Genomic DNA, 50,469 nt, shown 5'->3' with positions numbered 1-50,469 from the left:
AGGTGGGGGTTCCTTGGACTTCCCACAGGACAGGGAACCCTGATTGCTTTTCGGGATGGGGGGGACTTAATTGGGGGAGGGGGAGGGAAATGGGAGGCGGTGGCGGGGAAGAGACAGAAATCTTTAATAATTAAATAAATTAAAAAAAAATAATAAATAAATAAATAAATAAAAAGAAAAAAAAACGTGATAAAGCTGAGTTGCTGAAGCAGTCATCGGCCCAGTTAACAGTGTCAGCTCTCTAACGTACTTTTTGCCAAGAAAAGCCATTTCTGGTCCCAATATCAAGCCCTGAAGCATCCAGTGTTTCCTTACCTGCCTCTCTCCGTTCATACTCAAGAGTCCTCTGTCTCCATATACTTGAATGCCATCAGGTCTCTCTCAATAGAGGGCCCTGGTATTCCCAGGTCTCTGGCACCTACTGGACAGATCTGTCTGCCCTGGGACTGTCGTACTGAGCACTGCTGAGGCTCCCAGTGCCTGCTGGAAATCTAATGAGTCGTCTTTAGAACATAGCATTTGAAATCCCAGGCCTCTGGTTAGCTGGCACAGTGTGGTTATTGTGGCGCAGGATAAAAGGTGGAACATGAAGTGTGCATCTGTGTCTGTGTGGGTGCACATACTACACACATATACACAACTGTAGGATAAAGTCATACAGGACAACATGTTACAGGAACACAGTTCATATTATATAAACTGGAAAATTTTATAAAGGAAGCTGGAGATACGGATTTATATTAATACTATCTCTAATACATGAGGTGAAATAATTATGAACTGCTTGGGCTTCGTAGTGTTTTCCATTAAACCAATTAAGTTTTTAAACTTCATTTATTGTGTTAGGCATGCATATGTGTGCATTCACTGAGTGTGTGGTCAAGTGTGTGTTCGCACACATGGGTTCATCTGGGGAAAAGGATGATCTTGAGTTGGTTCTTTCAACTTTGTGAGGGCTCTAGGGAGTGGACTCAGATCAAGCCTGCATCGTAAGCACTTTTACCCATTCGCTGGTCCCTAACTTACTGTTTTACAATATTGTATTTATTCTGCATATGTGTATGTTCACGTTACCACAGTGTATCTGTGGAGGTCAGAGGAAAACCCCTGGATGCCTTTCCTGCCTTCTTGTGGGATCACAGATGGCTGGAAAGTATTTCTACCTAGTGAGCTATCTCACACCTCTAACTTACGTTTAAAAAAAAAAAAAAAAGAAAGAAAGACAGACAGGCTGCCCCTAACCCAGACCGTCCTTGACCTCACAGTCCTCCCTCAGCCTCCGACAGGCTGGGATTACAGGTGTACACCGTGAGTCACTTGTTCTCAACATTATATGCTGGCCATTGTTTGGGTATTTATACCAGCTGCGTGTGGAGAGTTATTAGGTACCCTTTACTTTTTAGATAGAATCACTGTTTTGTTTTTAATTGAGAAAAACTTTTTTTTTGCTAGAATATAATTGCATTTCTCATTCTGTTAAAAAGTCTAAGTAAATAAGTGAGTTTGCCACTTTTGTGTGAATTCTTTTCACGTTTGCCCCCGTCATTTCTTCTGACTGGGATGTGGACGGATTTGCGCTGGGAAGATGGCTCAGTGGGCTGATTGCCTGCTGCCCAAGTGTGAGGTCTGGGAGCCTCAGAAACTGGTGTGTAAAACCTGGGACATGATGAGTATGCCTGCAATCCTTTCACTCCTACAGGGAGATGGGAGGCAGAGTTATCAGCTAGTCTGGCGTAGACAATTGTAAACAACACAGACCTTGTCTTAACCAAGGTGGGCAACATCCTGTTTGTTCTCTGACCAAACAAACATGCCTGCATTCAGACACACACACGTGAATTGTGTGCGTGCATGCATGTACACACACACACTTTTAAAGACTAAGGAGAGACAGTGAAACAGTAAAATAAGGTGGCCACTCTGGGCTTTATCATGTCATTGGCAAATAGTATGGGATCCAATTTTTTGGCTCCCTCTGTTTCTACTGTATTTTGAATGTTTGTATTCATGTTGAAACAATGCTCAATAACATTAAGAGATACAAGATTATTGGTTGTCAGGTTGAGAGTTTCATGGATGGGATCAGGGCCTTATAAATTGCCTGGGAGACCAGCCTGGTCTACAGAGCGAGTTCCAGGACAGGCTCCAAAGCCACAGAGAAACCCTGTCTCGAAAAACCAATAAATAAATAAATAAATAAATAAATAAATTGCCTGGGGGCAATATGGCAGCTCTCTTTTTGCCCTTCTCCATATGACATTTGTTTTTCTGGAGCACGTAGTGTTCAAGGTGCCTTCTTGAAAGAAGGTACTGTGTCCTCACCGAGCACTGACCCTGCCTTCTCATTGATCTTGAACTTCTTAGCAGTAGAATTTTTATTTGTTTGTTTGTTGTTTTGTTTTGGTTTTTTGAGACTGGGTTTCTCTGTGGCTTTGGAGCCTGCCCTGGAACCAGACTGGCCTCAAACTCACAGAGATCCACCCACCTCTGCTTCCGAGTGCTAGGATTAAAGGCGTGCACCACCACCACTCACCCAGCAGTAGAATTTTAAGAAAACAAACCAGGCAGTGTTGGCACACACCTTTAATCCCAGCACTCGGAAGCAGAGGTAGGTGGATCTCTGTGAGTTTAAGGCCAGTCTGGGCTACAGAGAGACTACCAAAGCTACACAGAGAAACCCTGTTTCGAAAAACCAAAAGCAAACAAACAAAAGCGTTTAAGGGCAATATTTAGATACCCAGCAAAAGAACAGCTGGGGAAAGGCAGAGTTTGTATGGTGCAGGAGCCAAGAGAGCACGGGGAAGAAACGTTTGAATTCTAGCATATTGTTTAATCCACATAATCTCTTCTATGTGATTCTCTACTTTGCAACTCCAGAACTGAATTTATAATTGGTTTTGAGATTATCTCCAGACATGTTTTCTCTTAATTTCTACCCACTAAATTCTCCCCCTTAAGGAAGTTAATATGCAACCCAATCCTATATGTCTCATTATCCTTATTTTTGTCAAGAATTCTTTTATTTATATAAAGTATACATATTCATGTATTTATTGGAGACAGGATATCACATATTCTAGACTGGCCTTGAACTCACGATTACCTTGAACTGATCCCCCTGCCTCCACCACAGGGTTTGGGATTACAAGGCATGTGCCACCCTGCCCTCTTTTATGTACTGCTAACCACCAAACCCAGAGCTTGGTGTGTGCTAGGAGACGGATCCGCCATCTAGATGCCCAGATCCACTGACCGTAGTTTCACACGAGGGCTTAGTTTCTCTACCGGGTCTAATCTGAATTAGCTTTCTTAACCAGAGGCCCTGAGAACCGGTATCCTGTGTGTTGAACAGCGAGGCAGGCTGATGCTGAAATTACTGAGTAGCTGCGGGTGCTAGACTTCTTAAGGTAGGGAGGGGACACCCTTTTCACAAAATACTTGAAAGGGTCTAGTTACTTTGAATCTGAAAAATGAGGCTGATGCCAGCTGATGTGCCAACGGCCTAGGAAGCCAAATTCCACCTTGTCCAACTGTCCATTCTCTCTCCTACCATTGGAAGAGTGTCAGGACTGACTAATGTGAGCCAGCTTGTTTCTGCATAGCTCCGCTCTCAGCAGTGACCCAGAGGTAGCAACAGTGTAAGCGGTCTCCAGGCACTTAAACTAGTTTGGTACCCTGAGGCAAGATTCCTTCCCTGCTTTCAGTGTAAGCAGTTTTCCTAACCATCCCAGTATCACTCCGGCCCGGTAACCCGCCCTGCTCTCCTAACCATCCCAGCATCCACTCTGGTGCGGTACCCGGTCTCCGGGTCTTTTCGGCTGCTGTACTCTCAGAGCTCAGTGGGACGGCCCCAGGCTACCGGCGCCTAGCAACCAACGGCGCACTAGGCAGGCGGGGCCATAGCTGCAAGCGCTCGCTGGCCCGGCAGGACCGGGCCGTGCTGAGCGGCGGCTGCGCTCCGAGCGTCGCCGGGCTGCCGGCCGCCGAGCATGCTCGCCCTGAGAGTGGTGCCAGTGCGAGCAGGCTGCCGGCCGCCCCGCCCCGCCGCAGCGGACAGTCCCGCGACACCACCGCCGGCCTGGGCCGAGGGCTCGGGTCCGCGCCAGGCCGTCGCTGGCCCCCGCGCTGCCCGCTGCCCCCTCTGGCCGAGTCGACCTCCTTGGTGCCGTGGGTCCGGCACCTGAACAAGCCCATCTCTTCGGTGCAGCTGCGGGGACGGTGAGTTCAGGGAACCAGGGCTCCAGGCTGGAGGCAGGAAGGGCTTCCTCTAAGGAGAAACTGAATGTTTAGAGAGCCACGTGGGCCACTCCAAAGCTGCTCTCGTGACACTTCGGCCGGATGGCTTGGGCATGGGGACCTGACCAAGCCTATTCCACTTGTGGGTCAAATGGCAGGAAATGGGGATGAAGTCATGAAAATTCTTTCCACACCAGTTAGGTACTGTTCAAGCAAAGCACCCCAGTGTTTACTGGACACACCCTTACAGGTTTGCCCTCCACCTCTCCCAGAGCAGAAGCCTAAGGTTGGAACCAGAGATGCATTTACTTAGCTTGACTTCCATTTGTCTCCCTTTCTCCCACGTAGACTCAGCTACATGAACCAGAAGTCACTGCGCTGCCAATTCAGTCTTGTTTAATTTTTGATGTGCCCATATTTGTGGGTGCATTTTTTTATTTTCACTAGATTCTAATGATACTAGGAACTAATAATGCTGGGCAGGTAGATTGTTTGATGCACTGGTCATCCACACTGGTTGTTCCGCCTTTTTGGAGTCATAACTGTCAGGGAAACCATAGGGACAAATGCAAACAACTCTGCAAACAAATGGATTTAGGTCATTGTCCTCCAAGAAGCAAAAGAACCGCAGGTCTTGGGTCATATGCTTGGGCGCATATGTGACCCTGTTAAATGTTAGAATGGTGATTCATAAAACCCTCGTTGTTAAAAAGGTTCTCTGTGCGCTTGTTAAATTATATTATGGCATTTGGGGGCTCCTCGTTGATTTGTGAGCAGGACACTTTCCTTACTTCCTACTACTTCCTTTACTTTTTAATACATTTAGTGTTCGTGTTTTTCCACTATTTCCTCCTTTGATTTTGGCCACGGATAGTGTAACCTATACAATCCACAGAGAATGGTTCCAGTTTTTCCCGTTTACAAACAACACAACGATGAACGCCATTCTCACACAATGAAACAGTTCTGTGGAACAAACCCCTTGAAATAGAACTGCCGAGGTGAGGGTAGGGTCTGTGAGATGGCGTGAGTGAAGGCATTTGCAGCACAACCTGATGTCTTGGATTCCAGAACTCCTTAGAGGAGGAAAGAGAGAAGAACCAACTCCACAGGGTTGTCCTCTGCCCTCCACAAGCAAGATGTAGCATATGTGACCTCTGCCCTCTCCCCATACACACCATGCACAGGAAGGAAAAAGTAAAGAAACAGTACTGAGTTGGATTACGTACATTAAAATTTTTGGTAGAATTTTGCTTTTAAAAAATGTATTGACTTGCCGGGTGGTGATGGCACATGCCTTTAATCCCAGCACTAGAGAGGCAGGTGGATCTCTGTATCTCTGTGAGTTTGAGGCCGGCCTGGTCTACAGAGGGAGTGCCAGGACAGGCTCCAAAGCTACAGAGAAACCCTGTCTTGAAAAAACAAAAACAAAACCAAAAAAACCGTGTTGACTTGCATTTTCTTTTGGTGTATGTGTGTGTGTGTGTGTGTGTGAGAGAGAGAGAGAGAGAGAGAGAGATAGAGAGAGAGAGAGAGAGAGAGAGAGAGGGAGAGAGATAGATCATGGCCTCCAGGCTAACCTTGAACTCCCTACGCTGCTTGAACTGATCCTCTTCCCATTTGCTCCCAATTATAAGAGCGCCATCAAGCAGGGCATGATTTCCCTTGTCATCAGCAGGTGTGGCGAGGGGAAAATGTTTATTATTATTTAAAAATAAATTGTAGTTTCTGTTTGCAGAGTGCTGAACACTTAAAAGTCTTTTAAAAATTCAGTTTTTGTCCTCTTATGAGAGTCAGAGGCACAGGCCTATGAGTGTTTGACTATCAGAAGACAAAGTGAAGACTAAATGCAGGCTCCCTTGACTCTGATGCTGTGCTTCGTGGGCTTTAAAGTCCTGTGCAGTTGTCGGCCTGCAGTCATCTCAGTGGGTACTTGAGCAGTGTTAATCCTAACTCTTGTACACGTGAATATGGCCTCTTGCCTCCGTGATGCTCGGGTTATCTGTCCGGTCACTCCTCACTGGCCTTTCCTTCATTCTCGTGCCCCACATATATCTTAAAGGCTCTTCTGGCTTTCTTTCTCCAGTCTCTTTTGCCAACTTTAACAAAGTTTCTGGCCTTCTCGTCTGTGAATAGTTTTTAGCATTTTTTAGAAATAGTTTATTTTTATTTTATTAGCATTGGTATTTTCCCTGCATGTCTTCTGTGTGGAGTCAGAGACGGCTGTTAGCTGCCCTATGGGTGCTGGGAACAGAACCCGGGTCCTCTGGAAGAGCAGCAGTTAGTGCTCTTAACCACTAAGCCATCTCTCCAGCCCCTAGTTTTTAGCTCCTTGTCTTCAAGTCAGTTACCGTACCCAGTTTCTACTGCTTGGTTCCAGGTTTTGTATGTCTACTGGATGTCCTGCTGGGCTTGTTTTATGGAAAACAGTGTTTCTCTGCCTGCCAATCTCCAACCTAGCTCAGTCCCTTTGAACTCTGTGTATTGGTCAGGTTCTCATGCCCAGATAACAGCTGCAGTCACCTTCAACTCCCTCTTCCTTGTCAGAGCTTCAGTCTTCAATCTATTGTCAAGCTCATTCTCACTGGACTGTTTTAATAGTCTCTTAGCAGGGCATGGCGGTGCACGCCTGTAATCCCAGCACTTGAGAGACTGAGTTGGAAGTTTGTGAGTTTTCGGCCATCCTGGGCTACATAGTAAGACAGATGTTGTATAAGAAAAGAAAAAGTACTTGTTTTAGCAATTTGCCAGCTATAGTGACACGCAGATCCCAATATGCTAGTTGCTTTTATATATAGAAGATGCTCACATTGTAACAATCCCAGGGCAGGTGCATTTATCACCTGGTGGCTTGCTTCCAGTTTCTTCCAGTTTTTAGAAGAACCCAGACTCTGCCTAAATTATCCTTTCACTCCTATCCAAATTCAGCTAGCAGACAAATGGTGGCTAAGCGCAGCGATCCAGCTGGAAATTGTGTTATATTTTTTGACTTAATCTTGGAAGTCACACTGACTTCCTTTGCTTTATTTATTTATTTATTTATTTATTTATCTATTTGTATCTGTTTAATGGCTGAAGATGTTAAATTCAGGGAAAGCGGCACCGATCTCATCACTGAGCACTGACGTCACACAGGAAGTGTGACTGAATTTGTACTAGCACATCCATCTTTGACAAAGCCGGTTTCCTAAGTGCCGTGAGAAGACAAATCTCAAACTGCCTTTGGCCTGTGAAGGCTGCTAGGCTTGCCATCTATCAAGGAGTGAGCTGCGAAAGGGCGAAAGGGCGGAGCTGCTAAGCTAGACCAGCTCGACTCTGGGGCCAGAATTCCCAATGACACCGAGTTAGAGACTGCAGCCCAAGAAGATGACTTGATTGTGCCTGTAACTGTGAAACCCCAGGCCAGGCAGAGACCAGTGGGAAACTTCTCTGTATAGCAAAGTACCCATAGCTTAAGTAACCGTTGACTCCTGGAGGCAGCGCTCTCCCCAAATCTTGCTTGAATGTTGGAAGTAAATTAACCACAGTTGGGAGCCGCGGCAAAAGCAGCTTGTGGAATATTTGTGGATAGCAGCTCCGAGCCCCTCTGGGCCCAGCAACACCCCCGAGAGTAGCAACAGAGAGCCAGAGGAGAGATGGGCAGAGGAGTTGGCCCAGGAGTCACCATAGAGAAAAGGTGTCTTGCAACTGCTCTGAGAGCTGGCCAGCGTGGTGGCCCTGGAGACACGCAAGGCTTCTCAAAGCGCGCGCGGGCGGGGGACGACACGTTGCAGTGGGAGCCATCTTGAGAAGTTCCCAGCAAGCCTTGCGGAAAAAGGAACCGGTGTCCATCCCCCGTCCTGCAGCGTGCACGCGTCTTTCCAAGCAGCTCAAAGTCCAAGAGGAGGGAGGAGGAAGTCAGAATGGTGGAGAGGGGAATCTCTCCTTCCCTGCATGAGCACTCCTGCAGGGAGGGTCTTTTTTTTGGGGGGGGGGGGGAAGTATTTGTTTTTTGCGTGTGCTGACTGGTTAACTGGAGTGTGTGTAATTCCATATAAGTGCAAGTACTTTTCATTCTCCTGTTACCTTTTTCTTCCTCCCCCATTCTTCTCCATCCCTCAATCCCTTCTCTTTCCATCTCCCTCCTTCCCCCTCAAGATCAAGCCTTTCACTTTCCACTTTTGACCCATTTTTACTTTTTGGGTATTAGATTTTTTTTTTTGGTTTTTCTCCCTTTTTAACAATCTTTTATCATAATAAAATAGATTGTTATAGTAATCATTTGGCTTATACTATTTCTCCAGCAGTCCAACTGCTGTTGCTCTTAGGTTGTGGGTGATGTAGCTGGTTCTTGGTCTTTACTGTACTTTCACTGTTACATGCTGTTATGGTTTTCTCCTTCCCACAGTGTTTGGAGAGTGCTGTGTAGATGTTGAGTGTAAGCCACTGATGGGACACACCCAGCTCAGAATCAGCACATGTTGCCCTACACATAACCTCCCTGGCTCGGCCATCAGCAAATACATAAAATACATAAACTCCAAGAATAGGAGAGGTAAAAATTCCAAGCCAGGGACCAGACTCTAAGTAAGCATGGTGTGTGTGTGTGTGTGTGTGTGTGTGTGTGTGTGTGTTATGGAATTTCTGACCCCTGGGGGGAAAACATAGATTCAATCCAATTATAATTAAAGGATTTATTGATTATTGCTAGCAGAGCAACAGTTTTTGAATTGAGTATGAGACTCAACTAATGACTGCTTGTTAATTTCCTGACTGCTCAGACTCAAATAATCATACACAAACCAAATTAATTACAACACTGGCTTCTTATTAACCAACTCTTACATTTTAAATTAACCTATTTGTATTAATCTGTGTATCAGCACGAGGCTGTGGCTTACTGGGAAGGATCCAGTATGTCTGTCTCCTTTGGCAGCTACATGACATCTACTGATTCTACCTATTCTTTATATGTCTGTTCAGATTTCCCATCTGGCTTTGCTCTGCTAAGCCATTGGCCAAAACAGCTTTATTGCTCAACCAATGAAAACAACACATATACAGAAGGACATCTAACATCAATTTGGCTCTGCCAAGTTTAGGCAACCTGAATGCCTGCACAAGCAGGTTACAAAAAACCAAAAAGCAGTTAGTCACCACATAACCAGTAGATGGTCATAGATGTGCATTTTTGGGTGGGTGGTCACTAAGTAAGAGTTACTGGGAAATTATCTTCCAGGGACTGGAGTCAGAGACAAACATCTGGTTGGCACCAAGATGGATGCCTGTCATAAAACAGAATATATTTTAGCCATCCTCATGGTCAACAATAACAGAGGAAAATGGAAAAGCCTGACAAGTCTATGTGCTCCTATAAGGACCACAGCACAGACTGAGCCCACAGCCTTCAGAACACACGTTCTTACCAGGATAGAGGAGTAATTGAAGGAGGAGGGCCCTGTATGTTCCAGTGTTTACATCTTCTGGATCCATTCCTCTGAGGCCTCAGAAAACAGGATCCTCAGCTTTCTAAACAGTGTGCACTGTTTGAAAACACTAACCCCTAACCAAGACATAAGCAGGGAAATTATATTATTAAATCCATTAGGGTATATATCCACCACGTAAACATTGTCATGTCATAGGCTGTCTCACCAAGGGAAATCTCTTCCCTGAAAAGGCTGCCACATAAAAATGGAAATATATCCATCCAACATGGAAAGACAAGAAACGTGGGGAAAAAACCAGGCAAGATGACTCCTTTGAGAATTCATAATTCTCTTGAAACTAGATCCAAAGTTATTGAAATGAGTAAAATGCTGGATTAAAAACCTCAAAATTATGACTCTTTAACAGACCAATGAAGGCTGGAGAGATGACTCAGCAGGTAAAGGCACTTGCTGCCAAGTCTGATGACATGAGTTTGATTCCTAGAAGCCTTGTGGTGGAAGGAGAGACCTGATCCCTGACTTCTTCACACATGTTCCATATGTACACACACACACACACACACACACACACACACACACACACACGAGTAAATAAAAGTAAAACAAAAAAATCATTGAATTCGGGGGGGGGGGGCTGAACTAATTAAGGAAGATAATACAGGATACGAATAAGAAGTTCAATAAAGATAGATTTTTGAAAAGAAAACAAACATGCTTTTAGAAATAAAAAACTAAGTAAGTCAAAATTAAAACAACTCAGTGGAAAATTTCACCGACAGGGGAAGTTAAGAAGAGAGTATTTCAGGGCTGGAACATGGGGTTCATGAGCTAAACTATGCAAACAGGAATAAAGAAAAAGAAACTTCAAGCCTTTGAAGTGACTGAGAAGCTACAGTAGGAAAGTCATAGGCTTGACGCCTCCCTGCCTGCAGAACGAGTTCAAGACCAGCTGGCGCAACTTCCCAAGATAAAAGGCAGAGGCTGGCTCAGCACTTAAGAGTTTACTGCTCTTCCTGGGGATTCAAATCAGGCTTCCTGAACCTCTTTTGGGTGGCTCACAACTTCCTGTCCAGTTCAGAAGAAGAAAACAACAGCCATGAATGCACAGGAGAGAATAAATCCCACTAGGAGAAAAGATAAGCAATCAAAAAATTAGAAGAGCACCAATTAGAAAGATAAAAAATGATAGGAACTAGGACACACGTTTATATTATCACCTTAAGTGAAAATGGTTTTATTTCTCTAATTAAAAGATACAGACTTCTGGGCTTCAGAGGTGCTGTGTTCAATTCCCAGCACCCACAAGTTGGCTCATGACTCTATAGTGGGATCTGATGCCCTCTTCTGGCATAAAGTCGTACACACATGCGAGATAGATAGATAGATAGATAGATAGATAGATAGATAGATGATACATAGATGATAGACAGGTAGATGATAGATAGATAGATCTTTACAAAAAGATATAGACTGGCTAATTAGATTGAAAAACAACAATCAACTGTTTGCTCCTGTAAGAAACACACCTCACTAACAATGACATGTACATAGGCTGAAAGAAATGAAAAATTATATTTCAAGCAATTGTAGTCTGGAAGAAAGCAAAATTAATTGTGTTCATATTTAATAGTGCAGACTTCAAGACAAAATTAGGAGAAACAAGATCACTTCATATTAGTTCAAGGAATATAAATACATATGCACCTAATGTTGATGTACCCAATTTTATAAAACAAAACAAAGCAGGAATTACTGGACATAAAGGGACATGGAGGCTCCAGTATAATGATAGTTGGTTACTTCAATATCTTATCCTCACCAGTAGTTTGGTGGCCCATAAATATCTCACACACACACAGAAAAAAAAAATCACTGAAGGAACTTCAGAGATGAACTATCTGAAAAATTAATGGAGCCAACAGACTCTAAGCTTCATCTAACAACTGCAACATACACATTTTGGATATTTTATGGAAATTTCCTCAAAAATATATCTCTGAAATAGTTATTTTTAAGGCAGAAAACAAGTCTTAAGAAATTTAAAACAGCCGGATGGTGGTGGCACATGCCTTTAATCCCAGCACTTGGGAGGCAGAGACAGGCGGATCTCTGTGAGTTCGAGGCCAACCTGGTCTACAGAGCTAGTTCCAGGACAGGCTCCAAAGCTACAGAGAAACCCTGTCTCAAACAAACAAACAAAAAAAGAAATTTAAAACACTTGAAATAATTCCTGTCACCTTCTCAGATCATAAAGAAATAAAATTAGAAATCAACAGCAATATATACTACAGAAACCACATAAACATGTAGAACACAACTGTCCTTTTTGGACAGTGAGCAGATCATTGAAAATATAAGGAGAAAAATTTAAAAGCTACTAGAATCAAATTTAAAATGTAGACACAATCTATTAGAGTATGTGGAATATACCAAAGGCTGTTCCGAGAAACGAATAGCTATGAGAGTCTACATTAAAACAAAACAGAGCTCTCAGCCTGATGATGCATCAAAAACCTGTAGAATAAAAGGAGGAATACAGATCAGAGTTGAACTCAGTGCAATGGCGGCCAGAAGGACAATACAAAGACCCAGGCAGACAAGGAGCTGGTTCTGTGAGTAGGTTAGCAAGACTGATAAACCCTTAGCCAGTCTAACCAAAAGAAAGAGAGAAGATATAAATTGTTAGAGAGGCAAAGCAAGATACTATAATATAATGGACAGAAATCCAAGAGAGGTAGCAGGAATTCTTCAATAAACTTAAAACAGAACTGCTATAGTGTCTGCCTTCCAGGGCTTTGGAACTGACCTTACTGGGGTGACAGTGGATGACAGACACAGTCTTACAGGAGAATGGATGGGGAGGGCTGTGTGAGGCAAACCAGTAGCCTAGTAGCCTAGTAGCATGTACAGCTGGATTAATAGCTTCGCTAGTCTCAGAAGGAGGTCTCTGTACGGAAGTAGTCTTGGGCTTCAGTCATCCCAGAGGAAGTGCTTTCTGCCCACAAGATCAGCATCCACTCAGGGATGCTTGTCATTACCCAAAGTCTGGCCTGGGGAAGGTCTGAGGTATGAGGGTCCGCGACATGGCTGTGCTCATGTCATGAATGTTCATTCATACAAGGGTACCTTTGCTCCCCAAATCCACCCATACCTGGTGTATGGGGGAATCAAAGCCATCATACATGAGAGGAGCCTGCGATGCCATGTTGATGATGACGGTATTCATTCAGCCAGGTTACTGAATCAGCCCGGGAGCCTAGCAGTGTCTGCATGCGTAAAGAAAATGTGGCAAATGAGAGTACTATCCAGACACACAGAGGGATGAAATGATGTCATTTGCAGGCAATGGAGGAATAAAGACCATCATATTAAACCTGGGTCAGGTGATTCCAGGTCCTTGGCCTCTTATCCAAGAACTGAACATACTTGCAAAAGCGAGATGACTTTACTCAGAGTCAAGTCATGGTGTAGGTTATAGAAATAAACACTGTCAGGACTGACATGAGACAACTTGAGCGACAAGGGTCCTGATTATTATTATCTTATTTGTTTATTATATATACAGTGTTCTGCCTGCATATATGCCTGTATGCCAGAAGAGGGCGCCAGATCTGGTTACAGATGGTTGTGAGCCACCGTGGGTGGTTTCTGGGAATTGAACTCAGCTCCTCTGAAAATCCGTCTCTCCAGCCCAAGGGTCCTCATTATTGTTCTGAGCTTCCTTTTAAGGTTCTCAAGAGAAAGAGTTGGTTACTAAAGGTTTTTTTTTTTTTTTTGAGGGTTATGTAATGATTTCTCCTTTGGGCATGCATCTCACAGTGCATCTGATGCACACCCCAGCTGTGCATAAGCAGAAGGTGGTACATAGTGGATCCTTCCTATAAAGTTTCTAGAAGACAGTGTTTGCCTTGCGCATGTACCCCAAACCAGTTCAGGCCTGACTGGCCCTTGTATTTCCATGCCAGATCCATTGGGAATACACTTGACTGAACTGCTCACATTTGAGAACTTCAGAGCTGGGAGTGTGTGTCGTCTAATGCAGGTGAAGGAGGGCAAGGGGCGTCTGGAGCAGCTAGCTGCACTGTTTGGAGAGGGGCGTGTGTGCACACAGTTATATGCAGGTGAAGTAGTCGGTTATTAACTGTATTATTACAGGAGGGTGTGTGTGCATAACCCCAAAGCAAATGGCAACCACAGGGCACTGGCCTGCCGTGGTAGAGATTGTGTTTATGAGAAACACCAGAAAAAGCATTGGGTCTGAGTCCGGTGAGACAGCTTAGCAGAGAAAGATGCCCAATGACCTAAATTTGGTACCAAAGATCCACAAAGTAGGAGAGAACCAATTCCCACGGATTTTCCTCTGACCTCGGCATGCGTGGTGTGGAACATTTTGTTTTTGAGATAGGATCTCTCTAAATGGGTCTATCTGACCTTGAATTTACAGAGACCCACCTCTCTCTGCTTCCCAAGTGCAGGGATTAAAGATGTAAGCCATCATGCCTGATTAGTTTTGTTTTTGTTTTTAATTATATCAATTGATTCTTGAAGTTGTAAGTACTTCCAAATGTGGACTCATTATTTTTTAATTTGTATTTTAAATTTCTTTTTTTTTATTCCACCACCACCCCCATAAGTTTTTTTTTAAGACTATCTTATACCACCCAAACAGGCCACAGACTAGTCAAGGATGTTCTTAAAGTCCCCATCCTCCTACCTCCCCACTGCTGGGATTACAGCATCCACTGTGGGGACAGAGTCTCTCTCTTTGTAACCTTGTAACCTGGACCTCTCCATGCAAACTGGTCTGGCTCTGAATCTACCAGCTTGCCTCTGCCTCCCAAGTGCTGAGATTAAAGCAATTCACCAGAATGCCGGGCTCTCAAATGTGGACTATCAAACAAAATTTTATCATAAAAATGTAAAATGTAGATTTAAATTTAGAGATTTGTCTTCATGGATTTATCGTGTGGATGGTCTAGAAAAATCCAGCTGTAAGAACATCTTCTGATCCAGCAGGATAAAATACCCCTAGGAGGCCATTGTGGTCTGAGACACTCAGAAGTCCAGCTGAGTGTTCCTTCTTCCGTCTCCCACTGGCAAGCAGGGTCTGTTGAAAGGGAGCAGGAGACTTGCTTAAAGCTGAAAGTTCTCCAGTTATCTCTGTTTCTATAGATAAAAAGGAAGTTCTTAGAATGGAGTCTGGATTATGATTCTAAGAGTCTTTTTTTTTTTTTTTTTGAGCCAGGGTCTCACTCCTATGTAGACCAGGCTGGCCTCAAACTCACAGAGATTGTCTTGTCTCTCCCTCCTGAGTGCTGGGATTAAAGGTGCGTGCCAGCATGGCTGGCTAACTAAATGTCTTTTAAGAAACTATCAATTACTTCGTATTTCATTTGCAGTAATTTTTATGACTGCTGTCGCGCAGAGAGAGGTCTTGGTGGGTCTTCACCTCTTTAGCCACAAATCCTATGGCATCAAAAGCACTTAGGGTATCAAAATACAGGGAGTGGGTGGCATCTTCCTGTTATCTCAGCTCTGGGGAGGTGGAGGAGGAAAGATGGGAAGTTTAAGGCCACCCTTGGAGAGATCTGTATTAGCCTAGGATAATTGAACCCTGTCTCAAAACACCAACCAACTGAAAACATTCATTAAAATGCTTAAAACATAGCAAATTTTATTCTTAAAACTGTCTAGCTTTAGAATTCCAAGGCTATGCTGAGCATTGTGGTGCAAACATTTCTTCCCAGCGCTTCAAGGCAGGGGCAGTCATGTCTCTGTGAGTTCAAGTCCAGCTTGGTCTACATAGTGAGTTCCAGGCTACTCAGGTGCTATATAGTGAGACTTTCAATAAGCAAAACAAAACCCCAAGAATGCCTATTTCCACATTATAGTACATGTGTGTTAATATTTAATCTTCATGGTAACATGAGAAGAGATAGTTACCAGAAATGCCCATGTTCTTGCCTTCCCTGCCCCGAAGCAGCGTCTCCTTCTCATCCGGGGTATTGAAAGAAGAGAAGATGACAATGTTCTCTCCTGAGTTCAAATTCGAGGCTTCCAAAGTCAGCAGAAGTTCCTTGGACAACTGCTTTCTGTTTGAGAGCAGTTGGAGGAAAGCAGTTTTGGAAACACAGAAGATAAGGAAGGGTAAGTTCATCTTGTTTGTCATCTCTTGGAAAAGCAGAAGGGATGCCTGGAATTTACATATATTTCCCCCCTAAGCAGTCAAGAGACATCATGTAACTCCTATGACATTTATATTGGGCTAGTATATTAAGTTTATGGAAAGGGGAAATGGAAGCAAGTTAAGATTAATATTCATTGAGTGATGCAAACACAGTTTACTTATTTATTATGTTTTAAATTATTTTATTATGACTTATTTTTAGATTGTTTTGCGACAGTCTCACTATGTTGTCCTGGCTGGCCCGGAAGTTGCCATTCAGCCCAGGCTCACCTTGACTCTTTGAAATCCTCTTGTTTCTGCCTTTCAAGTCTGGTGCTAACAGCATGCACTGCAATGTTCAGCTATCAACTTTTTAAAAATTACCCTTTTCCCTCCTATTTTTCTTTCTAACAGGGTTTTACATACCTCAGGCTAATCTTGAACTTGTAGTCCAGGCTGGCCTTTTAATTCCTCATTTTCCTGCCTCCACCTCCCAAGTGCTAGGATTTCAGGCTTGTGCCACTGTGACCTGGAAGCTTTTAACCTCTCAACCTGCCTCTTCTATTTAATGTCTTTGTTTTTATTTGTTTTTAAGAGGTGTTTATTATTTTTGTTTTATGAGTGTTTGCCTGCATGTATGTGTGGGTACTAGGTCTCATGGAGACCAGATAAAGATGGAACTGCAGTACTACTAGACTTACCCTGGGGATGAGGAAAGGACTCTGCCCTTTTGCTGAGCAGGCGAGTTTAGGTCCCCGGAACACATGAGCAGGACAGCCGGCATGGCAGCCCTCCTGTAACCCAGCACGCCAGCCAAGAGGCGGTAATTACCAAGCTGGCCGGCCATCCAGCTTAACTCCACAGCTCTGCGTTCTGGGTTCTGCCTTAATATATGAGGTGAGAAGGATTGATGAAGGTATCTAAGCAAATCTTGGGCCTCCACACAGGCAAACACCTCCACATTCCTACACACATGAGAAAAAAAATGAAAGAAAACCTGAAGTGGAGCGTACTTCTTGTGATTCCAGGATTTGGGAGGCAGAAAAATTGTTGCAAGTTCAAAATCAGCCTGAGCTACATAGAGAGACCTTGTCTCAATTAGAACCCCAACCAACCAACCAACCAACCAAGCCCAAAACCCAAACAAAAAGACTTGGCAAAATGTGAAGCCAAATGAAGGCAGTCTGGAAACTTCATGTTGGCTTTTACAGATTTGGTTTGAGATTTGTGGAGAGAAAATTCAAATCACTGCCAAGGGAAGGGTTTCAGATGATGTAATTTCTATTTTGTGGTTATTCACACAAACGCGGGACAGATTCAGTAGCAGACAATGCAGGTCTTGAAGGTGATGCTTGTCTAAATGTGGTGCTAACATTCTGTGAACGCTGATAAAGAGAACAGCCGAAGACTGGCAAAGCTGCCACTGCTCGAGCTTTGGTTCTTGGGGGAAGGGCCTGCGGGATTCTAGGGACGGAACCTAGAGCCTCTCACACTTAGTGAGCCCTGCTACCGAGCTGCTTCCCAGTCTGTGCCTTTTATTTTCAGACCCAGAGTCACTAAATTGCCCAGGCTGGCCTTGAACTCACTTAAGGCCCCAGGCTGGCCTTGAACTTAGGACCCTCCTGCCTCAGCTTCCCAAACACTGGGATTTCAGGTGTGAGTCAACACACCCTACTCTTGTTCCCATTCTTACCCACCCTCCAAATCTACTCCTCCCTGTGGTGAGTCTGGCTGCATTTGAAAGTCATTCTCCTGGGAGAGACAGACGACAGCAACGCCATGTTCTTCCCTCTGTGGCTGATTTGCTTTGCCACACTGTGTGCTTTAGTATGTGATAGAAGAAGTGTGCATTTAACCAAGACAATTATGATTTTTTTTATCACTACACACTATAGCATTTGGTCTAGAAGAGCCCAAAGAATGTCTCAAAATGCCATATTTACCAGAACTGCCAAGTTGCCCAAAGAGCTTAAATTCAACTCCGCTAGAGATCCATAAGCACTTGCTGCATGCTGAGACTGAGATCCCTCCAATCAGGTAGGTGGCCTGCTTCTGACTGCCTTTGTTGACTGTTTATGTCTAAGTAAAGATGCTGAGGTAAAGGGCTTTCTGGGCTGCTTACTGATTTTTTTTCATAAAGGAATGAATTTTTATTTGTATTCTTTGCATCTAAGTTAGCCATTTCATTCAAGTTGACAAATAGGCATGTTTCTCTCTTTTCAAGTGACATTGTCAGACAGGTTTGAAGGACCTGATTTTAAGTATATCAATTGTCTGCCGGGCTGTGGTGGCGCACGCCTTTAATCCCAGCACTAGGGAGGCAGAGGCAGGCGGATCTCTGTGAGTTCGAGACCAGCCTGGTCTACAAGAGCTAGTTCCAGGACAGGCTCCAAAACCACAGAGAAACCCTGTCTCGAAAAACCAAAAAAAAAAAAAATAAGTATATCAATTGTCTGAGCCTAGTTCAAATGCAGAAGAACACAGGAATGATTCTCTATAAGAACTTTAACTCTGCAGTGTAATTGGTGACTGCCTCGTTCATTTCTCGGCCACCCAGAGCTGAATAATCACACAGAAACTGTATTAATTGCAAAACTGCTTGGCCTATTAGCTCAGGTTTCTTAATAAGTAACTTTTACATCTTAAATTAACCCATTTCTATTTTGCCATGAGATTGAATCCTACTGGTAAGGTTCCTGCGTGTCTTTCTCCTTTGGCAGCTACATGGTGTCTCTCTGACTCTGCCTACTCTGTCTTTCTATTATCTCTTCCAGCCTGGCTATATTATGCCCTTCCATAGGCCAAAGCAGCCTTATTCATTAACCGATAAAAGCAACACATATACAGAAGGACCTCCCACATCACTGCAGCCTTTGCAGGTTTCGGAAGACTATGGGGGAGACTCGGGGCTGATAACATCCTGCAGCATCAGGAGGGAGTTTCAGCCAGTCACCCACCTTTGTAAACTGCCACTAAACGCCTGGGCTCAAGAGCTGGGCATGTAGCTTGGTGGCACGGTGCTTGCCCAGTAGTCTAGGTCCTGAGTTTCATCTTCAGTACTGAAAAAAAAAATCCTATCTTTATCTGCATATCTGTAATCTCAGTACTTAAGGAGCCCAAGGCAGGAGGATTTCTCCTTCAAGGCTGCCTAGGTTTTAGAAGGAGGCCTATTCCCCCTGAAAAGGAAAGCCCTTGTTTTCTAATATAACTCTGACATACTAATCAAAGAAGGGTTTTATTGATTTATTTTTTTCAAGACACAGTTTCTTTGTACAGTTTTGGCTGTCCTGGAACTAGTTCTGTAGACCAGGCTGGCCTCAAACTCACAGAGATCTGCCTGCCTTTCCAAGTGGTGGGATTAAAGGCATGCACCACCACTGCCCAGCTCAAGTTCTTTTCTAATAAAAGAAAACATCTTTCTACAAAGAAATTGATAGTGTCTAACTCCAGCACTCTTGAGGACAAGTCAGGACTGCTGTGAGTTTGAGGCCATCTTGGGCTACAGCATGAGTAAAAGGCTAGCTTGGGTTACATAGCAAGATCTTATTTCAAGAAATGAAATGAAACAAAAGCAAACCAACCAAGCAAACAAAGAAACAAACACCACCGTACAACCTAGAGAGGTGGATCAGAGGTGAAGTGTGTGAACAGCTCTTCTTGGCGACTGCAGTTTGATTCTTAGTACCCACTTAAGGCAGTTTACATAGCCACCTGTAATTCCATCTCCAGGGGATCTCTCTCTCTGTCTCTCTCTCTGTCTCTCTCTCTGTCTCCTCTCTCTCTCTCTCTCTCTCTCTCTCTCTCTCTCTCTCTCTCACACACACACACACACACACACACCAAAAAAGCAAAAAAAGTAAAAGCCATCCTAAAACAAAAGAGAGAGATATCCGTAGGTTAGTAAACCAGCCTCCTGTTCTTCTAGGCTTCTGCCTTACTGACTACTGAACATCTATGTCCTAGTTGCTTTCTCTGCTGGTGTGATAAACATGAGCAAAAGCAGCTTGGGGTGCGGGCAGGGAAGAGTTTATTTCATTTCACATTTCCAGGCCATGGTCCATGCTTGTGGGAGGTCAGGCAGGAACTCAAGGCAGGGACTGGAAGTTCCAATAGAGGAACGCGGTGTCTTGCTAGCTCTCTGGCTCACATTCGGCTACTTTTCTTTTTAAAAATTATCGTTTTATTTTATGTGTCTGGGTGCTTTTTCTGCATGGATATCTGTGTACCATACGCATATCTGGTGTCCTTGGAGGCCAGAAGAAGGAATTGTTTCCCCTGGAAATGGAGTTACAGATGGTTTTGAGCCAACTACTTTTCTTATACAGCCCGGGGTCACCAGTTAGTGTTGGTACCACCTACAGTGGGTGATATCAATTAACAACTAAGAAATGAGCAATGGACATGTCTTCAGGCTAACCTGATGAGGAAATCTTTCAGTTAGGGTTGCTGAGAACCAAGATTAACCACCACAGGCTAGTGCTTGTTCATTTGGCCATCTTAGAGAAAAGAAACATTATCTGAGATAACTTTTTTAAAGGAGGTGTATTAATACACATTAATACACACACACACACACACAAATATACACACACGTAGAATTTTGTTTGACTTTGGTGCTAGAACCACCACGCCTGGCACACTTAAATTTTTCTATGATCTTTGTGTTGTCCACGGACAGCACACAAGACTGGGCTTTCAGATCTATTCTTTCAATTGTCTATGAGATGGGGTCTCACTTTGTAGCCCCGACTGTCCTGGAGCTCACTCTGCAGACCTCACTGGCCTTGAACTCACAGAGATCCACCTGCCTTTACCTTCCAAGCTCTGGGATTAAAGGCGTGTGGCACCATGCCTCACGGTGCTGTCTGTTTTTGGGCTGCTGGAGATTAAGGCCAGGGCTCTGTGAATGCTAGGCTAGTAATCTACCACTGAACCCTATCCCCAGCCTTTGGTTTGTTATTTTGTTGGAGACAGGGTCTCCTGTAGCCCAGGCTGACCTCTCATTCACACAGTAGCAGAGCATTCTGTAAACTTCCAACATCCTGCCAAATTTTGGGACCATAGACATGTGGATCACACCTAATTTTATTTCTTTAAAAATGATTTTGTCTTGTGTGTGTGCATGTTTCCCTTCATGTATGTGTATGTACCACATGCATGACTGATGCCTGAAGAATCTAGGAGATGGAGTCGGACCCCTGGAATTAGAGTTACAGCTAGCTGTGAGCTGCCACGTAGGTGCTGGGAACCAAATCCAGGTCCTCTTGCAAGAACAGCGAGTGCTCTTAATGGCTGAGCTACCTCTCCAGCTCTCAGTTTTATTTCTTGAGTTTACCAAATCAGATTGCTGTTCAGTACTCTCAGAATTAACTGTGGTAGCGTAAGTAGGTAACAAGACGGTATTAATGAAGAGTCAGCAGTGTCACTGGCTGATGGCTGCCATATTAGAACTCGGGTGAGTCGGGGGAGCTCACTTTTGCTCAGATCAGACACGGGGAAACCTTATATCTAAATAAATAAATAAATTGAAAAATAGTGGAAGATACTTCAAGTTTACGGAGACTCTGGAGGATACAAAGAGCACAGGGTGTTTTCTTCTGTGCTTCATTTTCATGGACTCATTTTAGCTGTGGTCTTAGTTACCTGGACTTTCCATTCTGTCCCTTTCCCCAAAGATCATTCGCAGGAACACACACACTCATGTGCTCATGATTCAGGTGCCCAAGGAGGCCAGAGGCATTGGCACCACCAATTCTGAGTGTGGGGAAGAACAGTCTTTGCTCCCAACTGCTGAACCATCTCTACAGCCCCTTACTGTGCTGTTTAAAAGTTAATATTGGCCAGGCATTGTGGTACCAGCCTTTAATCACAGCACTGTGGTAGGCAGATGTCTGTGAGTTCAAGTCCAGCCTGGTCTGCAAAGCAAGTTCCAGGCCAGCCAGAGTTGCATAGTAAGGCCCTGTCTCAACAAAGCAAAAGAAACCACAACAACAACAAAAATATCCAAATCCAGCATCCCCCAGCCGCTGTACTTGACACTTACCCTGCCATATAATCCTCACTTCACATACTCTTGCCGTCCACGGTACTGCCCTCACATTGCTCCGTGTTTTGTCTAACCGTTTCCTCTTTTAGGCGTGTAACTTCTTGTGACATCCCTGATTTTGTAAGTAACATCTCAAGGAAACCCTGCTATATACAGCTTGTGTCAGCACCTTCAATGTTTTTCTGAAAACAGATTTTCTAGCATCAAAATGTAAAAGGTGGAGGCGGGGATCAAGCACAGTTGGTAGAGTGTTTGCCTACCAAGCCGTCAGTCCTGAGTGTGATACCCAGCACTTCACAGTGGCAGAGCATCCTGTCATCCAACATTCAGGAGGCAGAGGCAGGGAGCTTCAGACTTCAGGGTCACCCTCAGTTATAGAGTTACATGAACTACGGGAGACAATAACCTCAAAAGGGAAGGCAGAGATGGAGAGAGTAGGAGAGAAATAGCAGTTTCAGATGTGTATCACAGAGGAAGGATGGTAAGGGTGCAGAGAGAGGAGGTGCCCTTTGAAGCGTGCACCCCAAACTTATCGAGGACTGTTTACACCATTTCTAAGACATCAATGTCCATGACACTAACCCTGCTCCTGTCACTTTTATCTGCAGCCACAGCCCTTCGCCTGGGTGCAGATGAGAGCGTGTAGGGTAGCCTGTGGTAACAGGGTCTATATCAGTCTAGTCCAGTCCTGTCACCTTCTTCCAACAGATGCTCAACTGTAAGTCTGGGAAACACCCCCGGAACTAACCCTCCTACTTCCACATTTTGAATCGGCATCCCTTTCCCGACTTCAGCTGGTTTTGTTTGGCTGTTTGAGAAATCACTTCTTGACACTTTACATTGACAACTGTGAATTTGTCTCTTGCTGGAGGATAATCTGAATACATTTGGTCACATTCTGGCTAGTGTTCCTCACACATGAAGTGGAGCGGTGGGGACTAAGTGACATAATGTGTGTAAACTGGTAGGCAAATGTAGATATTAGTTCTTTCCCTTGCCTGTGAAGTTCCAGCCATCCAGTGAGGACACGCCGTGTTGCCGTCCGCATTTTATTCCCCCTGCACATCGTTCTGTGAAAGAGCAGTCTTGGCAAAGCGGGGAACACTCCATTTGTTTGTGCACAGTTTCTTGCCTCTTTTAGCCCCTCCCCCCATTATGTGAATATTTGACTCCAAAACTCTGGTAAATGTCTAATCTTTTCTCAAATATTCTTAATGGAGATCAGAGATTTTCAGTGTCTCTCATGACACACAAGGGATGTGACTGATGATAGCACTGTAGCCGTAAAGATTGAAGTTTACCTTAGTTCTGTGAAATGTGGAATGCTTACAATGGCTCACTTACCCATTTCCCTAATAATTTGCTATGCTAGATATTCCTTTAGGGACAAGAATGATAGCAAAAATTTAGATCATGGTGACTGACAGAGAAAAAGTACAACAATATGGGATAGGGACATCTACATCTCAGCACACATGCAGACACATCCGTGTGCCTTCCCCCAGCCTGGCTTCTGACTACTGACGGCTACACACACACCTGTGCAGAGCTAGACTCTGTGCTCGGCTATGGTGAGATGTATTCGGAATCGGCCATTGGTTTGGTTCATTCCTACCTCTGCTGGGGTTGATTACGGTGGAGCTGTTTCTCTACTATACCATGGTTTTTTTGAGACAGGATTTCTCTGTAGTTTTGGTGTCCGTCCCGGAACTAGCTCTTGTAGACCAGGCTGGCCTCGAACTCCCAGAGATCCGCTTGCCTCTGCCTCCCAAGTGCTGGGATTAAAGGCGTGCGCCACCACCGCCCGGCTATACCATGTTTTTTGTCCCTATGTGATATCGTTTGACAAGGTGAGTTTCGCTAGGACCCATCATATGCTTGCCAGATGCAAGAGTCTGGGCCTTGTCCCCAGCACAGAAACAAACAGAGCCACAACAAATGTAAGAAGCCAGTGGGTGTGACTGAGACTGTGATGTTTGTCACCCGTGTTCTTCAAAGTCAACAGGTTGATATATGCCATTTTCTGACTGTCTGTAATCTTTAGGATTAAGAAGACCAAAGAGTCGTGCAGCATGACAGCGCTTCAGGAGAAGTCAAAAGGTACTTCGTGTTCCCTTGCTCTCTCCCTTTGCCTTTTCTCTTACTACATAGCCAAGGCTGGCCACAAGCTCACAGGAATCCCCCTGCCCCAGTCTCCTGAGTGAGCACCTAGCTTTTTAATGCTTCTGTTAAGCTCTTCTTAGTCTGCAAATTTAGTGGATTCGAGGTTCATTACATACACGTCTGTCATCTCAGGACCAAGGCCAGCCTCCAACAGAGCTCCCCTGGGCCGCTAAGCAGCCTTCAAGCTGGCTACCTTATTTTAAATCTCCGAGTTTTAAAACCATTCATCGCTGCAACAGAAGCCTGCAGCCTTGATGTCCAGTCACACTGCTCCCCTGGTTAGCAAACACCTGCTCATTACCATGGACTAAAATGTCAGTGTAGCTCTGAACCCTTTACCGCCTTCCCAGAAAGTTCCATTCTATCCTTATCTTTTTCTTCTATTTTTAAAAACTATTATTTTATGTGTGTGGTGTTTTGCTTGCATGTGTCTTTGCAGCAGGACTCTGCACCGTGTGTGTGTGTGTGTGTGGTATACTAAGCACCAGAAGAGAACACTGGAGGCTTCCCTGGAGCTGGAGCTAACAGATGTAGGCGTCAATGTGCTAGGAATCAACCTGGGTCCTCTGGAAGATCAGCCACCGCCGAGTCATCTCTCCAGCCCCCATCCCCATCTCCTGTTTTTTCTTGTGAATTCTGTGTACTGAACACATTTATTCACTGCAGAAACTATCTATACTAGCCGGGCAGTGGTGACGCACGCCTTTAATCCCAGCACTCGGGAGGCAGAGGCAGGTGGATCTCTGTGAGTTCGAGGCCAGCCTGGTCTACAAAGGGAGTTTCAGGACAGGCTCCAAAGCCACAGAGAAACCCTGTCTCGGAAAAAAAAAAAAAAGAAACTATCTATACTGTACCTGTTTAGAGCTCCACACGGACTCTTAACTCAGTTTCTTCCTAAGCACCACTGAGTAGTCCCACCGTATCTGGAGGAGAGTCTGTCCTTGGATGCTTGGACATCAGACACTCCCAATTTCTCACTTAGGATGTACTTGGTTAGAATTTTGTTCTTTGAAAGTAGACACTAACACCTGTGCTCAGTCAGGGGCCTTAATGACATCTGCAAGATTCCAGAGAACTTTCTCGTAATTCGGGTGGCTGCATTCACTGCCTCATCCCTGTACTTGTTAGATTTGGGGGTATTGTGTTAGAGGCAATGCATATGGCATGTGACAGAATTGCATAGCTGGTGTCCGAACCCTATAATAATGTAATTTGGCCCAAAGTTAGTGGTACCGTTTCTTGAGCCATATACTCAAAAGTTTCCCATTTTTTAGTTGTGTCAGAAGTAGGCACTGGCCTTTCTGGAAAGTTCAAGGTGTGTACGCAAAGATTCTGTAGTGTTTTGTGGGCATGGGTGGCCACACGTCACTCAGTCACGTCATATCAGTGCTGAACCGAGTTGTGAGAGTTCACTTTCTCCCCGCAGGTTCTGTCTTCAGCGACCCTTTCTCAGGAGCTCCCTCTCAGTTTCTGCAGAGACTGTCCCGAATGGCCATACTGGAATATGACACTATTCGCCAGGAAACACACAAGAAATCAAGGCGAGGCAAGAAGCGGGATCTCCGAGACTGCTGAGGGTCGCACATCACGCACCATGCACCACGCCATGCTTCTCCCCTGTGCTGTGGTTCACATTCGTCATGTTTCTTTTTCTTTCTTTCATTCTCTTTTGATATGTGATATGATAGACATACAAATGGAAATGTAAATAGCAAATAAATATTTTATGTTATATATGAATTATATTTTTTGTGAATTTTGTGAAACATGTCATTTCATCTTTTTTTTTTACTTTTTTCCTTAAAACGAATATTTTATTATTAAAATTGAATGATTTTACTTTGGTACTAGGGATTGAACCCAAATCTCTGTGTGTGCTAGGTAAGTGTTCTGCCCACTGAGCTATATCCTCATCAAAAAACATTTGAATTATGCAAATATATGCATAATGGAAATTATATTCCATAAGTTTATATGTCTTTTGACCTAATTTGATAAATGCTTTTGAGACTTATCTTTGCAATGGACCGCATTAGTTGTTCAGAAGGTTCGAGAAGAATCCAGGGATGATGTCATACATCTGAAATCTCATCATTCAGGAGTCTGAAGCAAGAGAATTTTTGAGTCTGGACTGCAGAGTGAGGCTCTGCTCAAAACAACCAAACAACCAAAGAAAACAGTTTAAAGGAAAGTAAGTGCTGTTGGCATTAGAAGGACCAGTACCTGGAGAACTGGCTCAGCTGGTAGAAACGCTCGCTGCTCTCCCAGAAGACCCAAGCCTGGCACTTACACCAGGCTGCTCACAGCCACCTGGATCTCCAGGCCCCGGGGATATGACTTCTTCCAAGGGACAGGCACCTCCACAGCTGTGACACATGGCCATGTACAATTAAAAAAAATGTTTTTACTTAAAGAAAAGAGAGTTTTTTCATGTTTGGAAACTACTGTGAAAGAAATCCAGAGCCAGATGAAGAGGAAAGTATCGCCTCAGTTCTCCGATGAGGTCTTGATGGGCAATCCTGCCTTTGTTTGTGAGACAACGATGGACCCTCCAATCCTGAACTTTAGAACGGAGCAAACGAACACACGCAGGTAGTACCCGCTACTCTTGGTCACCCATAACCTCAGGGCCTTTGTTGCCAGGCAGACAGAGTCTCTCCTTGGCATAGACAGACTGATCTGTGAGGGGGAGGAAGGGGAGAAAAACTTACCCCATCTTCATGGAGTGGAAAGACTAGTTCAAGAGAGAAGCCCTTCCTTCTCCAGGAAGCCTGTGGAACGCCAGACCCATGCTTCCACGAAACCAGCTTCAGTTTGAGTTTCTAATTGTTTTCGGCCTATACATTAATTGACTTCAAGTTAGTTGTTTACACATCGGAAGGATTTACATAAAACAGTCTAGGACACTGACAGCTGGCCTTGGAGAGTACAGAACACTGAGTCTCCTGGGAGTTTAGACCAGGCAGTAACCCGCAGGCGGAGAGGGCCTTGTGGAGGATAGACCGTTCTAGAAAGCTGAGAAAGCACAAGCAAAGGCGTACTCTACACTTGGGGAGGACACACATGGGGTGCAGTGTGCACAGAGCAGGCAGCATAAGCTCAGTTCTCCATACCCCAAGCCAGTTCCAGGCTCTGTGGCCTCAACAGGCAGAGACTGTAGTAAACCTATCTGAAAGGGCCTGGACGCCTAGCTTCAGTTCTTTGTGTTATATGAGTCCAAAGTTGCCAGATAGCCCAGCTTTTTGAAAGAAATGAGAATCTGAGTTTTGGTGCAACATTTCTATCTTTGGGTTTTTATTTTGCTGTGAAGACACCATGGCCACAGCAGCTCTTAGGAAAGAAAGCATTTAATCAGGGCTTGCTTAGAGTTTCAGAGGTTTAGTCCATTGTTATCATGGCAGGAAGCATGGTGACACACAGGCCACATGGTGGTGGAGAGGTAGGGGAGAAATCCACCTGCAGCAGGGAGAGAGAGCCACTATGCTCGACTTGGGCTTCTTCTTCTTCTTCTTTTTTTTTTTTTTTTTTTTTTGAGACAGGGTTTCTTTGGTGCCTGTCCTGGAACTAGCTCTTGTAGACCAGGCTGGCCTCGAACTCACAGAGATCTGCCTGCCTCTGCCTCCTGAGTGCTGGGATTAAAGGCATGCGCCACCACCGCCCGGCATGACTTGGGCTTCTGAAACCCCAAAGAGACACACTCCAAGCCTAATCCAAGTGACACCTCCTAACCTCTTTCAGGCAGCTCCATTTCCCTAATGACTAAGCATTCAACTATTTGAGCCTGTGGGAGCCATTCCTACTGAAACCACCACAATTCCAAAAAGTATATAGAGAGTCTAGTTAGAAAGTGGAAGAACTGGGAATCTACCCAAAGTTCATGTACAGAAACTCTTGGGAATAGTAATTTAAAAGTACTTTCAACTTATCATGCCAAAAGATACGTCACGACTTCTTGCCAAAGTCATCAGGACCTTCTTTTGACACAACAGATGTAATGAACTATGGAAATAAATATAGCCAAATACTATAATAATGTGGTCAATCAATCAAGCAAACAACCTCAAACTTAGTTGATAATATACATTGTATTAAATATTATAAATATATAAGAAATGTAATCATGGCTTAACTGATTAAAATTTAGGGTAAGCTAGAACATCTATACACAAACCGCGGCTTCAGGTCAAGACAGTATGACATCACGGATTGATGCCTGTGGAACGAAAGCTGACGTTGCTTATACAGATATTATGTCTGCCCCACCCTATCTCCCTAGGAAAGAATTCAACTTAAGATAGTTCCAGAGTGGACTATTTGCTTTTATTTATTATGGGGGCTGCGGGGGAGTTATGCCACAGGTAAGCAGGAGTCTTTGGAGGACACAGGAGGCACTGGATCCCCTGGAGCTGGAGTTACAAGTGGTTGTTAGCCATCTGACGTGGCGCTGGTACCCAGCTCAGGTCCTCTTGAAGAGCAGCAAGTCCACTCTTGTCCACTGAGCTGTCTCTCCAGTCTCTATTGTTTCTTTTTAACAAACAAGAAGGGCTGATAGTAACTGATCTCTTGTTGAGCCTTAGAGTCCAATTTAGTTTAAGATTTTCATTAAATCTTTTCTTGCTGTTTGCTTGTCTTGAGACAAGGTCTCATGTAGCTCAGGCTGGCCTCACACTTGAGGAGGATGATCTTGAGTTCCTGATTTTTCTGCCTCCACTTTCCCAAGTGCAGGGGATAATGGCATGCACCATTAGCATCAAGGATGCAGATTCAGTAAGTTGAAAAAAAATTCACAGGCTCTACTACTTTAGACCACATTTACCTTCTGTACTTGATAAACAATAAGGAAAACTAGTATGTATTTTGAACACAGAAAGCACAAGGCACCTCCAAGCAGGACAAACCAAAGACTTAGAGAAGGATGAGAAGATTTATGTTTAGTGCATATGAATGTTTTGCCTCCATGTGTATCAGGATATCATCTCTGTGTAGTACCCTAGGAGGCCAGCAAAGGGCATGGGATCCTCTGGAACTGAAGTTACAGGTGGTTGTGAGCCTCTGTGTGAACTCCTGGCCCTCTGTAATAGCAACAAATGCTCTTCACAGCTGAGCTATCTCTCCACCCCACCCCTGGAAGACCGACTTCTATTACTGCAGTCACCATAAATAGTAATACGAGTTTCATCTTTGTGATTTGGAAACCCCCTCCAGAGTAAGCAGCAGCATTCCCAACCCTAAGGACCTGTACCTTATGATAAACATTTAGGATGGGAAGACGGAGTTGAGAAAACAGTTCATTTAGAGGTTTATTTTAAATATGTGTGTGTGTGTGTGTGTGTGTGTTATGCTTATATGAGGTCAGTGCCCAAGGAGACCAAAAGATTGGATTGGATTGGATTTTTGGAGCTGGAGTTACAGACACCTGACATGGGTGAAAGTCACCTGACATGGGTCTAAGTCACCAAATGTAGGTGCTGGGAACCACACTCTGGTCCTCTGACAGAGTTATGTGCTTTTAACCTCGCCGTTATTGCTCCAACCCAAGAAAAAAATTCTTTATAAAGAACTAGTTACTTCATCGGAGGAAGCAGTTCTAGTCAACGACGATTCCAAATTAATTTTTTCTAAACAGAAAGACTCATTTTCTTTTCTTTATTCCTTTCAAAGTCCAACAGCTTCCTTATATGTAATTTGGGTTTCTCAGTAAATGTATCCACTGAAGATCAATACTTTCTCTAGATGAAATATCTTGGATTTCGAGTGGCTATGTTAATTGAATTTACTTCCCTCCCTCCTTCCCTCCCTCCCTCCCTCCCTCCTTTCCTTTCCTCCTTTCTCTCTTTTTCTTTCTTGAGACAGGGTCTTAAGACCCTAGCTGTCCTCTGCCTCCCAAGTGCTGGGATAAAAGGTGTGCACTACCACCTCCTGGCTAGGTCTTCATTTCTAATTGATCCTTCTGTGAGGACTTTCAAACTGACACAGGGGAGAACTTCTTACACTCCAGATTCTTGTGGCACTTGGGATTGATGGTCTGTGATGCTGTAAAGCACCAGGTGATGCTAAGGATGCTGATTGTGGACCACTTCAATAACCCTGCCTTAGCACGTCCTGTGCTCCGGGTACTGGATGGGCTACCCCTTCAGTAAGTAACCTTGCACCAGCATCTCCTACACTCAGGGACACTGGGTGAACTTTTGAGAGCTACCCTCATTCAGGCATCATCCCAGAGTCTGATCCAATTTGGTTAGGGTGCCTTCTTGGGTAATACTTAAACTCTTCCTGCCCCCATAACCACCCATATGTTACCTGCATTCTGAAGAGAGCCTTCTTTGCATTTCCATTTCCTCTCGAGCAGCTGTATCCCTAAATCATCAAACTCTCCCCGCTTCCCTTACTTATTATTTTTACATGTATGGATGTGTGCTGGCATGATAGGTATGAGAAACACTCCATAGTTGAGAAATTACGGAGAATATTTAGATACTGAAATAAGCTGCTTTCTTCTCTAAGCCTTGGTCTTTCCTCCAGAACTCCACGGATGTTGTTTCCTTGTCTTCCAGTGTCGTCAGCTGCTGACTGGGAAATCTGGAGGGAAGCCCCTCGGCTGGCTCCCGGGGAACTGCTGGCTGTCACCTAAGTGACTGTTGGGATCCCTGAAGTTGATGTTGATGCTTCTGGTCAGGCTCTCATTGGAAAATTACAAGAAGTCTTAATCTTCAAGGTGACTTACACTTCTTCCACAACGACAGTGAAGTGCCCTTTTGATTGTTCCGAACTAGATTCTCTCTCAGTTCTGTAGTGAAGGAGCGAGATCTCCCACTAAGACGTTCTCAGGGATTTGCCTCCCAGCATAAAACAGCAAGTTCCGCAGTACAAGCCCTCTGCCTCCTTCCTCCAGACGCTGCTTTGGGAGTTAGCTCAAGACTGTCATTTCTCCTGCAGTTGTAAGCCTCCCTTCATGGTTTACTTTCTGGTTGTGCCTATTAGTTTCGTTTTTGTGTGGAGAGAGAATCTTGCTAAGTGGTTCAGACTGACCTTGTATCGTGATCCTCCTGCCTCAGCTTCCCAAGTGCTGGGATTACAGGCATATAACCCCGTCAGACTCCACATAAGGAGTGAATTTTCTCCTCAAATCTCTTGTACCCTATTTGTCACTTCTGCCTGGGTGTCTGAGGACTTTCTTGGTTATTAAGGCTGAATCTGAAATGGTTCACCGTAGCAAAACCCCCTGACACTTGGCTGACACTTCCAGGATCCATACTCAGTCCCCTGACGTCTGGTGGACTGTTTCAGGATCCAGACTCGGTTCCCTGACAGGCGGTGGACTGTTTTAGGATCCAGACTCAGTCTTCTGACACGGTGGACTGTTTCAGGATCCAGACTCAGTCTCCTGACATCCGGCAGACTGTTTCAGGATCCAGACTCGGTCCCCTGACCACAAGGCAGACTGTTTCAGGATCCAGACTCGGTCCCCTGACCACAAGGCAGACTGTTTCAGGATCCAGACTCGGTCCCCTGACCACAAGGCAGACTGTTTCAGGATCCAGACTCGGTCCCCTGACACACGGTGGACTGTTTCAGGGCCCGGACTCAGTCCTTTCTTCATTTGGGGGCATCTTTTCCTGCATCCATGAAATTTCAGCTCTTTCTGTTCTGTGGTTTTTAAGGCCTCCTTTTCCCCAGGGACACTAAATATCCTGATTTGGGACCATTTTCATCGATTTTAAATATCTGGAGGGGGAGGAAAGGAATTCGTGAATAGTTTTGATTTTCTTTCTGATTGCTTTAATCTGTGGGCTTCTCCATTGCTGGATGCATTCGTTGTTGATTTTAGCCTTGTTCTAGGTCAGCAGTCCAGCCTCCAGCTCTGCCTCCTTGCTGTTTCTAGTTATTAATTCTGTAATGATATCATTCCTGTTTTCAATTTATGTGTTTTTTAGGTCTGCAATCACTTTTTATCTAATTCTATGTCAGAGATTGGCAGCCTACTCTTTTTGAAGGCCAGACTGTAAGCACTGTGGGCTTGACAAGCCATACAATCTCGATGCAACCACTGAACTCTAACATTGGAGCCAGAGGACTGTTGTAGGTTCCCTGTCAACATCACACCTGTAATAGATATGATGGATGGTGTGCAAAAAATATTATTTACAAAAGAGGCACTGGCTCACGTATCCCTAACTGTAGAATGGCTTAGCACATACTGTTTGTGGAGTGATTGTTAGAATGTCCCTCTTCCCCTCGTTACTAACTGTAGAATGGCTTAGCACATACTGTTTGTTGAGTGATTGTTAGAATGTTCCTCTTTCCCTCGTTACTAACTGTAGAATGGCTTAGCACATACTGTTTGTTGAGTGATTGTTAGAATGTTCCTCTTCCCCTCGTTACTAACTGTAGAATGGCTTAGCACATACTGTTTGTTGAGTGATTGTTAGAATGTTCCTCTTCCCCTCGTTACTAACTGTAGAATGGTTTAGCACATACTGTTTGTTGAGTGATTGTTAGAATGTCCCTCTTCCCCTCGTTACTAACTGTAGAATGGCTTAGCACATACTGTTTGTGGAGTGATTGTTAGAATGTTCCTCTTCCCCTCGTTACTAACTGTAGAATGGCTTAGCACATACTGTTTGTTGAGTGATTGTTAGAATGTCCCTCTTCCCCTCGTTACTAACTGTAGAATGGCTTAGCACATACTGTTTGTGGAGTGATTGTTAGAATGTCCCTCTTCCCCTCGTTACTAACTGTAGAATGGCTTAGCACATACTGTTTGTTGAGTGATTGTTAGAATGTTCCTCTTTCCCTCGTTACTAACTGTAGAATGGCTTAGCACATACTGTTTGTGGAGTGATTGTTAGAATGTTCCTCTTTCCCCCCATTAAGCTCAGGTTTTAATTCCCCGCCTCGAGGGGTAGGTAACATATTTTCCTGCGGATGCCTCTCCAGAGGCATCTTGATCATCACCAGGTTAATTTAACAAGCACTGTTTCTTCCTTACGTGCTCACTAGGCACAGGACACTGTGCAAAGTGCTTTTCATCTCGTGTCTTACTGAATCTTCACAGCCACTCAGCTGTGTAATCCCTGGTCGCCTCCCTCCTTGCCCCATCCCTACAAACCTCTCATTCCAGGATTAGGACCCTTCGTATTTCCTTTCTAAAGCAAAATCAATGAAAAAGAATTTCTATTTTCCTAAGCTAGAGACCACCTGGCCCTGTGCTCGCCTGTGTGTGATCCGTATCTGCTGGAAACACCATCTGCTTTTCTAGTTCTCTTCAGCAGCTGCAGTCCCAAACCATCACAGTCTCTCCATCCCCAGGAGGTGGTGGCGCATGCCTTTAATCCCAGTGCTCAGGAGACAGAACTAGGTGGATCTCTGTGAGTGTGGGGCCAACTTGATCTACAGAGCTAGTTCCAGGACAGACAGGGCTGTTATACAGAGAAACCCTGTCTCTCAAAAAAGCAAATTAAAAAAAAAAGCAACAAGAAAAATGTGTGTGTGCGTACGCATGTGTGTGTGCCTGCATAAGTAAGTGTATGTGTACCGTGTTTGTGCAGAAACCTGTGGAAGCCAGAAGGAACTGGAGTTACAGGGGTGTGTGAACCACCATATGGGTGCTGGGAGCTGAATTCTGGTCCTCTGCAAGAGCAATAAACACTCTTAATCCATCTCTCCAGTTAGTTTTCCCTCTTAGTTATTTCTCCCAGTATAAAAACTCAATGCAAGACCTCCTGTCTTGAGCAAACACACATACACACATACGCACACATACACGCACACACACATGCATACACACACACACATGCACACATACATGGCTCCTGTGATGTACTCCTGTATCTATCCTGAGCAAGCACAAGAACAGGTCCTGTGAGGCCCTACTGCATCTGTTCACCTTGACAACAAACTCCTCCAATGTGTGGTTGGAACTAGGCTTCTGCTTCTTTGACCCAACCCCCTTTCTCTTTCAACCCATTTTAATCACATCACTGAAACAGCCCTTGTGAAGCTTTCTGAAAACCTATTGTAGATAAGCCAGTGAGAACTGTCTTTGTTATCTTACTTGACCAATAAAGGGGTATTTGATATAGCTCTCCCCCTTTTATGAGAAAAGGAGAGAATGTTTTCAGGCATTATTATTCTCTTTCCACCCTCTTCCTCCCTCTGGTCAGTTCTCAGATGATTCACAGGGCCTGTGGTCTGTCTGGGATTTGAATGCTCCAAGGCGGATACTATGACTGTTTATTGCTGTCTTCTCTGTATGTACTATCATGCTTAACCCGTACTGCGGACTGAGAACTTTATTGTTTTCACAGAATGTAAGAACTGGAAGTCCAGCCGGGCGGTGGTGGCGCACGCCTTTAATCCCAGCACTTGGGAGGCAGAGGCAGGCGGATCTCTGTGAGTTCGAGACCAGCCTGGTCTACAAGAGCTAGTTCCAGGACAGGCTCCAAAACCACAGAGAAACCCTGTCTCGAAAAACCAAAAAAAAAAAAAAAAAAAAAAAAAAAAGAACTGGAAGTCCATTGATGATGACACAGTTTAGGTCAGAGACACTGAACTGGGTAACCTGAACACAGGACCAGGTAGTGGGTTTCCTGAAGCATGAGGAAGAGATGGGAGGCCCAAGAAGATGAAGTCAGAAGATAGTCTTCAGTTAGTACCTGACAGAAGGAAACCTAGCCTTGACTGACAGGCGCTGTCTTCAAATGAAGACTAACAGCATGGAGGTGAGGGAGCGTTTTCTGGTCTTGAGTCAGAAGCACATGGTCTGAGGATAGTCACTGAAGACCCAGACTCCGAGTTGGAGCTGAGTGGGGGAGAGGAAATGGTGAGGCACCAGGACCGCCTTGGGGAAGGGCGAGTCACAATTCCACAAGGACCCTGGGGGGCTAAAAATCTCAGTATTGTCTCATCCTGAAACAAGGAGACTTCATCTATAAAACTGTTCTCCAATTGACACTGATCAATTTTTGGATCATAGGATGTGAACTGTTCTTGAGGAGGGGTGGGACCCTGGACAAGGCGGCTGTCTTCTGAGGGAAATTCCCAGAGAGAAGTTTGACAGTGAGCACTGTAAGCAATGTGCTCCAGGGAGGTTTCCTGGGAGAAAAATCACCGTATCTATTATACATGTACACAGAGGAATTAAAATTCACACAGAGAATTAATCCATGCATCTAAGGGTGGACAAAGAAAATGTCCTGGAGCAGGTGAGATAGCTCAGTGGCAAAGGTCCCTGTCTCCAAGCCTGATGATCCGAGTTTGACCCTCAGGACAGAGCTCTCGAAAGTTGCTCCATGTGGACACCATGGTGCTGTAACATACACACACACACACACACACACACACACACACACGCGTGCACACACTCACACACACAGTAATGAAATATTTTTGAAAAGGAGATGGCACAGTCATGTTTGTAAAGCCCCTGTTAGGAAATGAGTCAGATGTAGAGACTTCACAGACAGAATTAAAGAATCATTTAAGATCAGACATATCCAGAGAACAACGAACAGAAAGTTGTTACTACTCTCTGGGCAGAAGGGTCAGCTGACCCCAGTGGCGCCTGGTGATGTAGAAGCGTGGCCACTTTAAGAGAGCTGCTGCTAAGAGGACTTGTCGGAGATGGTGTAGCACTGAGCAGATAAATCCCCAACTCTTTCTACCTCCCGCCAATGGTTCCCCACAACAGCCCCAGTTGAAAGTCTGTCCACAGTGAAGCCTAGGTGATGAGCTCCACAAAAATCAGAACTTAGCATTGGGCTGAGTGCACAGAGAGTTCAGGACCAGCTGCCAGAGAATATCCAGCAAAGAGCACACGTCAGACTCTAGGATCGCAGCCCAACACCACACAGCATCAGGTGTGGATGGAATATCTAATTTAATATCTAATGTTATATGTAATTTCCCTGCTCTACTTTCCAGACGGCCAATACTGAAGTGAACTTGGAGTTTGGAGAGGACCAGCCTTAGGGTTTCTTGATTTGAAGCCTGGGCACAAAGCTTGAAGGCAAAACTGAGTGATGGGCAAATGGTGGAAGGACTGAAAGAAATAAAAAAAAAATTAATAAATCAGTACAATCCCCCACAGAATTCAGGGCAATGTACTTTGCCTTCTCCTCCAGCGGGTCTGCTGTGTTGGCTTCCTTCTCACTGACAGAGTTCTGATGGAGGGCCAGCTCTGCCTTTCAAGTAGCAAGGGAACTGCAGCCTTGCTCCCGGTGAGAGGCCTGGAGAGCGAGTTCAGGAAGAGGAGGAACCCTTAAAGTAGAGGTGCTGGAGCGAGGGTGGGGGGCAGGCTCTGCTCGGAAGGCACAGGGGTATCGAATAGCGCACATGTGGAGTGTGAAAGATGAGGACACGCCTGTACTTGTGGGTCTCAGCTGACATCTGTGTGGGAAGCTGTCTTCACACTGCCCTCTTTGCTTGCTTTTCTGTAGTCCTAAGCGAGCTCTAGCCCCGGACTAGAACCCTATTGCTGGGAGGACAGACAGACCTTCCAAATTCTTTTCCCTCAGGAGATGAGAAAGGAGCAGCTTGTCTGTAGTTTTTCTTTGGGGGATAGATTTGGACTGTTCACGGAAGCATCTGCAAGACAAACGCGCTTGTCCTAAGAGAGAGTGGTCACTCCCGGTGCACTGCTTTGAGGTCCTACCCAAAAAAAGTTCCCTTTGCCAGGAAGGAAGGAAAAGGGTGGCAGATGTTAAAAAAGTGATTCATTCCTCAAATTGTCAGTTACTAACCAGTGGTTCATATACTAGGTGACTGTTCTATGTCAGGTCTATATTAGGTGACAGGATGGGTTGAGTGGTGGCTTTTCCTAAAGATTTCTAGAACTTGTAAGAGAGGCATTAGGGAAAGGGGAGTTTTCAGGTGCCAGTGACTTAAGGATCTAGAGATGAGACCATTCAGGATTAGTGGGTGGTCCCTAAAGTCAATGTCAACTCTCTGCAGTCTGTAGAGAAAGGGATGCAGGAGACAAGGAAGCCAGCTGCAGACAGGTGCTGAAAGAAGGGAGAGAAGGGGGTGGCAGAAGCTGCCTCTCTGAGAGGGAGACAGAAAAGAGAGAGAGCTCAGGCTGGAAGCTGAAGATCAGCCTGTCTCTGCAGATGGGGGAGGGAGTAGGTGTGGCTTGTCTCTTAAAGAGACAGAACAATCATTACAACTAGTCCAAATTCATCATAAATTATGTAATAAATCTGAAGTCAGCTTGAACTACAGACATTCTGTTTCCAAAACAAAAAAGAGGTGGGCATGGTGATGCATGCCTTTCTTAGCACTCCAGAGGTAGAGGCAGGTAGATCTTTATGAGTTTCAGAAGTTTAAGACAATGTCTCAAGTTAAAAACAAACAAACAAACAAACAAAAAACCAAAACATAAGCAATCTACAGATTCAATGCAATGCCCATTAAAATCCCAGCAAAATTTTTCAAAGACATTGAAAGAACGGTACTCAACTTTATTTGGAAAATCAAAAACCTAGGATAGCCAAAACAATCCTGGGCAATAAAAGAACTTCTGGAGGCATCACAATTCCTGACTTCAAACTCTAATATAGACCTACAGTACTGAAAACAGCCTGGTATTGGTGTAAAACAGACAGGAGGACCAATGGAACCAAATTGAAGACCTGGATAACAATTCACACATCTTCAAACACCTGATCTTTGATAAAGAAGCAAAAAATATCAAATAGAAAAAAAGCATATTTAACAAGTGGTGCTAGCATAATTGGATATCAACATGTAGAAAAATGAAAATAGACCCATAACTATCACCATGCATAAAACTCAAGTCCAAATGGATCAAAGACCTCAACATAAAGCCAGCCACACTGAACCTTATAGAAGAGAAATAGGGAAGTTCACTTGAACGCATTAGCACAGAGAACCACTTTATAAATAGAACCCCAGCAGCACAGACACTGAGAGAAACAATTAATAAATGGGACCTCCTGAAACTGAAAAGCTTCTGTAAAGCAAAGGACATGGTCAACAAGACAAAACGACAGCCTACAGAATGGGAAAAGATCTTCACTAATCCCACATCAGACAGAGGTCTGATCTCCAAAATATACAAAGAACTCAATAAATTGGACACCAAAAGATCACATAATCCAATAAAAAAATGGAGTACAGACCTAAACAAAGAACTGTCAACAGAGGAATCTAAAATGGCGAAATGACACTTAAGGAAATGTCCAACATCCTTAGTCATCAGAGAAATGCAAATCAAAACAACTCTGAGAGTCCATCTTACACCTGTAAGAATGGCCAAGATCAAAACCCCTGATGATAACTTATGCTGGAGAGGTTGTGAGGAAAAGGGAACACTTTTGCCTTGGTGGTGGGAATGCAAGCTGGTACAGCCCCTTTGGATGTCAGTGTGGCAATTTCTCAGAAAATTAGGAAACAACCTTCCTCAAGACCCAGTAATATCACTTTTGGGTATATATCCAAAGGATACTCAGCTGTGCCACAAGGATATGTGCTCAACTATATTCATAGCAGCCTTGTTTGTCATAGCCAGAACCTGGAAACAACCTAAATGCTCCTTGACCGAAGAATGGGTAAGGAAAATGTAGTACATTTACACAATGGAGTACTACACAGCAGGAAAAAATAATGACAGCTTAAATTTTGCAAGAAAATGGATGGAGTTATAAAACATTATTTTGACTGAGGTAACCCAGACACAGAAAGACTCATAGGTGGTTTTTTAAACATAAAGTAAAGAAAGCCAGCCTACAAATCACAATTTCAGAGAACTTACACAACAATGTGGACACTAAGAGAGACTTACACAGATCTAATCTACATAGGAAGTAGAAAGTATAAAAAGACAAGATCTCCTGAGTAAATTGGGAGCATGGAGACCTTGGGGAAAGATTGAAGTGGGGAGGGGAGGGGCAGAGAGGGGAGCAGAGAAAAATGTAGAGCTCAATAAATATCAATAAAATAAATAAACAAGAACAAAAACAAAAACAACCCAAAACAAACCCAAAACCAAAGGCGACCCTCAGGGCCTCATCACCTCTTCAGGGACCACCTCATAATTCTATCCTCTTGGGCACACCTTCAAACCACAGCACACACAGGACTCTGTGATCCTGAAACATGAGAACACACACAGAGGAGATATTTGACTGATTCTTTGGATGAGGGCAGCAGAGGGTTCACAGATCAAGCAGAGTCCTGGTGTCCCACAGTGTCTGAGGGTCTGCACCTCACAGCAATTGGTCTTACAGAACATTTAAAAACCTCCTTTTAGTTCTGTAGGCTCATATAATCAACCTCATAAATGCAAATTATTAATATTTCTATTTTTTTAAGTCTGAATTTTTCTGTATTTGGAAATAACGAGGGCCTTATTTTCTGCATTTGGAAATAGGAAGAGCTGGTTCCTCCTTGAACAGACTCTGAATGTTAAACGTTGAGTAACTGATGTCAGCAGACAGTGCCGAGCAGAACTGAGCTAAGACATGCTTTACAATAAATATTTATGATTCCTCCAGTAGTTCTTGCCTTTTAATGTATGGCGTTTTCAAAATGCTTATAGCCTGCACCCTGATGGATGCGTCTGTTTAGAGAACTATAGACATGGCATCGGTACCTGGTGATTCCCACCGGGGCATTAAGCTAAACAAAGAAAATGAATGCATTCCCAACCACAGGCACGATTTACAGCTCTTGGAATAGAAGCTGACATGGACTGCAGCGAGGTATGTGTTGGGAGGGTGCATTTGGACTCATCCAGAGGCTTTCGCTCATGTCAGGTTTTTATCTGAAACTGGAGCCTGCATCTCCCCCTTACTCCACACACCTGAGTAAAAACTTCGGCACTGTGCACTCAAAAAGAGACCCGAGTCTGGCTGTGGTAAGACAACTCCTCAGGGACCTCAGCCTGAGCTGGTGGCTTCTGATGTGGCAGACAGATATAGGCCTGGGCTTATCGGGTATTGTTCTGATGACAACTGAGAAGAGCAAAGAACAGAACAGCACCCTCTTTGGCTCAAAAATAGCCACTTTCATTTAATAGAAATAAATTTTAGCAGATTAAATAATTTTTCAACTTGATTTATAAATTAGACATTTCGTACATGGACTTAAAATAGTTTCAGAAACCTTCTGCTCCAAATATAAATCATGTTTCTGCAATTTTTTTTATTTGAGAGTGTTTCATATAATCTAGGCTGGGCTTGAACTTACTATGTATCTGAGGATGAACCTTAAACTTTTGATTCTCCAGCCTCTACCTTCCAAGTGCTAAGATCATGCCACTATAGCTGGTAACCTTGAAAATTTTATTATGATAATGTATATAAAATATAACATCTATAATCTTACCTATCAATCTGGTTGTTTTAATTAAAAATGTTGGTGGATGGTCAAATGTATGTCTCTGCACCACATGTATGCCTACTTCCTGCAGAGGCCTGCAGTGGGCATCACACTTTCTGGAACTGGAGTTACAGATAGTTGTGAGCCACCATATGGATGCTGGGAACTGACCCAGACATTCTGTGGGAGCAGTTAGTGGTCTTGGCCACTGAGCCACCTCTCCAGTCCCTGGTGTATATGTGTGTGTGTGTGTGTGTGTGTGTGTGTGTGTGATTGAGAGAGAGAGAAAAGGTCCTCCTGCCTCACCTCCCTATTCTGTACCATCACTAATTGTGTTTTCAAAAATTTATTTTCACCCCAGGAGGTGGTGGTGCACACCTTTAATTCCAGCACTCAGGAGCCAGAGGCAGGTGGATCTCTGTGAGTTCAAGGCCAGCCTAATCTACACAGCGAGTTCCAGGATAGCCAAGGCTACACAGAGAAGCCCTGTTTTTAAAACCAAAAAATCCATAAAGCAAAGAAAGCAGCCTACAAACCACAATCCCAGAGAACTTAGACAACAATGAGGACATTAAGAGAGACTTACATAGATCTAATCTACATGGGAAGTAGAAAGAAAAAGACAAGATCTCCTGAGTAAATTGGGAGCATGGGGACCTTGGGGGAGGATTGAAGAGGGGAGGGGAGAGGTAGGGAGGGGAGCAAAGAAAAATGTAGAGCTCAATAAATATCAATTAAAAAAATAAAAATAAAAACCAAAAAAGATTTTTTTTTTCACAAGTCAAGATTTTGTTGTGTAGCTCAGGCTGTCCTCCAATTTGTGACAACCTTCCTGTTTCACTCTCTCAAGTGCTAAGATAACAGTCCTCAGCTGCCACACCCTTGTCCATTTTGCGTATGGATACAAATATGTGTTTGTGTGTGTGTGTCCAGAGGCCAGAGATGCAGTTTGTTAGCACAGGTGACCTCCTGCTTGTTATGTCTCTTACTGGCAGGCTTATGCTAGGATGACTGTCCTGTGACCACCACCTACACAGGTACACACACACACACACACACACACACACCACAAAATGAAGTGAATCTATGAAATATAAAAATGACTAATGTAAGGGAATCTATTAGTATTTTAATTAAACTTCAAAGTGAGTGAAATTACAGGCTGTGAGGCAATTTAAGAAACCAGAGCTGCCGGTCTAGTCACACAAATGCCTCACCCCTTGGCTGCAGATCTCCTAATCTGAATTCCTCAGCATGGTCCGGGAAGGCCATGTGGGGTGGCCCGACACAGTCTTTGTTATCAGCAGGAACCCATCTTCTTTCATCTCGGAAAATTACATCCTTTCTGCTATGAACGGACACAAAACCACAGCGTGGTAATTGAATCCCGCTCAGCCATACAGGACTGAGTGAAAGCAGCCCAATCAGCCCCTCTTGAGTTACACTCCTATTCATGTGGCTTTTAAAAATTGTTTTTAGTTCTCACCCTACCTCTGACACTCCACAGGCTTTGTTTGATTCCTGGGAGGTGGGGTAGAGCTATCTTGAAGGGCTTTTATAAACTTAAAAGCCGCTCAGTCAATACCGCATGAAGGGCATCAGTCTGCCAAGACCCCTGAGGAATGGGTGTTACTCGACTGGGTTTTTAACGTCTCCATGTTTCAGATGACCACAGTTCGAGAGCTGGCGATGTTCAGAGGAAGGATCCGACCTCGATTCTAGTTGACACGACCGGCTTTCCGCGGCACTTTATGAACTGCTCGATTTGAAACTCCCGAGACCCACACGCCGACATCTTCCGTCTCAGTCCATTTCCTGGTGCTAGAACAAAATACCCGAGGTCAGGACCTTGATAAGGAATAGACACTTCTCTGGCTCACCATTCTGGAGATCAGAAAGGCAGACTGCATATCGGCCTAACCCCTAACAAAAGCTTTCTTATTGCATCCTGACAAGACAGAGAGCGTCACGTGGTGAGACAGCTAGCTCAGATCCAGCTAGACTTCTACAGTCATCAGGTCTCAAGACAGGAGACGTTCTATTTGGCCTTTTTAAGATTGAGGAAAACCGGACCTTAGAGACAGAAGAACCTTCACTCCCTCCACCCCCGCCTTATGGCTAATGCTTCGGTCCTCCTCCCTGCCAGACCTTGCTGCCCAAGACATCCCTCCCCGCTCACAATCTCTATGGCATCTTCTAGGAGAGCTACCTGCACCAGACCTCTTTCTCCTTATACAAAGCTTCAGGGTCTTTGGTCTGTTTGCTAATTTGTTGGAACTTCAGGGGTAAAGCCAGGAAAAGAAAGGAAAAGAGAAGTCAGTTCTAAACAAAACACCAAGATTATAGATGCAAATATAACACACTAACGGTTAACACAGAGGCTGGGGATTGTGCTTGGGTGCACACGTGAGGACCCAAGCGGGATCCTCACAGGCAGCACCGAAAAGCAGGGCCTGGCAGCATACACTCGCAAGGGAGCAAAATGAGGGAGTTGCTTCTCTGTGTCTACCACGTGGGTCCTGGGTACTGGACAGCCAGTATCTTTATCTGCTGAGTCATCTTTCTGACCCCAAATGATTTTTTTTTTTTTGAGGTTGGATTTTGCTAAGCAGCATAGCTGACCTTGAACCCTCAGTCTTGCCCCAACCTTTCAAGCAATAATCTAATCCTGGTCTAGTATTTAACTTTAAACTATAATTTTAATCATATAGCCATAATATTACAGCTCTCCAGCATGTGGACAGCCCGTATTGGACCATGGAAGCTGATCAAATAAAGAACCCGTGCAATATATATCCACCCTATCAGTTCTGTTTTCTAGAATAGTGGTTCTCAACCTGTGGGTCACAGCCCTGAGCTCAGATTATCCATTCACAGGGATCTCCTAAGACCATTGGAAAACATGGGTATTTATATTATTGTTCATAGCAGTAGAAATTACAGTTACAAAGTAGTAACAAAGGATCCCATTAGAGAGGTTGAGAACCACTGCTCTAGGAGGCTTTAGCTAACACATCTCCACTAGAGTAGAACCCTAGAGGGTGCTGCTGTTTCTTTTTGCTGTGCAGAAGATTGATAATAAGTCTGCTGGCTGCTTTAATGTCAACTTGATACAAGATATGGTCATTTTGGAAGAGGGAAATTCAATTGAGAAAGTGTCGCCCCCAAATGGGCCGGTGGGGAACCCTATGGTACATTTTCTTGATTGATGAGGGAGGGCCTAGCCTGCTGTGGGCGGTGCTACCTGAGCAGGAGGTCCTGGGTTCTATAAGAGAGCTGGATAAGCAAGCCATGGGGAACAAGTCAGCCACTCAGCAGCACCCTCTGCAGCTTCTGCATCAGCTCCTGCCTCCGGATTCCTGCCCTGCTTGAGGTCCTGCCCTGACTGCCCCCTGTGATGGAGTGTGAACTGAAAATGTAAGATGGAATAAATGCTCTCTTCACAGCAACAGAGCCCCAACTGAACAATAACTTACTATGCTTTCTGAGGCGTTTCTGGTGTGTTTGGTGGAGATCTTTGAACACTACCTTGATCTTGTAAGAGGAGAAATTTTAAAATGCGTCAAGAGAAAGCAAAGATAAAAATGGGTACAATCCATAGGGCATTATTTCTTGCTCTATCCATTCGGGTGATCCCATCAGCAATTGTGTTTGTACAAAAGAACCTCTTGGATCACTTGGGGTTGAGGAGAGGGTTCAGTCAGTAACGTGCTTAGCTACACAGCATGAGAACATGAGTTCAGATTCTAAGCCCCCAAGGACAAGCTGGCTGTGACAGCACACACACAGCTCTGGTGCAAGGGGACAGAGAGGCAGGTTTGTGATGCTGGCTGCCAACCCCACCTCGCACAACCAGCGAGCTCCAGATTCATTGAAAACTTTGTCTCTAAACATAGCGGAAAGCAGATGGAGAAGACGCTGGATCTTGACATCTGGCCCCCACACTCACAGGTTCACATACACTCATGCACACACATGTACATACACATACAAATCTCACCCCCAGCGTGCACGTGCGTACACACACACACACACACACACACACACACACACAGAAACCACTGATAGATTATTTGCAGCCATGTTCGACAATGATCTGCATCATAACAACTGAGGCAGACACAGATGTCAATATCTGGCCTCCACATGCACACGTATTCAAGCACATTTACATCCATATAATGCCTACACACACACACACACACACACACACACACAGAGAGAGAGAGAGACACACACACACACACACTCTCTCTCTCTCTCACACACAGAGTGGGAGATTATTCGCAGCCATGTGTGAGTCGGCTATTCTTCCTAACTGGCAGATCTTAAATGGACACATAGAACTGTCAAGCACCTGTGATAGCAGGCTGAGCCATCATGATTAGGAAGGCTGGTTTTTTGGGTCAATGGAGTCAACACAGTCCAAGGAGGCACAGGGCTGTTCATTAGTTGGAAAAGGAATTTGGTGCTTGCACAGCGCTGGGTGTTTGCAGCCGCTTTGTGGCTCTGGTTTGTCAATGCTCCTCTTTCATACTCTTGATGAGTACACACGGCCATATTCATTTGACACGGATGACAAATGGCATTTGAATTCACCAGGTTGAAAGGTCAGCCCTGGTCTCTATTAGTCAGTGTGGCTTCCTCAAAGTGTCTCAGTTATGAGGGCACAGCTGGAATCCCTGAGTGCACTGTGCTGCATCCCACTCAGTGTTCACAGATGCTGGATTCTGCATGGCCTTGCCTTGGGTTCCTGGTGCCTGACTCTGTCTGGGTACTGATAGAGGAAACTACATGCTGCCTAGCATGCTGGCTTTCATCTGGGAAGGGGTTCATAATAACAGCGCAAGAGTATGAAAAAGATCTATTTCCTGAACCCAAAGAAAAGGGTTCATTCTCCAAGGCATTGTGGTGTGAGAACAAGTCCTTTAGCCAAGCATACATCCCGAACTGTTAGCAGGGGCACAAAAACACCTCTTTACTTCTCCTGGAGGAACAGGATCTGGGATTGCCATGGTAAGATGGATGTTTAATTCAAGTAATGACAGGACCAGCAGCCTCTGCACATCTATGTGCCTAGTGCAGAAGGCCTTGTTCCACTCAGGGTTTGTGGGTTTGGGTTAAAGTAATGCTCTGACTCCTAGGTGCCTGGATCTAGGGTGCCTTTTTCTGTCTCTGTGTGTGCATACAGAGAAGCGCAAAGGGGTCAGAAAACATCAATCCACACTCTATCCACTTTGCAGTTGGTGCCATTTGCACTATTTCTGATTAGGATTTAATTTTGTTCTATCTGTAATAAAACAAGTCATCACAGATGTTGTTGGTTTTATACTTTCTTATTGTTTTTGTTTTGTTGTTTGAAATAGGGTTTCTTTGTTTATCTTGGAGCCTGTCCTGGATAGCGCTCTCTCTCTCTCTCTCTCTCTCTCTCTCTCTCTCTCCTTTCTTTTCTTTCTTTCTTTTCTTTTGTTTTCCTTTTAGACGAGATTTCTCTGTGTAGCTTTGGAGCCTGTTCTGGAACTTGCTCTGTAGACCAGGCTGGCTTTGAACTCACAGAGATCCGCCTGCCTCTGTATCCTGAGTGCTGGGATTAAAGGTGTGCACCACCACTGCCCAGCTAGTTTTCTTTTCTTTTTTTTGAGGGACTCATCATATAACTCAGGTTGGCTTCACCCTTTCGGTCCTCCTGCCTCAGCTTCCTGGGCACTGGAATCAGAGAGGTGAGCCACCATATCTGGCTCTTCGAAGATCTTCCATATAGTAAAGAAATTAGAAATAAAATATTATAAAAATAAAATGAAGTAATTTTTTTAATAGACTTCTAAGTACCAACTGACAAAAATAGCTGATAAGCTGATTCGAGAACTAACTCTTCTTACTTGCTAAGGGCCTTTCTAGTCCCTCTTTCGGCTGTATTAAGACCTGTTTCAGCTGAATAATTATCTACTTCCTCCTTTCTGCAAGCTATGACATCGAGTGACCTAAACAAAATGTCTATGGATAATTATGTTGAAAACTATGGTAATTAGTCCCATGTACTTTTGTTATAGATATGCAATAAAGTCGTGAATCTATAATAAAAACTCTACAATCAGATTTTCCCTTTATTAAGTATTTAATGACATGTTATACCATACATATGTTATATTTACATCTCACTATGTTAGTAAGATGTAAACTACTTTGTATCTAATCTAATTTTCCCCAAGACCAATGAGATAAATGTAAATATAGCATTGATATCGTAGACGTGATTCAGAAAGGTCAGCTTACTTGCACAAGTTCCCACAGCCTGTGAATGGCAGAGCTGGGATTCAGATTCACATCCTCTGGTTCCAAAGTCAGCTCTGAAACACGCTGGTGTACTACATCCATGGCAGAGAAAACCATCCCCTGCATCTGAGAGGGCAGGACCTGCTGCTGTGCTATATCCATGACATAGTAAACCATCCCCCACATCTGAGAGGGCAGGACCTGCTGCTGTACTGCATCCATGACATAGTAAACCATCCCCCAGCACTGAGAGGGCAGGACCTGTGGAGTCTGTGTCTATGCTCTGCAGCAGGTACTCTCCATGAAGTATTCAAGGGAAAACCTCTTCTGGCCTTGCAGGTGCGGAGTGAAGAGAGTTGTGGTTCAAGGCAAAACAAAAGAGGCAGGTAGATGACTCAACAGGTGGAGGCAACTCACGCCAAGCCCAAATAACCAAGTCTGGCTTCCCAGATCCCTATGGTGGAAGATGAGAACCAACTCCAGTGAGTTGTCCTCTGACCCCTACAAGTGGTCCACGACTTGTGTGTCCCCTGTCTCCCAACACACATGCATGTGCATACACACACACACACACACACACACACACACACACACACGCACACACACACACAGCAAAGTTTGAAAAAAATAAAAAGATCAGCAGAAGGTAATGTCCGCTGCAGGAATGATTTGCCAGCAAACTCATCAGACAGATCCTGATCTCACTGAGATATGAGACTGTGAAACAGAAATCCACATGCTGTTTGCTCATGTGGGAATGAGGAGACTCTGGCTGAGAGACTCCACATCTGTTTGTCATACACCAATGGACGAGTGGGACTTCCCAGTGATGTGCGTGCTGAAAAACAAGTGTAAATCACAAATAACTTTAAAAATGTGCACTTAGTCTGGCAGTGGTGGCACACACCTCTAATCCGGGAGGCAGAGACAGGCAGATCTCTGTGAGTGCAAGGCCAGCTTGGTCTACAGAGTGAGTTCTAGGACATGTAGGGCTACACAGAGAAACTCTGTCTTGGGAAAGAAAACAAAAACATATGCATTAGTTCTTTCTGAAGAACCTGTGGATGATGACTCTAGGCAATTTTGAATTGACCTCAGTCTGTTTTCTACACACAAAGTGCATCCTACACATAAAGATGCTAGAAATTCAGTTCAGCACAGTTCTCTGCATTTTACTTTTCAAATTAAACCAAAGTAGAAAATCTTAACACTCCTTTGATTTTGAAGAAATTCTCTCTCTCTCTCTCTCTCTCTCTCTCTCTCTCTCTCTCTCTCTGTGTGTGTGTGTGTGTGTGTGTGTGTGTGTGTGATGCTGTTTGTTTGTTTGAGACAGGGTTCTCTGTGCATCCTTGGCTGTCCTGGAACTCGCTCTGTAGACCAAACTGGACTCGACCACATAGATATCCTCTTGCTTATGCCTATTTATTCTTTCTTTGACTTTGAGTAAATTTTGTTTTTAAAATCGCCTTGAGACTCCATCTCACTCAGTCAGAATTGTCATCAAGAAGACAAATGACTGCTCCAGCTTGTCGTTGATGGGGTAGATGCTGGGGGAGCCAGCCGAATGGTGTGAGGGGACTGGTCCTGTGGAACTGTAATATAGGATCTCCATGACTCAGGGCATCAGCAGGATATCCAAGAGGAGTTTGGTAAGGGTCCAGGATTGATGGTGTACCAGAAGCCAGAGGCCTTGAACCAGACCTTGAACCTTTAGCAGGGCAATGAACATTTGCAGGTAAATCTGTTTGGACAAAAGAGCATACTGCATGTCTACTGGAGCTCCCAATACCAGCAAGACAAATGAAGAGGGGATTAAAAGGCAGGAAAGACAGATAATCAAAGTGATTTTTAATTAATATTTTCATTTTCTTGGGGGGAGCACTGCAAGGATGAAGGGCAGATATGGAGGGTTTTAATGCAGTGAAAGAAACAAAGCCTGGCTATTAGGCTAAAAGATCTAATACAGAGAGAATAGAATTTGTTGAGCATCTGGGTATGGCAATTAGAATGTGGGCTGTAAAGTGAGAATGTCTTGTGTTGTATGAGAGGGACCCAGGCTTCTGAAAGCCTCATCAGCTCAGCTATTTCCCTTGGAAATATTGGAATTGTTCGTTTGGTGTTATCAACAGTGGACAATTCCTAAGGCTGTGAGAACACGAGAGGCCTCTAGCAGGGCAATAATACAGTCTGAGTTGGTTATGGATCCTCCTTTTGTTGTTACTAGCCCGTGCTCCTTCCACATAGCCACATGTGACTGGAGACTGTGAAAGCGTGCTTGGATTCTGTATAAAGGTTTAGGGGCTACCCCTCTGCTAGTTGAAAGGTGTGAGCAAGAACTATTATTTCGGTCTGTTGGTTTGTGGTTTGGGCTGGAAGGGCCTGTGCCTCAACCACTAGAGTGTCTGAAATGACAGCATATCCTGCTTTGCATGCGACTTCATATAGGAAGGAGCTGTCATCACTGTACCATGTATAGGTGTCCTGAGGTAGTGCTCCCTCATGCATATGTCTAGGTTACGGTAATACCTCCTTTAGGGTCTTTTTTTTTATTCATTTATTTATTTATTATGTTTACAATATTCTGTCTATGTGTGCCTGCAGGCCAGAAGAGGGTACCAGACCTCATTACAGATGGTTGTGAGCCACCATATGGTTGCTGGGAATTGAACTCAGGACCTTTGGAAGAGCAGGCAATGCTCTTAACCTCTGAGCCATCTCCCCAGCCCTCCTTTAGGGTCTTGATCAAGAGCAAGAAGGGAACTATTCCAGGATTGGTCAGGGGAGAAGACTTGAAATGTTAAGAGGTAGACATGGCCGAAAGGTAAGTGTTGCATCCTCTACCAATGCTATCTGAAGTGAGAAAACTCTGGAGGGAGGTCATGTTTGGAGATCCTTGTATATTAGAAGGTGGAACAGGTGGTGAGGAGAGAGGATAATAATAGGTGACCCAAAGGTTAACTTCTTTGATACACATATGAGAAGTTCAGCTTGAGCAAGAGCTCATAGACAAGGTTTAAATTACGTTAAAAAAAGAAAAGAAAAGAAAACAAATGGCAATAAATGCTGAGAAAAAAAAAAACCACTTCTTCACTGCTGGTGGAAGTGTGAACTTGAGCAGACACTATGGAAATCAGTATGAACATTTCTCAAGAAGCTAAAAATGGGACTGCCATACACTAGTCAGGAAATTGAAACAGTCCAGCTCAACACTGGTGTTGGGAACACAAAGGTCCTTGTCCCCTCAGAGCAATAAACACATAGAGGTCTCTTCTCAAATGAGGAACACCCATTTTCCACCTAAAAGGCTGGGAGTGACCTGTTGACCTCTTTTGCTCTCTGTGGCAGCAGACCTTATCTACCTTTTGCTGTAGAGACAGACTTCACCCAAATTCCCCAGAATGTTTATTTCAGACTCCTCCTTCCTAGACCTTTATCGTTAGCTCCCAGTTAATAGCATCCATCCTTTGGGGAGATGTCACATGTACTTTATAGCCGGGTGACCTCTATGCTAACATGGTCAGAGACCACACCAGATTTTAGGCCTTTTAGCTATAGAATCCACCCTCATGGTCACATGTTCTTTGCAAAGGAGTTTCTATGTGGTCACCCCTAAGCTTTATTGTGCACCTGGAGCTGGGATGATTGTTGCCTGGAAATGTTCCCCAAAATTGTACTATTTTAAACATGCTGGCAATGAACCTCCTGACACCAGACTCCCAAGTCTGATCCAGGTTGGTGAAGTCAACCTGAACTCTGATTTTCCTCTCAAGTCTTTGTGGTTTGCTCCCATGTCCTGAACATCTGCAAAGTCCCTATAA

The 50,469-nt window shown here is 44.3% G+C and overlaps 1 protein-coding gene across 2 annotated transcripts; it reads left to right on the top strand.

The window, feature by feature from the left end:
* Nucleotides 1–3,811: 3,811 nt before the first annotated feature.
* CUNH8orf89 (chromosome unknown C8orf89 homolog) lies at nucleotides 3,812–25,741 on the top strand. Of its 2 annotated transcripts, none has more exons than XM_041667812.1 (5): nucleotides 3,812–4,218; nucleotides 15,649–15,812; nucleotides 17,727–17,868; nucleotides 23,922–23,977; nucleotides 25,467–25,741. In XM_041667812.1, the coding sequence occupies exons 2-5, from the start codon at nucleotides 15,686–15,688 to the stop codon at nucleotides 25,613–25,615; spliced, it is 474 nt and encodes a 157-aa protein (XP_041523746.1). In that variant the 5' UTR covers nucleotides 3,812–4,218; nucleotides 15,649–15,685; the 3' UTR covers nucleotides 25,616–25,741. The 2 variants fall into 2 exon arrangements, with proteins under 2 accessions (XP_041523746.1, XP_041523747.1); XM_041667813.1 differs by having other exon boundaries at nucleotides 15,646–15,812.
* The last annotated feature ends 24,728 nt before the right edge of the window (nucleotides 25,742–50,469 follow it).

This window comes from Microtus oregoni, unplaced genomic scaffold, assembly GCF_018167655.1.
Source record: "Microtus oregoni isolate MIOR12 unplaced genomic scaffold, Mior012 000017F_ref0000208, whole genome shotgun sequence".
NCBI lineage: Eukaryota > Metazoa > Chordata > Mammalia > Rodentia > Cricetidae > Microtus > Microtus oregoni.
This window is presented reverse-complemented; position numbering and strand designations above follow the sequence as displayed.

What these genes read in the sequence shown, in the direction of transcription:
- CUNH8orf89 (XM_041667812.1), top strand. Translation starts at nt 15,686, where the DNA reads ATGACAATGTTCTCTCCTGAGTTCAAATTCGAGGCTTCCAAAGTCAGC. An exon ending in AACACAGAAGATAAGGAAGG is followed by an intron (nt 15,813 to 17,726) that starts GTAAGTTCATCT and finishes TACACACTATAG; the next exon opens with CATTTGGTCTAGAAGAGCCC. An exon ending in ACTGAGATCCCTCCAATCAG is followed by an intron (nt 17,869 to 23,921) that starts GTAGGTGGCCTG and finishes TGTAATCTTTAG; the next exon opens with GATTAAGAAGACCAAAGAGT.